We start from the raw sequence: 68,282 nt of genomic DNA, 5'->3' as shown, positions 1-68,282 counted from the left end.
GTGCAATGCAGCATGCAGGGCATTATTTTGAAAAGTTTAAACCAACCGTGTCATTGAACCACAATCTGCCCTTTGGTTTTCATTCAGCTCAAATGTCCAGCTTTATTAGGATCCACCGTTGTTGAGGTATCTTTGGTGCCGATTGATTGGCGGACATGCCGCCCGTGAAATTCTGTCATTGTTTATGTGCCCTGGGGGGTGAGAGGTGAACAAATATGTTCATGGGAACAGGGCTTCAGGGTAGAGCGCCGCTGAGAGGGAGAGTCAGCCCATCCCCCGTCGCAGAAACTGAACTGCTCTGTGACAATACGAGGTGACAGGTCCAATCAACTCGGCGATGGGCGACTCTTGGCCCTGTGCTCTTTTACGTCAGCCTGCGTTAGGAGACACCATGCAGCCTCAACCACAGATGCAGCACTGATAGAGAGGGAGAGAAAATGGGGGGGGTGTAGAGAGAGGGGGAGAGGCAGAACGAGGGAGAGAGACATAGAAAGAGAGAAAGGGAGGGACAGTGTGAGAAGGAAAGAGAGTGAAAGAGAAGAGAGGCAGGAGGAAGAGAGTGAGAGGGAGTGAGGGAGGGATTGAGAGAGAGAAGGGAAAGGAAAGAAAAGGGACAGCCCATTTTATAGAGATCCTGAACACTGTAAAACAGATACAATCTACTGTTCTCTCTCCTAAATAGCTCAACGATTTCATTTCATTGTCTGTCTCCCTACAATCCTGTCCCCTGCCCAGCAGAACTGCGTATGGAGCAGAGAAATTGAAAGTAATTTTCCCTTTCGTGACAAAATAGCCCAAGCATTGACTTTGCAGTCTTGGCCCATATATCAAGCGATAGAGCTTTGCACGATTTGGAACGTGCCGGTGGCGTGCCGGAGAGGGGTGGTGGCTTGGAAAAATCCAGGCTGAAGCAGGCATGCACACTGTGTGAGCATGCCATGTAAATTAAATTCCTCTTGCAGAAAATCAGTTTGAAGTGTGTGGAAAGATAGGAGACAGATAAGAAAGCAAGTAAAGCAAAAAAGAAAAAGGTTGGCGCAATGGTGAGGAAAGAATGGGAAAAACAAGCTAAATGAGAAGAGAAGAGAAGAGATATGGACTCCCTCTACCTCCACTGCAAATAATTTAGCATCAGCCTCCAACTGCCCCATTCCCCATCCCCCCTGCGCAGGGCACACCACAAACCTCAACACCCCACCACGGAGCTCACACAGATGAGGCAGGCTCATTTGAATGGATGTTTCAGCCCAGGTAGAGAAAGCCGTGCCGTCTCCCGCTTGGCCAGCTGGAAGGGAACATTCACATTTCTGTTCGGCTCCAGAGGGAGAGGCTTAAAATATCCACCTTTTGTTTCCAGAAAGATGAACAGGAATCTGATTGGGAGCATCACACCTGGTGCCGGTTTCAAGTCACATGACAAGGAACAACTGCTGTCATTCAAACTGCTGTCACTGGGTGGGGTCAATCAGGATGCCCTGCCATAGCTGCTCACAGATAGTAGTGGTGCAAGAGATGGTATTTTATACTGAGAAAGGGGTTAGAAGGCCATATCAGATCAGATGGAATGATAACATGAGAGTAACTGACTGACATTTATGAATATTATGAACATTTATGGTTCTAGGTTCCAAAACAGTTTTACAGCCAAACCATGTTTTTAATGTTATGAATACCATCAGCATAGTAAAAAGGATTGCTTGATCATGTACGCACCAACACCTACATTTGTTAGGCATTTAGCGTATATCAAAAATAAGATAAACCTTGCATATCACTTTTTCATACCACTACTGCCTGACTGACATTATTAGCTCTTCGAGTCTTTTTCCATGTAATCTCTTATTGAAGGAGTCCATTGTCCTCAAGTGGTACGCAACTGTGACATGTCCTCTCCTCGTGGTACGCCGCGTCAGCTTCCTTCGGTTAAAGATCCAAACCCGGCCCCTCTGCCCCCAACCAGGCCCTCTCAGTCTCCTGTTTAAAAAATTCATTTGTTTTAGCCTCCCTCTTTGTTTCCTCATTTTGCAATTCACTCTAATTGCCAGAGGCGCTCAGGCTTCAGGTCATCTATTCTCATCAGCTTGGTGATCCCCCGCGCTCTGATCTCCATGCTTCCTTATCTCAGCTGTCAGCAGTCTGCAGCCAGTCAATTGGCTTTTACGAATTCCTTTAAGTTTCTGGTGGACCAGACTGCGGCTCTTCCCCTAATGTTCCACGGAATAAGCAGATAGCTTACTGTGCACAGTGAAATTGCTGGTGCCGAATTAATTATCTTGAAGAGCTGATTTAAGTTTAATTTTGTGCTAATTTAGCAGAGGTGTTTTTTTAATAGCAATCTGGTTTCTGCAGGAATTCTAATAAGGATATTTCTCATAAGTGTAGTTGTAAGGAAAGTTATAGCCAATAAAACCCAAAGGTTGACCATGCGCAACTTCAATAAATTGAATTTCTTCGCATTTACTGTCATTCTGAAAGCAGTGCATTTGGCAATCTAATCGTGGGTTGCCATTCTGGCCAGGTGACATTATTCCCCTTACATCATCAACCCCGGTCATACAGCATGACGCAATGAATTGCAGTCAAATGCCAGGCAGTTTGTCATGTGTACATAAATTAATTTTACATTTCACCACTGCCCATTCTTCTACTACCAAGAAGATTAGATTCAAAGCCCAACAGTGCCATGTGCACTATGGTCAGGGGTCTGTGAAGGCAGAAATGTACATCACCAGCTGCTGGGCTCTCTGATCAGCCATGTGGTAAGAACAAATTCTTTGTGTTCTTCTTTAAGAGCACTGAGAGGATTGGGACTGCCAGGCTGTGTTGGCCCACAGTCAAACTTACTGGCATCATTTGTTTCAAGTGTTGCTTGCAGTGGAATTCTGGAATTCTTTTCTTTTCTGGACCTGCTGTGTCTTTTCTGAGGTCTTTTTTCTTAACTAATCTTAGTCAGTGGGTCACCATCAGCATTACTCTCTGCATGCAGAAAACAAAAACCTCTGTGACACAGAAAATGGTTTTCAATATCAAAATGTTTTACATCAAAAATATAAATTTGCTCTACTATATTAATAATGCACACAGAAAAATAAGTAACAAGTGTCTAATTGCTTAGTAATAAATGTTATCATATTAGTTTTCCTTTAATTGCTTCTCAGTGTAACAAATTGTAATGCTGACAAAATCACAATGTATCACAAAGTATTGACAATCAACAAGTGCAATACTCCCCTGTAAACTGGGAAACTAATTTTCATGTATATACTATTAATTACTTGGTAATTAATTGATAAACATTTAGTATCCAGTACAATGCTAGATTTTTTTGGAAACTGCATGAGTGTGACAATGTGTTTTATTGTTAACACTTTTTATAAAAACTTTTCATAAAACTTTCCATAACACTATTCTCACCAGCTTCTCAGAAAGAGCACCTATATCAATCACACCATCATGCAGCTGGCCCTTCTCTTCTGTCCACGGCAATTTTAAAAGTGTGTGTTGAGTAGACCTCTGAAGTGTGTGTTATTTTCGTTCTTGTAAACCTGGTCATCTTCCTTTCAGTATTCGCCGTGCGGCCTTATTTATAGCCCAGCCACGGTTTTCTCAGACCTGTGCAAATGTGGGATTATTTCTTTTCACCCTCATGCAAAATCACTTAGACGGTTGTGCATCCATTAGAAGCTCACGTTCCTATCCTCTGTCTCTACATTGCATTTAAGGTTATTTAAGGTTGCTTCCCTAAACCTCTGAAAAAACAAAAAGCTCTAGCCAATCCAGGGTCTGTCCTTCCTCTCAATTTTGTAAAGAAAAAACTTATTTTTGCTTCTAGTCTACAGTCCGTACAGTTCCTGCTCTACTATGTTTAGAAATCTCAGTAACGAATGATATTAATTTGCATGCATGTCTCTTCTTTCTGCTCTTCATGATAAACATTTGTGCGATATGATTTATTACACCTGTGAGATTGAACTCTAAATCATTCGGTTCTGTTCCTGTGCTTGTAGATCCTCAGTCCCAGTACTCAGTATATGACATGTTAATATCACTGAATTTACACTCATAACCACTGAAGATGGGGTCGAGAACAGTCCATAAATTACCTTCAAAAAGGTTATGGACATATGTGTGAATTGAAAAGCCCTGGATCTGGCCGTGCTCGCAGACCTGTGATTGAGGCAGGGAGATAACAAACGGACCTGTCCCCTCCAGTGTGCTGTGTCTCTCTGATGGCCAGCCTGGGCCATCCATCCCCCTGACCTGCTCTCGGCTGCGACCTTGGTGCCTCCTTTGCAAGCCATCATGAGCAGGCCCTTCAGCAATCGGGCGGAACAGGAAACTGCCACATCGGCCTCCCGGGCTGCCCCCTTTTTTCCTGCGCCCCGCCCTGTCTGCATTACTGCCACGAGAGATGTCGTTCTGTCATAATAAAGACCCTACAGATGCATGATGAAGGAATCTGGTGTGGCGGTAAAAACTGCTCAGGACTAAAAGCTATCCCCTCCTCTTCATGGAGAAAAATGGACTGACTCCTTTTTGAAGGTGAAACGTTGGTCACCGGTGGGGGAAGGCGTGTTATGTTTTACATAAAATCATTCATCATCTATGCCTAGAGGATGAAAAGTAGAATTGAAATGAAACTTCTTGTCAAAGATTCCCTTTCTTGGTATGGGATTGTAATTAATGTTTTTGTATGCTGTGGATGAAGCTTCTTTTTTCATAGACTTGTTTATCTGGATAATTGACTCTCTACCTGGCAATAAAACTCTTTTTTTAATGGCTCTAATCTAGCTTGGGATAATAGCTGCACTGCTTTGGAGCATTTTCACCATAGTTTTCAAAACTACAATTCAAGGCAGTGCAATAGAGGTTGACCCAAAAGTGTGGCTCACTAAAAATGCAATATTCACCATCAAATGCAATGTGATGGACTGCAGTGCAGCCAAAGGGAGCAATGCATCACATTTCTGATGATAAAATGTTAATGCTTTCAAAACACATGCTGTGTGTGTTTGTGTTTGTACATGCTGTGTGCGTGAGTGTGTGTGTGAGCATGCAAGAAAAAAAGCATGCTGTGTGTGAGTTTATGCAAGTCTTCTCTCTTAAAAAAGAAAGAAAATATATATGGTTCTGTATACAAATATTTGAACATGAAAACCCCTCGGTCTCCTCGGTTTCTCCTCGGTTGCTTCCAGGGATTCCTCAGTATCACTGTAACAGGAATGATCTAACAGCAACATCAAGAAACTTTGGGGTGTGTGCTGTGGCAGTGAAATTTGGATTTAAACTGCCTCAAATCCATAACCACAATATATCCCACCATGGAATGCCAAACAAGTGAGATTAAATGTCAGAGCTGGACAGGATCTAATATTCTTGCCCTTGCACTCATTACTGTCACTGTGCAGTGAAGTCATGACAGGAAGATGATGTGACAGTCCCCACATTTGGCTCGCAGGTTAGAGAAACCTTTCATGCTGGCAACAGCTGTATTGGCTGTCCCCAGAACTTCCCTTAAAACGTTCCTCTCCAGACCACCTTATACATGCACAAGCACATGCTGAAGATAAACAGGAATTTAGCATTCCATGCTAATTCTGCCCATGTAGATCTTTATTTGACTCTGGTCTGGAATGATATAGGATCACAGTGAGCTGTAGGAATGATTCCAGATATCCGATGTTCGCGACACTTCGCGATGCCCAATGAAGGCATGGTTATTAGTCATTCCAGGTGGTGGTTTATCCACTGATCTGTCATTTTTCTGTGTGTATTTCGTAGTGCTTTGAGAATGTGTAGGCCTATTTTATCTATCTCCCGCTCCATGTGTATGTATGTGTGCATATATATATATATATATATATATATATATATATATATGTGTGTGTGTGTGTGTGTGTGTGTGTGTGTGTGTGTGTGTGTGTGTGTGTGTGTGTGTGTGTGTGTGTGTGTTCAAAATTATAGTAAAGCACAAAAGGTTTCCAGAGAAACAGGACATTTCGGACAGAGGTGTGAAAGCATCAGCTGTTCAAGCAAAGTGCTTCCACTTAACTATATCTCAGCTTGTGTTCCATGTGCAGTGTGGAGGGGAGCAGTGACTAATGGTGATATTCCATTAGTTCTCCCCCAGAGCTGAGGACACCCAAGTCTCTGCCATGTTCCTCCAGCTCTGCTGTCACCTTCTCCGGCTGCTTGCTAAACTGCCCGCACCCAGAATGGAGTTCTCGTTTTCAAGCGGAACGGCTGCCTGGAGTAATGCTTTTGCCTTGAGAGTGACTCCACTGTCACCGCGTGCTTGTGTGTGCATGTGTGTGTGTGTGTGTATGTGTGTGTGTGTGTGTTCATGAATCTGTGTGTGTGTGTGTGTGTGTGCATGAATACGTGTATCTGTGTGTGTGTGCGTGTTTGCGTGTGTGTTCATGAATCCATGTGTGCGTGCATGTGTGCATGTTTGCATGTGTGTGTCTGTGTGTGTGTGTGTGTGTGTGTGTGTGTGGGTATGTGTTTGTGTTTGAGCTCATGCTCGAGGCTACAGACATGGCTGACTGGCTCTAGGGTAACAGATATCAGTTGGTAGCAGAGATGACAGGCACTGAGGAGGTTCTGATGAGCGTGAGACTGTGGCTTCCCAAGGAGCAGGTTGTCTGGGTGATGGGTGGTGTCGCCTGCACTCATTCCTAACGCCGCCCCCATCCCCCACCTGCACACTTTCACTCTTCCAATCCCCTCCCACACACACATATGTACGGACTGTCCGTATCCAGCCCATAGAGAGAGTGTCCTGATGGCCAATGCAAGTGACTCACGATAGCTCATAAAACTGCCACACTCATTTCTCCCTATTTAATTTAATTTAGAACTCGCACATTAAAGCAATTCCTCTAATGGTGCTATTAAAAATGACCGTCTGGCTGTTTGCTTAAGTCTTTTTATGTAGCGTCTTTAAGAATTTGACAAGATCAGACACTACTGATTTTGGACCTTTTCTCATGATTTTAATAGTTTGGTAGTTTTTTTTGTCAGCAGTACAAGCTACATTTCTTGAGAGTGAATGCTTGTCTATGTAGGATCAGCCTGTCCTTTATGGTCTATGCTCTCATGACATTCACAACATAAAAGCCAACATGCTGGGTGGCTGAGACAATGTCATCTACAGTGCTAAATGTCAGGAAGTGACGTTTAAGAGTGGTTGGTATAGTATATTGAATAGCATCAATGCCTCTTCTGTGGGGGTCTGGGGATTAATCCTCATCTAGACAAGGCTGCCATACTGTACCAATAGGAGTCCTTGGGCAAGACTCCTAACACTACATTTGCCTATCTCTATATCTCTGTAACATGATTGAAATTCTAATCTGCTCTGGATAATAGAGTCTGCCTAATTCAAAAATGTAAATAAATGATTCAGTTGTGATAACCTTCTGATTCACCGTGCACATGCAAAATTTTACACTTCTAACTGAAAAAATTAAAGCTGAAAATTAAATGCAGCCATATTGAAAATGAGAGGTTAAGTATTTATGCTAGTGCCTTATTGTTGAGCTTTATGCACTACAAGGCCTGAAGTTTCAAATGAGCACCCACAAGAGAGTATGAGAGAAAGAGAGAGAGAGAGAGAGAGAGAGAGAGAGAGAGAGAGAGAGAGAGAGTGTGTGTGTGTGAGAGAGAGAGAGAGAGAGAGAGAGAGAGAGAGAGAGAGAGAGAGAGAGAGACCAGATAAGAAGGTTGAGCAGAGATGACCCACATTGGAGTAACTGCTTCTGCATACGAAATGAGGTAGTTCGGCTTGTTAGCGCCCCAGTGGGGAAGCTAAGGGTGCTTAGAGATGTACAGACTCGGCTAGCATAGCGGCTAACTCCTCCTGCAATTCTATTACACTTGTTTATAGCTTCTGGCAAAGCACACACCAAAGATATTTTAGCACTTCACCTCTGGGACAGAGCGCGTATGTGCATGATAGAAGACAGATGCTACTTAACTCAATGCAACAAGGAATAAGGACAAAGCGAAGAGGAGAGTGAGTCCGTATGAAAAGAAAAGAAAACTGGACAAAAAAGGCAAATGGGAGAGAGAAAGAAAGGAAAGGAGAAATAAAGAGAGGAAGGAGTGAAGGAAACAGAAGCAGGAAGTATACAACAAGGACAAGTACTCTCTCCTCACTCTTCTCTTCAAACACACACACGAGTCCATGCAGGCACACTTGGCACATGTAGACGGTAGATATGAATAAACATTCTCTCAATGAGCTGATACTGACACACAGTGTGTGTGTGTGTGTGTGTGTGTGTGTGTGTGTGTGTGTGTGTGTGTGTGTGTGTGTGTGTGTATGTGTGTGTGTGTGTGTGTGTGTGAGTGAGTGAGACGTCCTTTTTGTCTGTTTCATCTGTAGCCAGGAAAGAAGACCAACAACCTGGAGTGACAGGCCACAGTCAACAATAATGCAAACAAAACTAGGAGCAGGGAGAGAGGGAGAGAGAGGGAAGGGAGAGAGAAAGCAAAATGGAGAGACATCCATAAACATCTAATCTTTGCAAACTTGGTAAACATCATGTATGCACACACTACTCTCGCATGCAACTGCAGACTCCAATATGTTGCTTATTATTACCATTTTCATACATGAAAATGTGCAGTTTTCATTAGGAAATCCACAACATATGTTCCTTAGCAAAAACCAAATTATAGGCTAATTATAAATTCAAACGCTTTGAGGAATTGTTGCTCAGATCTGCCTGTTTTTCATCTTTCTTCGCTCTCACCAGACACAGCTTGTCTTATCTTTGTGACAACATACTGCATCCGTCTAATTTTGTGTATGAGAAGTTCCCAGGGCTCCTCCACCCCGCAGTGCCATACAGTGGATAGCTTTGGAACTGCAGCCTTAGTGAAGCAAATATGATTCCCACTGCTGTGCAAACTTGATTTTAGATGCGCTACTCTGGTTTAAAGCACATTTGGAAGAATTTCTCTGGCATTTGGTAATGTTCCACAAAATGTAATATGCATAGCCTTATCAAAAGGAGGAGCAATTTCGGTCATTTGGCTGAAAAGGGGAGAACTTATTGATCCCTGTGTTCACTAAGGTCACAAAAATTCTTCACTTTATCACACCTACACAGACACCCACCCACGCACGCACGCACGCACGCACACACACACACACACACACACACACACACACACACACACACACACACACTCACACACACACTAGCAAAGCTAAGTTGTTCTAGATCTGGCAGCAAAAGAAAGCAGCCAAAAGCTGAATTGTGTAATGGAAAGATCCTTGATCCTGAAGTATCACATAATGGAAGTATGATTGCTCAGTTTCAAATAAACAGTGGCAGTCAAATAAAACAGTGGCTGGCTTGCTGGCACACTCTCCCTCATGGCTCTAGGAGCACATTACTACGGTGATTTCCTCCCAAGGTACACCTGTGAAGGCATGTGCAAGAGCCCTGCAAGAAAAATATTGCATTCTATAAAACTTCACCATAATCGGGCCAGGCACAATAAATCCAGGGCAGAAATATTAAAGTGGGACCGATATTTTCTCTAGTTCCCCTCCTAAAAACCACCAGTCAGCTGACCTTAGCATTAAAGATATATAATGCATTGGCCAAAGCGAGAGAGAGAGACAGAGAGAGAGAGAGAGAGAGAGAGAGAGAGAGAGAGAGAGAGAGAGAGAGAGAGAGAGAGAGAGAGAGAGAGAGAGAGAGAGAGAGCGAGCGAGCGAGCGAGCGAGCTGAATGCATGCAGTTGTTTGGTAGTCTTTAAGAGAGGTAGTGTCTTACTGTGTTACTTGCTTACTGGGGTCATTTGCTCTGATGGTCTCTCAATGAAAAGACAGACATATTACAACCAGCCTATTCCAGTGGCATTTTCAGCATTCATTAGATACCAAATTATGCAGAGCAGGCTTACATAAGACAGTAAATGCATTTAAGGGAGAGACTGCAATTATCCATGACTTATAAAATGGGAAAGTGCACAGGCACCAAGGCAGTGACTCTCCCAAGGACATCAGCACAAGATTTCTGTTCTTTTTTTCTCCACCATTCAGTAGTGCCGCCTCCAAGAGCCGCATCTGTTCAGAGTAACACAGTGCTATGTGTGAATAGGGATGATTTGGCCTCCACCTACACATGTGAGTGTACATCACACACTCATACACATGCAAACACACACACAAACACATACACACACACTAGCACTTGCTCATAAATGATGATAAGCTTGTTTCACAGTGGACTAGAACACAAGGTCTGGGACACACTTTCCTTTGTAAATGCAGAACTCACCCAGGAGCCATTCTACAGCAGGGAATCAATAAGTCCTTAATTAATATGAACACAAACAGACTACATAACAAATCTGTATACAGAGTATACAGATTAAATATATGTTTGATACATAAAATGGCAATGGAATTATATTCTGCTTTTGGTGAAAACATGTTTTATTGATCAAAACAAAGCATACAAAAGAGAATATTTTATATAACATCATATTCTCAATTACATCCATAAGCCAGTAAATGTTAAACAAACACTCGGACCATTCCTCCCCAGTCCTACTTCTATTAATCAAAAATGAAACCAATTCATAAATACCACCTTGGACAAAACTCTTTATATCATAGAAATTACTGTACAAATAAATGAATCGTTTACACAATTCGTTTACACCATTATCATGTCCTATTATGTATATTTGAGTTTGGAGCTGGGCTATTCTCTTGACAGCATGTTGTCCCCTGATCCTGATGAACTGAATCAGAGTGAGGGGTGAAGGATGAATACATAGAATAACGGAAGAAGAGACCCAGAACACTGTATGGGAGACTGCATGGAACAATATCAAGAGGAGGAAATAAAGAGGCATAATTGTCGATTCAGAAAGTGGGATGGATTTGGAGGGAGAGAGAAAAAGACTGAACTAAAGGGAGCGATATAGAAAAAGAGAGAAAGAGGCTGTGTTCTCAGTGGCTAGGGTTAGCTGCTGCTATCTCTTTAAGTTCCCTGGCTCCTCCCCCTCTGCACGGATGGTGAGAGACAGAGAGAGCGAGAGAGAGAGAGAGAGAGAGAGAGAGAGAGAGAGAGAGAGAGAGAGAGAGAGAGAGTTCTGACAGCAGCCGGAGCCACTTGATAAACTCTTGATTCTAGCAACCTGCATCCACCAGTGTGCGAGGGAGAGAGGGGAAGCGACAGAGAGAGAGAGAGAGAGAGAGAGAGAGAGAGAGAGAGAGAGAGAGAGCGAGAGAGCGCGAGAGAACGAGTGTGCATGCATGCATGCGTGTGCGCCTCCACAGGGCTCTCTCTCTCTCACACACAGAGACAGAGCCTGCATCCCTCTCCCAGACCCAGGCTGTCATCACGGACTATGGGAGGCGCCTCTACCTCGGCGTCGCTGTAGAGACACAGCGTGAGGCATCAGCAGTAGCAGCCTCAGCACGAGTGGCTGCTGTCGCCGCAGCAACGCAAGCTTCCTCGACGACGGGAGTTCCTGGGGGGGAAAGTGCTCTCTTCTCGCGCGCTTAGGCACACGCCACCGGTGCTCCACCTGCCTCGTTCTCCTCCCACCGCCTCATGCTCTTCCTCTAGCCCTTGTCCTCCTCCAGGTTCCTTCTCTCCTCTGACTAACGGACAGCGCTGGAGGAATCATCCTCAGCAGCCCAAAAGGACTCAGGTGAAACAGACAGTAAGTAACTGAACGAGAGACAGTTGCGTGTGTAGGGGGGTGGGGGATCCAGAGGTGACACGTGTGTGTGTGTGTGTGTGTGTGTGTGTGTGTGTGTGTGTGTGTGTGTGTTTGAGATAGTGATTTCAGCACTGACAGGAGAGGCGTTTAGGCCTTCAATGTCACCCCCAATCATCCCCCCACTGACCTAAAGCAGAGGGCAAAGGGCAGAGGTGAGTCAGTCAGCCAGAGGAAGCATTCTGTCTGGAGCCAAAGTAGTGAGCTCTGCCAGGCACCTTGACTTTCGTCTCTCTCTTCCCTTGCTCTCATTTGGCCATTGAGAAAGATATTAAAAGCTGTACCACAGAGAGAAGGACAGACAGACAGGGTAAAAGGAGGGAAGATGAATGGCTCTCCTTTGTGTCTCCTCAGGTGTGGGCTGAAGTGCTCCAGTGCCTCTACCCTGTGGCAGCAGTAGCACAGAGCCTGGAGCCGTGACGGCAGCCAGACCTCCTCTCCCGTCTGACTCCCTGCGGGAACAGCCACGGAATTTACCTACGCCGGCCACTTCTGCTAAAGCCCCTTCCTCCAGAATCTCACAGCAGGGAACGGTGTCCCGGCAGACTGGATTTTGTGCACTTTCAAAAGGAATTGAATTGAGAGCTGTCTCTGGGGTGACAGTTTACAATGTTTTCCAAAGAATTCGGAGAGCCGCAGTAGTTTCTTTATCATGAGGAGAGGCGCGGCAGGGGGGTTTGGATCGAGCACACGCCATTCGCCCTGAGGACAGGAGAGTTGCTGTGCTATTCATCATGCAAAAAAAAAAGAGCTCTCACCATACTCTTCCTCGGAGAACTCCCATCGTGAGTAAGGTTTCTTAGTTTGCTTGTGACGCATTAGGTGAGCCTAACTTGGATTAGGTTGTGCTTAAATAACCACACACACACAGTCACACGCACACACACACACACACACACCACATAAGCACATACAAGCTCACATGCACCACAAAATATTTTCGTTTGGTGAGGACCCCTTTCAGTTCTCTGTGTGAAATGGTTGCATGTTGCAACACGCAACTAACAGTCTTCCCTGTTTGGTGTAGGTTTCTCAAACCCACATTAAGAACAAAAGGAGATCCGTGCAGGACTTTGGGAATATCTGATCTTCTGGAATCTTTTGCCTTTGCCGCCTCCTTTCAAAAAGACAACAGTTTAATAAAGCAGGTTTTTGTGAACAAGGCCTGTTTTCTCCATTGAGAGTAAAATAATTCCTGAAGCGACACTCTGTTAAGAATAGATTCTTCTAGTCTGAATTCTGTGTGGGTGTACAAAGTGGACCATCACACAGGATGGCAATCGAAGAGGCAATTTCTTCTCAATAGTCCTCCGTACAACTGAATATGTTCTTCGGGAGTATCTGCACTACACTGACTGTAGATTGTAGACCCACAGATTGTAGACCCACCACATCCCTAAAGATGTCTGCGGTCCCAGAGGTGTGATGTGATGAAACGCATGTCTACTGCCCAGTTACCCCTGCCCAACCTTTCTCCGTAGCGTCTCCATTCCTGCACTGTGCCTTTCCCCAGCTCTTCTTGGATTTTGGTCCCAAGACGTTGTCCGATGCCCCACGCACCCCCCTCTGCTCCGCCGTCCCCCTCCAGAGCTCGTGGACCTGGCCCAGCAGTGTGTGGGAGGAGGCTTCCCCGGGTCTCCTGGCCCCCCGAGCACGTCTAAGATGCTGGAGCCCGCTGGAGCGGCCCGAGCCCCACATCGGATCGGCAGCAGCACCGCGCCCCCCGCTGGCCCCGGACATGGACCGCGGCTCGGCCCGGCCCCGCCCTCAGCCCTCCGCCCGTCGGCCCCCGCGCACCCTGTGAAGGATGTCCGAGAGCGTGGCCCCTGCCCGCGAGCCCTCTGAGACCCCCAGCCAGAGAGAGCGCATCCGCAGCCACATGAAGATGGTGATCGAACAGCTGGAAGGCATCCTCAGAGAGCTCAAGGATGTGGCCAAGGAACTGCGGGAGGTAAGCCTGGGATGCCTGGAGGGGGCATGGCATGGGGGGCGTGGCTGTCTGGAAAAGTTGAGCTGTTAGATGCGCTGGTGAACTGAGGCAGGAACTCGCATAGCTTAGATGTTGAGCCAAACCCCTTGCCTACTACTTAATGGTTAACACATTACTCTTGGACGTGAACAGGAAGTAGAAAGAGTTAGGAGGCATGAGGAAATTCAGGACTTTGGAGTAGATATTCAAGTGAGCTTGGCTGTGGTGAAGTGTAAGAGAGTTCTAGAATATGCTGCTCTTTGGTCATAGAGGGAAACTTTGAACATAACTCAATTGAAGTCTGTCTCCAACATGACCTACTTTGCTTTCATTTCAAGTGAGGCTGCGACATTTGTGAAGGTAGCTAACTTTGTCTTTCTGGGTGAAGCATTTTGTAAATTAGAAACAATCTAGAGAGAGTGGGATATCTTGGGATATCTCCAGAATTCTTATACCAAACAAAAGACAAAACCTTGGTGCTTGGAGTAAACCTTTGGTAAATAAGATTGCAGGAGGAAGAAAGTGTTACATGTCTCAAGATGGATGAACTCAAGACCATGACTTGGCCTAATCCACCTTCTTCTGCCTTTTCTTAGAGCTAGCGTCAACTCTATCAGCCTGGTTTTTGGAGTCGCGCTGCTTGCCTAGGCTTAACACTGCAGTTAGGACTAACTAATGACCCCTTCACTCTGTGATCCAGCATGTTTCGCTGGTCATCAGTGTGACGGTTGGAGAGGTGTAAGAGGAGGTGTGGGGCTAGGAAACTAGAGCTTCTAATGGAATTGTTGGATAAATTAGCTATTGACCGCATGTCATGACCAGTGCATTTGCGCAAAAGAAATGGTAAAATAGACATAGGGCAAACAGGCAAATGGAGTGGATTTTATACCAGAGGATGAGAGATGTGTGTGTGTGTGAGAGAGAGAGAGAGAGAGAGAGAGAGAGAGAGAGAGAGAGAGAGAGAGAGAGAGCGTTCGGGAGAGAGCTCAGAGGTGTGCTAGGTAGGAGTCAGGATTTGGCACTGCGATAGTTATGTAAGCACTTTGTTATCAGCTGGATTCCTACTGTATTCTACCAACTGCCATGGTAACAAGATCAAAAGATTCTATGGTGCATGTGTGTGTGCATAAAGGGAAGCTGATGGAGGGGAAAGAAAAGACAAATGTGTTGTGTGTCTGTGTCAATGTCATATCTGAGCTGACAAAACAGTGTGTGTGCGTGCGTGCGTGCGTGTGTGCGTGTGTGTGTGTGTGTGCGTGCGTTTGCGTGCGTTTTCATGCATGACAGAAAGTGAGAAATGGATGTAAGGTGTTTGTTTAGGACTGTGACTGAGGTGTTAGAATAATATTTATGTGAATTTCTCATGCATGTCATAAAGCATAATATACAGACCAATATGAGATAAATTGAAAGATTTCTCTCCCCTTTTTACAATATACAAAAAACCTTACAATATATAAAAGATAAATGATGTGTGTACATGTCTGTGTAGAATAACAAACCATTTTTGAGTCTAAGATCAGCTTTCTGTCCTTCACTGTGATGTGCTGTAAGACTTAATAAAAGGAAGGGAAGGTGAGAAAAAGTGTTCGTCTCACAGAGAAAGAGAAAGTGAGAGAGAGAATGTGTGTGTGGGGGGGGGATAAAGTCATTCTCAGGAGAGGAAAGCTTAATTAGAACAGCTCTTGCAGTCTCTCGCTATATATGGACTTCTTTATCGGCATTATCATTTTCCTGCCACGCCTACACCCAACCACCTACCCACCCACACAACCAGCTGCATTCTGCATCCCTCCTCAGCTGGCCTTTCTCTTGACCCCTCACTCTGAGAGGTGGGGTGGAGGTAGAGGGTGCTGACCTCTCACTCTGATAGGTGGATAGGTGAGTTGGAGGTGCTGACCCTAACTGTGAGAGGTGGGGCACTGACCCCTCGCTCAGCCCCACCCACTCACTCCCAGAACCCAGCCACTGCTCCCACAGCCTCCTTGCCGGTGTGATCCTAAGCAGCAGAGAGATGCCACGCCCCAGAATGCCACACCACGCCGCCGGGACTCGCCTGATCTCTGGGCACCACCGTGATTGATGATCAGAGGAGGTGAGCAGTGAAAATAACGCCAGCTCCAGCTATTTATAAATACCAGCATTACCAGTGCCCTCTGCAAAGTGTGCCTTCGCCCACACCGCGTATGCATAACACTAGAAATAGAAGGCGAGCGGTACAGGAATATGTTCAATCACACAAAGACAAAAATGCAATGCTCTGCTCGGAGCAGCGCTCGACAAACGCTGACTACTGTACCGGTAACGACAGCGCTGTACCATCCCTGCTGCTGTTCCAACCGTGGGTTGCCTGTTCGAAGTGCCATCGCGTGTACAGACTGCTAATGTTCCATAAAATCTTACATCTATTTCCATGTGAGACGAGCAGTATGATGTATAGCACGTGTCAGATAAATCGATGATAAATGATCGCACAGGCATGAGCTCCCTAATTCAGCAGGCTGGTATTACTTGTGTATATACAGTGATAAAGCTGTAGGTTACGCGTGTATATGTGCACGCGTGCGCGCGTGTGTATGTAGGAGGAGAGTTGTCCCACATACTATCCAATGAACCTCACGTGGGCCTCTGAGTCCCTGTATTCGCGGGGGTCCCAAATGCTCCAGCTCCGTATCAGTTGTAGTAGGCTTGTTTTGTCTGTAGGCATCTTCCACCTTTATTGTATACAGTAGGAGGATGGCTGCAGCTGCTGGTCTGAAATCAGTTGTGTTATACTGAGCAAAATGACTGCCAGAGCAGCAAGGCTGGATGTTTATTGACCTAGATCTCCCCTCAGACATGAAATAGGTAAAAATAACACTAAAAATAAATAAAGCATGCATGTGTGTGCGGGTGTGCGTGCGCACGGAGTGAAAGAGAAGCCTTATGCAACTCTGCCAATAACTTACATAAAATAACACAAACAGTTTTGATTTAGTCATCAGGCCTCTCAGTCCAGAAGACTAGTGCAAATCTGTTCATCTCTGAGGCAGACTTAGAGAGCCCAATTTAGCTACTGCCAGAGCCAATTCCTACAAACTGTTTAAAGGTCAAAGACAGGTCACCCAGTCTTACTGATTGTTTAGGCAGAGAAACAAGACTTGGCTAGACTTAAGTTATTTTAAGACGATTTAATTGGGGTGGACTCCACCCCTTTGTTTACTCTAGTGACCTCTTTCAGCTGGTGTGGTTAAAGACAGATATATTTGTGTTACAACAGTTGTGATTGCTAAAGTAAACAGGTCCCCTGAAGGTGGACAGTCTTGAATTGAATAATCAATATGTTTCATTAACAAGTAAATATCGTGGCTCCTTCTCCAATACAATATCATGCTTCTAAGGATCAAACATTAGAAGGAGATCTACACACAGATCCTACATACAAAGCCACGAATGGGCTTCTTGCAGTGGTACCAACATTCCCTCAGGCTGTTACTGAGATGCAAGGCTCACATCTAATGAGGCCAGGTATGAAGAATCAAGCGCAGAAAGATCATAGAAGCGAAGGGAGCTGAGGAGCATCTCAGTGATGTAATGCAACTCTGCGCTTGGAAATGAAGGCAGCACTAGAGGAAGAATTAGACGCCATCTAAAACACAAGAGGGGAGAGGACACAGGCAGACTGCATGATGGAAAGGAGAGAGAGATAAAAAAGAGTGAGAAAAGGAAAGACAGACAGACACACACACACATGCATGCACACACACACTTACACATGCACACATATACATTCACATGCACAAACACATGCACACATAATTGCAGCATTTAATGAGAGGGAATTGAATTTGGAAACAGCAATTATCCCCAGCAAAGAGCACTGGTAGACACTCCTAGCTTCACCTACCATGCAGATCTCGTCGTAGTCCATCTTTGCTGTCTCACACAAATTTTCCCAATCGTAGTGACATCATTAGATCTTTGCTATCCCTGTATTCTTGCAGCGGTTGAAAATCTCTCCGAAGACGTTCCATCCTCCGTTCCATCCTCCATTCCATCCTCTTGACGTGTCTGAAATATGCCAACTATTCCCGAAAATGTCAGAAATACTTGTCGAGATCCTGGAGTGTGAACAGTGCTGTGACAATAGCCATATCCCTGGCCGAGGGGTTGGGATACAGATAGAGATCTTATGCCAGACTTGTATGACGGAATCAAATCACGAAGTTTTGAAGCTTCTGTACCATCCCAACAGCTACAAATATGCATTGTCCTGGTTTAGATGTTCTTTCAGTATGTCCTCCATGTTAACGATGATAAAGAATGTTTACCTGAACTTGTAAAGTCCATGCCTAGAACAATCAGTGGGTTTCTCTGGTGGTCAGAGGGCCAAAAATCTTAACAACTCATTATAAAAAAAATGAACATTGATTTGTGTACATTGCCGGTTGTTGATATGACCGCAATCATGTTAGTAAACCCAAAGAAAAATAACTGATATACACTAATTTGTGATGAAGTACACAGAGTTTCCAGGGAAACAGGATGTTTTGGACAGAGGTCCTTCATCAGCTGTGCAAGCAAAATATATACATACATATATACACACACACACACACACACACACACACACACACACACACACACACACACACACACACACAAGGTAATGATTCTTGCACCCATATATCATGGCCTGAAATCCCAGAAGTAAGAGTTGTTTCCGCAGCTCTGCACTCAGACAGAACTGCACCAGCAGCAGCACTGAGTTACAGTTCCCACTGAGTGCCTTCTGGCTCAACTAATGCTCGGTGAGAAGTGACACGCCGCAGAAGTTAATCCAGGAGAGCACGCTGGCAGAAGCTTTCTCCGCGGCCACCCCGTGTGCCGTGCGCTCCCGCTTTTCGAGGCGCACTGTCCGCCGGAAGGGCAATGAGGATATGGCATGGCCATGAAATCAAAGAAATAAATGTGAGTAGTGAGATGGTAGCAGATGGAAAGGACAAGAGGAAAATGTTCCAAGCCAAGGAGATCTGTAAGTGGCATGTGGCAGGTCCTCGCAAACAAGGGAGTGGGGTATGTGTATCTGGAGTCAGATCACATAGCACTGTGTGCAAAGATATCTGGGTGAGACACAGAGAGAGCAAGGGAGAGAGAGTCACTCTGAGGGGGTGGGGGGACACAGGCATGCAGACAGCAGGAGCATGCCAAGCAGAAAGCCTTTCAGTGGGCCCAGACCCCCTCTATGTGCCCAGACGTGGTGCTGAGCATGGTGGAATCGGCTCAGGACACGCGGGGAGCTGTGCGGAGCCACGTGGAGCCACACGGAGCCGCAGGGGGGCCTTAAACCCTGAATCAAAGGCTGCTGCTCTCTCACCGGGAGTGTTTACTCTGGCTAATGCTCCACAACTTCCTCCAGCACTGGGTGAGCAACAAGGCGATATGGCCATGGGTGCAGCATTGCATGCTGTCCACTAGGGAAACGTAGAAGGCCTGAGACTGAGTTATAATTCATAAAGTTTTGTTTCCTGTCCTCTTGAGATGAATACAAATATTTGCTATGACCTTTGCTTGTTTTGAGCAGAGTACAATCTTGCTGTTTAATACCAAAAGCATTAAAATCTTGGAGCCAGTTTAGCTGTAGTGTCTAACATGTTTGACCAAAAGTACAATAATCTTATATACAGTTTAGCAAGTATTCTGTTTTGAGATGTTGTCTTCTGACATGGCAGTCAGCTAATATGCTGTACTCACCAAGGCCAAGCTGGAGACATTCTGTCAGAAATGGGTAATTGGAGAAAAAAATGTGTGCAGTAAATAAATGTGGTGAGCCTGAATATTTGTTTATCACTCCAGATGAAAAAATGACTGCATGAACATTGAAACAATTACTAGTCCAGGGACTATTATTTTAGGAACATTCAAAGCAACGAACAGTAGTAGTTGAACAGTTAACATAATTTTACTTAAAAAAGTCATTAAAGAAATGTGCAAAGGGATAAATGTCATGAAATTGTTGACTGCGGCCTGCTGAGACCAAATGCTACTAACAGCTTGTTATTGACGTTCTTCAATAATGCAGTAATCATTTGAGGCGAAGAAAAACAAGTGACTGCCCAGCATCACTTTTTGATGGGCACTAATCTTTATTGAGATGTCAAAGCAAGAGGCCTCACACTGTAGTGACTGAAACATTGACATTAAAAGCATGCTTTTTTTTGGTGTGTCATGATTAGTTTGCCTTGACAGCGTTATTCTGAAGGAAGCATGGAGACCTTCAATTGTCCATTTCCAGTACTTCGAAAATCTCCCCTTTTGCTTATAAGTTTGCAACATGAGTGGATGAGTGAAAACACAGCTTGTGAAAAGCCTGTAACATATTAGCTCACATAATGCATGACTTCCATTATGGATACAATCTGGGGTGCAGGTAACAACACCACAGCTGGTGTTTGTCAACTGCCAAACCTCTAACTCCCTGGATGGATGTTGGCCAGTTTGGCCACCTCATGCTCTCTCTGTGGGTCTGGGGTTCACTGCCTTTGCTGGGCAGCCAGCTAGAGACTTAATTTGCTGCAGATTAGCGTGAAGCTTAGGCCAGGCCACAGGTTCCGTTAGCGTTCGTGCTTTCTGACACTGTGCTCCTCAGCCAGACTGACGAGAGGAACTGTCACCCACTCCATCCCCCTCCCTACCTCCCCTCAGGCACTTCGGATGCACACGCAGTTGCCGGTCCAAGGCCACCATCACCGTCACCAGCACTTGGTTTCACTAACACATACTGGCCAATTTCTCTTTGCCCCTGACCTCATTTCCTTGCTCGGATTAAAATCTAAAATTAATGAGTGCCACCTCAGGGACAGGTGCATCGACTGGAGCTAAACTAATGAAGGTTCACAGCATGTACCTCTGCTTCAGTGACTTGGCTCTTTAAGGTAATGATGTCATCTTAGTGCAAACTCACCAAGGTAGCAAAAATGTTTTTACTACAATTACGGTTTATTTGTAATTTTTTTTATTTTATTTTATTTTGAAGAGGGATAACCTCAGCAGTGAAACACAATAGAGAGCTTATCATTGTTAATCAATTGAGATGTTCAGCTTAGTTACTAAAAAAAAGCAACAGGACACAGGGATACTTAACGTAAATAATTCAACACCTTGTTGGATCTAAGACAGCATAGAAAGCCCAGTAAAATGGCAGAGGAGTCCCAGTCTAAACTAGAATGCTTACTGTATGTTTCCGAGGGAGCATGAGAGGGCAAAAAATATAAAACATCAAGGCTGAGGGTGACACAACTGCATTAAAAGAATAGTTCCATTGCATGCTTTGGATGCTTTTTCTTGGTGGAGCGTTTGGCTATTCTGTGAGCTGGGTTCCCTTGATGCTATTTCTCGATTTCCAGGTGATAATACCATCTTGGCAAACAGAGCACTGCTTGTGCAATCTGACCTCACGTTTGGGGTAATGGGGGTTGTGTTTGGAGGACAAGCCAGTTATTCTCCACTAACAAATCAAATAACGACAGGGACATGATGACTGGGTGTGTGCAACCAATCAGATAGGCCTCCTTCTAATTCTGCATAGAAACTGTACTGACGCCACCACTAAACACAGCTCATGATGGTGAATGCTTGTTGAGCATCAGTTTGCTGGAGATTTGCTGGAAAGTTTGCTTTATAAAAAATGGCAGGGGTGCCAGGCCGAAGTCACAGTGCTGAAGACAGAGAACTGGATAGTTGAACAAGGTTGCAAAATGTCAACCATGTTGTGAAATTATGTAGAATTCACCCACAATGCAAGCTGTCTTTTGTTTGTTGATGTCAGAAGTGATTGGCTGCAATTGTAAGTTATAATTGTTTTTGCTTTTTGTAAAAAAGTTAACATTAAAATGTATACAACATTTATAGTGGAAACATTTCTGAGAACATTTTTGCAGACAACAGGACACTGTTTGAAGATGTTTCTCTCTCTTTCTCTCTCTCTCTCTCTCTCTGCATCCATCCTGTTTCCTGTCTCATTAACATTTGAAAAGCCAGTGTATCAGCAGGCAGTAGCTAGAACAGCTGAACCTCAGCTTTAGCGACTGCAGATTCACGCTTCACAAATAAAACCTTATCGATATTATATACAGAGGCCTACCTTCGCCTTAAATTTCACAGATGTATTTGTTTCTCCTGATTTTCCTCTCTCTTCCTATTTCTGATTTTCATTAAATCAAAAGCACTAAGTGAGCTGTATGTTAAATGCACACATCTTTACCTAGTGAGGACACAGTCTTAAACCTAGGGGCCCCAAACACAGAGCAAAGCAGCAGCAAAGCAGCGCCTGTAAACAACATCTTTTGACGGCAGCAAGAGGGGAGCTTTTCTTCCTTTAAGTTTGTCTTCATGTCAGCAGCACCACCAGACATCAGTCACGGTGTGCTGTCTGCTTCTGTTTGCAAGAAATGCAAAAGCATGCCTTCCTGGGAGAACACAAATAAAATGTGTTGCGTCCGTAACTTCGAAAAAAGCCTAAAATTAGACTGTCAAGACTATTAAAATCAGAAAAGGCTTATGATAATATGACTAATACCGATCTGTGTAATGTGTAATGTAATTCTTTTAAGATAACACATGGCTGAATATTTGCCTCATAGCACGAAAGTGCAGCCTTGTTTGAAGGAGGAAGCTGAAAATCTCCTGCTTCATTATGGTGTGCTGATATGCTCTGCACTGCAATATTGACCAGCCCATCATGCTGGTGAAATCCAGTGGATTAGCCTCCTGGTTCATCTTATTTCCTTCCCGGGGGCCCTCCATGGGCTTACTGTATGTTTCAGAGGGAGCATGAGAGGGCAAAAAATATAAAGCTATAGTTAGATTGTCCCAAATTGTACAAACAGTGCTGCATGGTGCCAGCCATGAACCAGTTTTCTCTCTACCAAATGTGAGTCAGGAGTTTGTGCTTTGAGATTTAACTCATTACATAGTACACGAAAAAAACACAGCTGACATGGTCCTTTCCTTGAAGGAAACAATGCTACATACTTCCACATTAATATAAGTTTTTAAAAGGATTAAAAACATTCATTTTAATACAATAATACATATATGGAATAATAATAATAATAATATTAATAATAATCTCCCGTGCCACACCCCTAGGTACCATTTTGGGAGTCCAAAATGTCAGCAACCATTTCAAAATGTTCCACCTCACAGGCTTCTGACCGTGTGTGAAATATGAGGATCGTTTATTCAGCTACGCCTTATGGCATTATGTTTCTTGTTTGTTTTTGTTTTTTATCTATTAATACGTGACAAAGTGAGCATCCTGAAATCTTAAACCAGAATCGCTTTGCACATAACTAGACCCAGGACATATCTATAAGCTTGGAAATACATTTATTTCATACCAAAAGGCTGCTTCACTCTGTCCGCCTCTTCTCTGGGGAGGGATAATGTTGGTGCATCCAGGAAAGGCAGAGATAATAGCTTCTCCCTGCAGCTCACCCCTGTTCTTTTGCTCAGAGAGAGAGCTAGCCGACTGGCCAAAGCTGCCGATTGCATGTGCACTATGACTTTGATCCATTGAAGCAGTTGCACTGACGGGTGTGTTCAGGACTCTTTCTGCCTCATCACTGTGCCGTGAATTAAACCACTGGCCTGGACCTAATGGAGTGAAAAAAATGGCACTCTGACTTTTACATGAGTTAATTGTTTTTCAAGCATGCTTAATGCAGAGAGGGGAAAGGATGCTTTTATTAGCGTCGAGTAGGATTGTTTTAAGGGTTGAATGCTTGATGGGTTTTGCCATGCAAACACATTTTTCAGAAAAAAAAAAAATAAATAAATAAATAAATGCACCATTTGGCCTGGTAACGTATCAGCACGGATTAACAGGACAGACTTGGAGCTCAGTGCTAAACAAGCACTTACAACACTGGCAGAGGGCACACATGGACTTCCATAATTGCTGGTTGTATCATGAGCTGACATAAACTGCTGTGGCTCGGTGATCCAAGTCGCTTGCAAGTTATATTTAGACAAGGAATAGCAATTTTTGTCTAACGATAAACACGTTGCCCATAGCAGTAGACAATTCTTTGCACCTCCACTTCAGACACAGAAATATAGTTAGGACCTGGTTCTGGTAATATCATGCCTCTATTACGATATGCCAAAGGATTTTCAAGCTTTATTTTGTGCCAAGGCCTAGAAGACACAGTAATGGCAAGAGATCATGCATAACTAAACTGTATTTCTGGGATTGGACATGGTGACTCGACCTAGTTTTCAGGGATCCTGTAATGTGATTGTTCTGAGAATGCAAGTGGTAATATCCACAGCTTTTACAGCAGGCCATTGACAATCATGCATGCCTTGTCTTTAACCTCTAATGCCTCTCAGTCAGTGTTTGAAGTCAAAAGACGGGGTGAAATGATTCCAACATTAGATTGATTCCTGGCATATTCTTTTATTTTTGGCTCAGATGTAGGTTAGGTTGAATCTCAATGACAGAGCGGGTCTAGAATGGCACAAGCTTTCAGATTACCTCTACCATAATTATAATTCATTAATGCAATACAGCATTTCTTATTTAATTCAAGAAATGCACTGCCAGCTCAAAGATAAGCACTTAAATATCATTAATTACATATATTCAGAAGTCTTCTCTCAGCTTGAATGCTTGCATGGACCTAATCAACTAAAAATGTTACAGAGGCCAAGAGGATGTATATCTGAGATCTGCTGAAGCCTAACAGAGCAAGCGAGTTATGATTATGCTGGAGTCTAATTCCTCTCGACCTCAACCTAAAACCTAAACATAAAACTGGAGTTTCATATAGTTGCACATTACAATTTGAGACTTCAGATCAGCTGTGGTAATGTGCAGCTATTTGCCATTACCCTAGCCTTGCCGTGCTAGCTTTGCTGCTGGCCTTTCAGAAGCAGAGCCATGTCTTCTGCTGAACAAATGGTCGAGACACATTGGAGTGACATCAGGCTTGCAGTGATGTGGTATTCGCCCATGCTGCTTATAGCCCCCATCCCCAAAGTGAAAAAATCGACATCACTTTGAGCTCAAGCCAAGCAGCTGCCTCCACAGCACCATCACACTGACAGGTGTCTGCTCCAGGCTGGTGTTGATGAAGGAGGAGTAGAACAGATCACAGATTCATTATTCACAAGATGTGTTCCCTAAATCCTGTACCGTGTTGGTGGTCCAACAAACTGAGGTGGCCATGTGGAACTCAGGTGTTTGGCAGTGTGAAACTAAGCTGGTGTGGAACCTAGGTGGTATTTAGGAGCATGGAACTAAGCTGGTGTTTGGGAGCATGGAACTGAGCTGGTTTTGGGAGCATGGAATCAAACTGGTGTTTGGGAGTGTGGACCTGAGCTAATATATGGGAGCGTGGAACTGATCTGGTGTTTAGGAACGTGGAACTGAGCTGGTTTTGGGAGCGAGGAACCAAGCTGCTGTTTGGGAGCATGGAACTGAGCTGGTGTTTGGGAGCATGGAAGTGAGCTGATGTTTGGGAGCGAGGAACCAAGCTGGTGTTTGGGAGCATGGAAGTGAGCTGGTGTTTGGGAGCATGGAACTGAGCTGGTTTGGGGAGCATGGCTCAGTGCAACTGGCCTCTGCTCTGTTAAAGCTGAGCATTCCCTTCCAGGCCACTGAACAGGCGATGTGGATTCACCGTATGGATCAACAGGGCACAGACCATGGACCATGCATGGGATTATGAAGAGGGCATGTGTATGTCAGGTCCATCAGCATAATGGAAGAAACACGATCATTTTCTGTCCTGACCTTAACTCTGAATCACTGGACCTGTCGCCTCTGGTCCTGCTTAATTGCACTGCACACAAGATGGATTGGTCTGATGATCTCTTTCGAGCTTGCACAAGTCAGTCACACTGATCATTTGATGGAATTAGGGGGAATGAACAATACTTTTTGCTTAAACTTAGAAGCAGAGACAGATAGTTTTGGAATTTCAAGACACTATGTACAATAGCTAATTTACAGTAATGAAGCAATTGCTTCACCAGGAAGCAAGCAAAAAGAAAGCTAGCAATAGGTAGCTAGCCACAAACCCATTAACTGTCATAAAATCACCCCCTCTGATCCTGAGTCCTCACTCAGGCACTAATTTAGCATGCACGCCTCTCGCCCAAAAGGCAATTAAACGCCTAATGGGCAGAGACATTAATTCCTGGGCTTGTTGGCCTAAGAGCCAGGGATGACATGGCTGTAATAAAGCACTGTGTTGAGGATGGGTGAAGAGACAAGAGCCTTCAGGTGAACAGTGAAGGTCAATGGGACTGATGAAGTTTGAGGGAGCAAATATGTCCTTTTCAAGCGTTATAGAGGAGTTGTGAACTCAGTGGGTAGGACACAAACCTGTGCAAATACACACATACATGCACACACGTGTTCACACACACATACACATGCACATCCTATGGTTTCTCTGGAAATCATTCACCATGCTACACTGTTGTAACTCTCTGTACTGGAATCTTCTTCACATATATGCAAACGGAATATATATATATATATATATATATATATATATATATATATATATATATATATATATATATATATATATACATATATATATATATATATCCACACATTATCTACATTTAAAAACTGCTTTCATAATTTTAATTTGCTTGCATAAGCATGAAAAATAGTATTCTAATGAATGAATGAATTGATTGATTGATTGACCTTAGGCCCATGTTTACGTAAGTGTAACACAGTGCAAGTAACCAGTCAAATATAAGCTCCCTCTGCTGTTTGGCCATGGTCATAAGCATACTGAAGGCATCAGGTTCCCTTTCATAAGCACTCAGACTCAAATAGGTTTGATGGCTGCAACCAGTAGTTGGGTGAAGTGGCATTTGGTTGGTCAGCAGCTCTTGCAAATGGTCCAGCTCAAATGAGCTCCCATCACGTGAACAGAAGCTGACATTTGCACTCAAGGAAAATTGCACATTCTGTTATGTTGCCACATTCCCAGATTAATTCAAGGGTTCCTTAACAAGCTTTTGTATTCATTACATTTTCTACAACATTAACCAATTGCTACGCAAATTGCCAACACAACTTGCTACAATTTTCTTTACATAAAAAGAAACAGTTTTGATTTTCACAAATAAAAAGAAAGAGAAAAAAAGAAAATGGATGCAACTGCTATGGTATTTTCTAGACTGTTATGCAGCTCAGGTTGTTGTCTGCCTGTGCATTTATCGCTGTGTGAAAAGGATTGCACATTAAGCCGTGGGGTTTTTAACTGTTCATGTTTCATGTAGTGGAGAAAGTCACAGAAAATGAAAGTTCAGAAACCTCTGAAGGGATATTCATCAATGCCTCACTGATCTAATATGTACTCATTGAGCTCAGAATAGAAATAAACTGCTGAGAGAAAGAACACTTCCAGGGCTTTGCCCCCAGTGGACCCAATGTGCATTATTCTGTTGTTTTTTTTCTGTGATATGCATTTAGCCAATTCTCATATTACTTACTTCCATCTTTCTACTGGGAATACTTCTCAAATAAAGTCACATGTATTCATCATCATTGTCAGTGGATTAGCAAGCAGATGCTGGGCTTAATCATAGCCCTCCCTCTCAGGACACAGCGTACAGAATAAAACTCCAGTGGGAATGGAGGATCCTACTGCTACATTCTGCTGTGAACAATACAGCTGTTCCTTATGCATGATTAAGCAAAGACAGAAATCTTCTTTACTATAGATAAAGCAGAAAAAGAAAATAAGTGAAAATCCAGATAAAAAAAGGACAGAAAAACAATTATATTGCACTATGTTGGCATAGACCAATTAAAATGTCATGTCATGCATGCAACATTAGGGAAGCTTGACAAGTCCCAAGTTCTCCATGAGGCTGTGATGACCTAGATTGGTACAGTGGATTCCTAAAAGAGGGTCTCTCTTGGACAAGAGAGCTACTGCGGAACAAAGTGCATTCAAGTTGGAAACGCTTTCCAGATGGCAGCCTGCCTTTAAATACAGCCTCACTACCCTTCACGCAGAGCCATGTGGAGAATGTGTCTCTGCCTCTTTTCTGCATCGCCACTAATTGATGCCTCGGGCTGGGAAAAACAAAACACGTCTCTGTGTGACACTTCAGCATGTGGTCGTGAGCTCTTAAAGGTGCACCTGCAGGGAATTTCACACCATGAGATGATGCAGCTAAACCGGGCTGGCCGGGGACAGGCATACACCTGGGAAAGAGTGACACGGGGAAAAATTAGCCCTGCAGACAGGATCTGGCTCGCAGCAGAAGGCTTTTTAAATGGAGAGTAACAAAAGTTATGTAACCAGCTTTGCATTATACCATGCTAATGTGACATCATGCTTTCATAACACAGACAAGGATGGGTAATCTTTAGTAGTGTTAACCATGAAAATGATCAAGAATGCACTGGGCTCCTAAAATCTTATTACATTTGTCTTATCATTTGATTGACAGGTAGATGTGATGACCAGAAGGATCCCTGGGGTAATATCACTCTCAGTGCATTTTGGCTCATTGGAGTTGTGGTGAAGGGTAAACTGAGGTATTGCTCCATTGGGGTGTGGCCAAGCAGAATGAGGCAATACCTGCTGGTAGGTGTGCAATTAGAGATACTGCACCAATGCACAAATCTCAGAGCTGCTCACTGATTTTGCTGCTGCCAGCTTTTTTGCAACACAAAACTCAAGTGTTGCTAAATCTAAAGGCTTTTAATTCTGAGTTTAGTCTTGTGCTATTTTAACACGAGAACCAGATGTATAAACTCAATGCGGCCTTCCATTACATTACCAGAGATGTTTCAAGATGCATAAATCCACAAAGAAAATTGTATTTTTGCAGGGAATTTCAATGAAATCCAAAGTAGGCTACTAATAAACATAATTGAAAAATGAATCGAATTATTACATAACATACATTATAAACCTACATTATAAACGTTCATTGGTTTCGCGGCTATGCCTGGCATTGTCGGGAGTTGAAATCACAGGACACATGGCCTTTGGAAAAAGTTCGTCCCTAAGGTTGGCCAATAAGTAGTGAGTATTAGGAAAAGGTTGCACTGCCATAAGAAGTGTTAGAGAGAACAGAGCTGCGTGTTGCAGCTAGTATTTACACACTGCAATAAAAGCCAGAAAGACAGCCCAGTTGCCATAAGTAGTTTGCTTTGCAAGTCAACTGGTCGTGAACCCTCAACAACCAACTGTAAAATGGTCAAGGCCACTTTAGCCTTAAGATGGTGACCACAGCACCTAAAAAAAGCTTGGCAGGCATAAAATGGTGGTGATTTGAAATCTTTTAAAATAGCTTCAATGTCTGCCTTTTTTATCCATTAACATTCCACGCTGTGATTCCCTCCACCTCCTCCACCTGATTTGTTTATGATACTTTTTATGTGAAAAAATTCACAAGCATACGTAGACAGAACATATTCAACATATTCAACAGAGAAGAGAAAGCATAATATCTGTAAGAATTCTGTAACATTATGCTATTAAACAGGAAAAGAGATAGCTAAGCACATTTTAAAAAGGACAAGCCAAAGATTCTCTTGCCAGGGCTTTATGAGTAAAAATCTATCAGAAGTGCTTCCTGTCTCAGGATAACTGGCAGAAAGCTGAAGTAGATGATATGAAGCTGTTCTTAGAGCAGCTTAGTGAGACAGAAGGACCAAGGGTGACTAGTAGAATGCCAAAGTGGATGATATGAAGCTGATTTCAGAACAGCCTAAAAAAAACCAAAGAATGACTGGTAAAAGACTGACAAATGATTAACTGATTTCGGAACAGCTTAAAAAATTGTTACTGTTATCCCCATAAGTTTCAAAAGCAGTGAGCTACTGTCTTTCATCCTGTACATGTGACTTCCATGATCAGGGACACTGTATTTCGCGGGCACTGTGACTGTGCTCCAGTTTAACCGCACACCTCTGATATAATTTAAATAGACTGACTATGCCCCAGATTGTGGTGTGTATTTGCACACATGCATATTGGCATGTTGGTTTCAGAGAAACTATTTGTGTGAATGTGTGTGTGTGTGTGTGTGTGTGTGTGTGTGTGTGTGTGTGTGTGTGTGTGTGTGTGTGTGTGTGCCCCATAGATGATGAGAGCTGTACATTTCAGAGGAGTTTGGTGGGATGTGTTTATGTGCATGTGTGTGCATGTGTATGTGTGTGTGTGTGTGTGTGTGTGTGTGTGTGTTTGTAAGAGATAGAACATCTGGTTGTGCAGGCTCTTGACTGAGGCACACTCTGTGTGAGGCAGACAAATAATCACAGAATAAGAGGACTTACTATCGCAGGTCACCTCACACAGTCCAGGCAGAGTGTGGGGCCTCTTTTACATCTTTTACTGCTCATTCTCTCCGTACAGCCATGCTATGATTGGCTCCTCACTGCTTCTAGCCACTCCCCTATTCTAGCCAAATTACTGCAGTTTCACATTTGGTTTCAAGCTTTGCATCAAGAGATCACAACCCAAGCTGTTCATGTCCAGTGCAGAGCTGAGATATGTGGGTGGCATATGAAACATTTATTGCTTGTACATGGACACATGAATGAGTGAGGCCGGTGTCATGCTGCATTTATTAAATTTATATGAAGCCTTGAGTGTGTTGTTCAGAATTCAATAAAGGCAAACACTGTCTGTAGTGTTCCAGGCCCAAAGGGATATATTTTATTAAAAATGTAAAGCTTTATATAGAGCATATAGGGCCTGGAATAATGATTAGAAGACAATCGGTATACAGATTTGCCATATGAATATGAACTTAATATGAAGCAATTAAATGCAGAAGATATGAAACATGTCTTGCTTCAAGAAATCTATTATTAATGCTGAAAGCTTGCAAGCAATTTAGTAATTTTTTGATCATCCCTCATGACACCACAGCAATGTACCTACAGTACACTTGACCAAACGTGAGCACAAACACGATTCTTTCCAAATATTAGCTACAGTTGTTGGACTGAGCTTTCTGTTCCATTTTTATGTTTCGAACCTTTGTTGCTAATCCATATAAACATTTAGAAATTAAATGAATGTCAGAAAACAGCATTTGGTTAGTCCTTGTACCTTTCAAGTCCTTGTACCTTTCATTAGTGGGTATTCATGGCATGTCTTTGAACCTGACAAACACTGTCAATCAGTGTTAAGACCAGCTTCTTTTTATGCATTAGCCAACAAAGCATGCTGAGTAATATACAGTGCTAATAAGACAGATATTGTAGTTGTTGAAATACAAGAACAAAGCTAGGATTATGGTCATATATTTTTCACAGAGGGATATTTGTTGAATTTTTGAAGTGGCGTTTTATGGATTGCGAATGTATGAGTTTGGCCAAGCAGTTCGATTCAGTGAAATCCACAGGATCTGTACATTTACTTGTAGATGTTTGAAAGGTACTGCAGCATCGACTCAGATATGATTTTATATCCATATATATATATATATATATATATATATATATATGTGTATAAACCCAGGAAGACCACTGAAAGCTGTATGTGGTCCAACCAATCCTGAAATCCTGGCTGATGTTTGGATGGCCATGACAGGCCCCTCTGCATGTCTGTATTACTGTAGTCTATACTGAGAACCCTGGGGCCTGGGACCCGGCATAAGAGGGCAGTCTGCAGTCCGTGTTCTACTCCGCGACGACTTCGTGCTGCTGGACTTGTTTTCGCTGGCTATATTTAGAGTGGCCTGCTCGTGTGCAGATAGAATACTAATAAGTGCACAGTAAAAGCCCGAGCTAGGGTTCAGCATGAGAGGCAGACTCCTGCATGGTTAAGCTCAAGTGCGCATGCAAGCATATACACACATGTATGCACACGTACACACACAATGCATATTTGGTGCTAGAACTTCTAATGATGTTAATTTTTGCATGCAAAATTCGTAAATATGGATGAGAAACTTAAACGGGCATGGCTACACGATGCCATTATATTCCTTTAATTTTGGATATGGATGAAAGGATGTTCATGAAAGTATGACGAGACAATGGAGATGTGTGTTTGAACAAAGCTGTGCATCATGTAGATGGTCTGGGAAGGGTTACAGTAAAGATAACACGACTCACATCATGTACAGATTCAGCCAACCTCAGCTGTTCATTTCCTGTATCAGTCTTATCACCCCCATCCCACCCCTTCCTCCTCTCTTTGTTTTGGGATTTTTCTGCTTGCTCTTTCTCTCTGTTTCCTTTCTCTTATGTATTGCACCCTTCTTCGCAATTTCTGCTTCACTTTTTGTATTTTTCCTTCTAGTTGTCTCCTTTGCCTTCCAATCTACTCTCTCTCTCTTTCTGTGTGTGTGAGTGCATCTCTGTCTGTCTCTCTCTCTCTCTAAAGGAACACTGCAGCAGATGCCAAAAGACAGCATTAGGCAGAGAACTAAATATGAATGCATCTGCATAACTGATACTGTATCCAGGCAGTCTTCAGAACTGAGACACTGATTATGGAAAACAGGGTGAACGGAGACATCACTTCAAAATCATTAATAATGTCAAACATTATTTCAAAATCAAAGAATTTACAATTCCAAAAATCTGTGTAAAGAAAAAAATTTTTTTAAGACATATATAACATGATTTTAAAAACAGAGTTTTTTTAAAATTTGTGTAATTGAAACAAATTTTTATAAATCATTTTTATTATATTAAAATGTAATTATACTATAAGCTCATGACCTTGACATATGCTTTGAGCTTGCTTGAGCATATGACCTCTGTGGAAAGCTATCAGAGTGGATGATGTTACTGGTGCAGTTATAGTATAGAAGTGGCTAAGGATTAAGGTCTATAAATTTTGCGTGATGCACCCATCCCCCAGTATTGAGTGGGGCAGTGAACTGGATGAACAGTGGCCAGGTACAGAGGCGAACTCTGCCACACATCCAGAGAACGATAGTAAGAGGGAAATGGCAGGCAAGATGGATGGGTAGTGGAGTGCCTCATACCCGCCAGAGGGACCTGGACACTGCTAGGAGAGATTATTAAAATAATGATCATATACATTGCCTGGCCAAAAAAAGGTCACACAATCTAATATTTCATTGGACCACCTTTAGCTTTGATTACGGCACGCATTTGCTGCGCCACCATTTCCACAAGCTTCTGCAATGTCACAACATTTATTTCTGTCCAGAGTTGAATGAATTTTTCCCCAAGATCTTGTACTGATGATGGGAGATTTGGACCATTGCGCAGTCTTCTTCAGCACATCCCAAAGATTCTCAATGGGGTTCAGGTCTGGACTCTGTGGTGCCCAATCCATGTGTGAAAATGATGTCTCGTGCTCCCTGATCCACTCTTTCACAATTAGAGCCCGATGAATCCTGGCATTGTCATTTTGGAATATGCCCGCGCCGTTCAGGGAAGATAAAAATCAATTGATGGAATAACCTGGTCGTTCAGTATATTCAGGTAGTCAGCTGATCTCATTCTTTGGGCACATAACATTGCTGAACCCAGACCTGACCAACTGCAGAAACCCCAGATCATAGCACTGCCCCCACAGGTTTGTACGGTAGGCACTAGGCATGATGGGTGCATCACTTCAGCCGCCTCCCTTGTGCCCTGATGCACCCATCACTCTGGAACAGGGTAAATCTGGACTCATCAGACCACATGACTCTTCCAGTGCTGCAGAGTCCAATCTTTATGCTCCCTAGCAAATTGAAGCCATTTTTGCTGGTTAGCCTCACTGACAAGTGGTTTTCTTAAGGCTACACAGCTGTTTAGTCCCAATCCCTTGAGTTCCCTTTGCATTGTGCATGTGGGAATGCTCTTACTTTCACTAATAAACACATCCCTGAGTTCTCCTGTTGTTTTTCTACGATTTGATTTCAGCACACGTTTAAGTGATCGCCGATCATGATCATTTAAGATTTTTTTCTGACCAAATTCCTTCCTCGAAGATGATGTTTCCTCACTGTCCTTCCACTTTTTAATAATGTGTTGGACAGTTCTTAAGACGATTTTAGTAGTTTCAGCAATCTCCTTAGATGTTTTCTCTGCTTGATGCATGCCAATAATTTGACCCTTCTGAAACAGATTAACATCTTTTCCACAACGACAGGATGTGTCTTCAACATGGTTGTTTAACAAATGAGAAGCTACTCACTGTATCAGTTGCCAGCTGAAACATAATCACCCATGCAGTAATTATCCAATGGGAGGCTCTTACCTATTTGCTTAGTTAAATCCAGGTGGTGACCTTTTTTTTTGGCCAGGCAGTGTATAAATAAATAACCTTTTCTTGCAGACATTGATGCTACTGTGGCCCTCTTGAGTCTTAGATCCTACAGATGAACCCTTTTAATAAACACACACACACACACACACACACACACACACACACACACACACACACACACACACACATATAGATGGAGGTAGTAATTAGTATGCTTTGAAGGTGTTTTTGTGCATTTTATTGTATTTGCTGGTGTTCTTCTGAGCATTCATAAACTGAAAGCCAACTGTGTCCTTGGCATCCTGCAACTGTAGTGATAATAAGGCCAAAACAGGTGAAAGCCCAAATAGTTATTCTCCACTGCTGAAGGTGAGGAGAATCTTATCACATATAGAAAAATGTGATCCATTTAAGAGACATGGCTACCAAGACACAAAAGTACAAAGGTGGATACTAGGTGCATTATTTTCAGACAGCAACAGCTCTGTGCGTCTTAAGCTGTGTAACAATGTAGTGTGGGCATGGATCCAGGACTCCTGTTGGAACCAGGTGCCAGGCATGAGTTTGGCTTGAGTTTCACACATGCTGTTTAGAGCATTTTTTCACTGGATCAAATCCTCCAGAAAAAAAGATCAAACAGGTATATGTGAAGGCATCTGAAGGGAGAAGAAGAAGAAAAGGTATAGTCAAAGACAAACTAACATCAAAGAGAGCAAGAAAGATAGTAAGAGAGAAAGACTGCTGGTGAAGGTGAAGCAAAGATGAAGAAAATAGACAGAATGAAAATGATATTGAAGGATGACCAGAATAAAGAGAAATCTAGAAATAAAACTGGCATAAGAGACAGCTGGAAGGACAAAGAATTTTACAAAATTGTGTGTGTGTGTGTGTGTGTGTGTGTGTGTGTGTGTGTGTGTGTGTGTGTGTGTGTGAAAGAGAAAGAGAGAGAGAGAGAGAGAGATAGCAAGAGATTCAGATGGGGGAATGAGTCAGGGAATAAGAATGAGAGAAAGGGAGTGTTTAGGTGCTTCATCATCTCGAGTGACATGCACAGCGGTCACACAGTGTGTATTTTTATGCGCGTGTGTGTGCATGCATGTGTGTGAGTGTGTGTGTGCGTGTGTGCAACACCAGTAACAGTGCCAGTGGTCACCTCACCGTCTGGACAAGACCCATTCATTCCCCAACATCTGGCCTATATCCAGCATCACGCTCCCAGCCCCCAATACATCTTCCTGGATTTAACTCAGCTCATGTTGCGCCCATATGAATTGTGATTGCGGACGAGGTCTTGTACTTCTTTGTGTGTGCGGGGCTCCATCATGTTCCTGGGTGTGCAGTGGGAGGCCCCTCGCGTCTTTAGCAGCCACGCTCGGCCGTATGGATGTTAGTTGCCCCAGGTTGGCTACTCTCCAGACTCCTTTATTGCCAACATCTGGCATCTCAACATCTCATTTTTTTCTAGCCTCGGGTCTGGAGGGTCCAACCATGTGCCTCTCCACAGCAACCCTGCTTACACTGCTTGGACTTGGCTCCACCTAGTCTGGGGAGATGGAGAAGAAATGTGCCTCCGTATTGTGGAAAACCTGTTCTTTCAAATTATAATACATAATTCATTTAAAACATTTGCTAATTTGCATATATAAAATTAACTTACAGATTCGTTCACATCAGGAGTACTTCTGAGGCAATATACCAGCATGCTGTAACCACCTGTCATTGCTCATAATAAGAACTTGTAATTGAGGCCAAAGTGGTCTAGAAGGATTTGGCATAGTTTTGCGACACTCACGGTGCTCCCAGGTCACCTGAACAGAATTTCGGTTCACACCACGGCCCCCTGCAGAGTATGCCCCTTTCTGTTGGCCTGTTACTTAAGCATGCTTGCTGCACCTCTTACTACTCATAGGCAATATGAGATCTCCAGGGTTTTGAGCCACTACAGCATTCATTAATTTTCGATTGCCTGCATGCACGTAATTTACACTTACCAAGCAATAAAGGCAACTATATTTCCACTTTAGTCATTTCATGACTTCACTCTAGATCACACTGTTTTAAAGTAGATAATTAGGCTCACCAATCAGTTGATCAGCAAACTCAAAGCTGTCTGGTAAACCCGTCCTTTCTCCAAGGAGCTTGCGTTTGTTTGTTTGTTTGTTTGTTTGTTTGTTTGTTTGTTTGTTTAGGGGGCAGGTGGGCTTCTTTTAAATTTCCATTTCTATTAAGAACAGAAGTGTGCTCCAGATGAATAAGAGAGAAGCAGATTATTAATGGGGGAAAAAGGAAAGTGTTTCAACCTTGGAACTTCAGAGAAAAAAAAAGGCTCTCATTAAAAGTCTTGAAATACCACGCGAATACACAATTGGAAAACATGAAATGAAATGCCTTCTGGGATGCCTTGTCAAACCATAGCTTTATGAATTATGTCATTTTTAATCTATGTTCCCTCATTCCACTCCAGCTCCCTGGAATCTTGCCTGTTGTATGGAAGCCATGTATCCGTGCACAATACAACAAAAGCAGTTTCTCTGTCACCTGGTGTGAGGAATTGGATGGGAATACTCCTAACTCCTGAACACCCAATAATCACCTGGGATTTACCATGTGGGCTTGTATTAAATTAATTGTGCATACCAAAGGGAGGGTAAAAAGAATAACTCACAGAAATGGATTTCACCTTGCTACTGTGTTATTGCTCGAAAATATGCAATGTCATATGAACTCTAGTCATCCACTCTTGTCTGAATTAATACTAGAAGATGGAGCAGTGATATATGTAGTACGGGTGGATGCAGCCTGTCAGGCATGTTTAAATATTACAAGCTTTCCTTGAGGGTAGTGAAATTGTTCACTGTGTTGGAGGAATTACATGATTCAAAGGGAAGAAGATAATGAAAAAGCCAGAGTGCTGGCCCACAGTGTTGGGTTTGTGTGTGTGTCCTGTCATTATTCATAGTACTCAGGAATATTAGATACTGTGCTTGGAGCAAGTTCACAGCCTAACACACCTGTGAGTGTCGAGGAAAGTCTCTCTCAAATGCAATCTGTCTCAAATGCAGGCCACGCAAATGCTCTTTGCTCTCAAATTCTTCACATATACACTCAAGCAAAAGGATGGAAATATGTGCTTTAGCACTTTGTGACCTGTTATTTTGATCACTAATTTTCAAACTAACCAACTACGCAAAACTTTTGACAGAATTTGACATATGTTGATCTTTGATGACATGGTGACTTTTGATCATATGTTGTTGACTTTTGATGACATCATACCACTTTGTAATATTAGCAATATTGATTTTACCACCATGAACCGTGCAAGCAATTATAGCATCATGGGACATCTTGATGAATTGGTCTTGGGAAGCTCACCAGCCTTTTTGTTTCTGTATTGTCTGTTATTTGCTGTTGTGATGAAGGGCTTTCTCTCAGGATGACACTTATCCCTGTGTACATGCTAGCTGTTAAGCTGATATGGGCTGAATTAAGCCTGCCTGAGTCTCAGGCTGCAGAGGGATGCTAGTGCCTGTAGCGTTGACCCCCATCAGCCGTTCGAGGGTAGCGACCTCCCAGCTGGGCTGCATTTGCTGGGAGGCCCGCACACATAGACAGAGTTGGGTTCAGCACTCATTGTGTGTGAATGAGTTTCAACTATGACCTCAGGACTCGCTGTAGAGAGATGCCACAATATGCACATTAAAGGACAACACACACACACACACACAGACCTGCATGCACATACACACACCACAAACACACACACACACACACACACACACACACACACACATCAGATAGAGCCTGAAACACATACACAGTTTGTTGGCACTGTAAATGCACGCTGTGCATGAGCGCTCTTCACCTTTGATCTCTTTTCTCTCTACATCGTGTTTGATAGTGAAAAACACTCAGTAGATCTACAAACACATTCACTCACACACACAGACACACACACACACACACAGGGATGCAATGCACACAGACGCACAGGCACACAGGCACAGACATAGAGGCTTAGAAGAGGACTTGATACTGGCACTTGCTCCAGCGAGCTAAGACGTCAGCAGCACAGAGACCATAATGAGAATAAGGACAGTGTCACCACACAGAGGATGGCGTGAAAAATGAAATAACATGCAGTGGAGAAGGGAACAAGACGCACAAGGAGAAAGAGAGAGTAAGAGAGAGAAAAAGAGAGAGAGAGACAGAGAGAGAGAGAGAGAGAGAGAGAGAGAGAGAGAGGGAGACAGAGAGAGTGTGTCGACAGTAAGCCTGTAAATCCATTGGGTTTTTTCAGACACAGAAGTAGAATAGAAGTGACAACGGCTTCAGGGGCCAGAGCACCACGGACAGAATACCAGAGCAGGGAGAGAGGTAGAGAAAGCAAGAAACAGAGGGATACAGGGTGAGACAGAGAGAGAGAAAGAGAGAGAGGAAAAACAGAGAAAGATATACAGAGAGAGAGAGAGCGCGAGAGAGAGCAAGAACTGGAGAAATAAATAAAGAATGTGTCATGCCGTGGGAGGAGGAGCCATGCAGGCTAAAACTGTCAGGAGTGTGCTGCTGTCTGCAGATTAGAATCGGGAGCTATTTAAAGAAGACCAACAGCCCACACATACGCACATGCACACACACACAGCATGTCCAGTGCAGAAAATACACACGCGTGCATAGCCACACAGGCGTGCAAACCTCCCCCCATCTCCCTACACATGCAGACTTATATACAGTTCTTTATGACAGGTCACAGGAGATATTCCCATTTTACATCTCTGCGCTAGTCATTTTGCATGCACAAGTTCAGTTCAGGTCCTCGTTTACTCCATATATCTAGGCGATTCTGCATATGTTCCAGTTGCTCTCAGCGTGGGGTTCTCTGGCGATTGCACACATGCATCTGTGCATAATAAGACACATTAGGCTGACATGAACAACCCAGCACTGCCACATGATGGCTATATATGCATTTGGTTTTTCGAATCAAAGCAGCATAGTGCCTCTGAGTCTGCACTGTCTGCAAGTGGGCGAGCCCCTTGTCCTAAGCTAGGCTGATTAGAAAGAATACAGTGGGACAGCTCTTGATCTATTCAGGCTTTTTCTTCCTTTTTTCTTAATGTCACTCTTGGCTCCAACCGGTCTTGCAGCGATCCCTCATGATGTCACCATCACCCTCACACAGAGGCGCACAAGATGGAGGCAGTGCTGTGAAGCTGCTACCCCACGGGGCAACTCAGCCATAGGGCCGTGCTTACGCATGCCATCCCCCACCGTCTCTCCCCCCTCTACCGTCATCTCGCCCTCTCCTCCTGCCTAAAGCCACTCTAATCTTCAGCTGGTCACTTCTCTTTCCCTCATCTTTTACACTCATCTTTTTCTGTGTCTGTTCACTCTCTGTATCTCTCCTTTCCTTTCTCTACCCTGTCTTTTTCTTCAGTTGCCCTCTCTCTCCCTCTCTCTCTCTCTCTCTCTCTCTCTCTCTCTCTCTCTCCCCCTCTCGCTTTCTCCTCGGGTGCCCCAGAGGACAAATCACTCTCTGAACATGCTTCCTCTCTCTTCACCTCCTCCTCTTCCTCCTTTCAGCTCAGCCAAGAGCTCAGCCCAGTCCGCTCCTCCCCTTCGGGTCCCCTGATCCTCACTTATCACCCTCTCTCCATCCCTTTTCCCCCTCAGTTTTGCCTCCACTGGTGCTGGGGCCGTGGTCACAGCTTCTGCTCCGGTCCAGTCCTTTCACCGGTCACTTTCTGCCAGTTCTGTGCAGTGCTAATAACAGCAACTATCTACCCACTTGTTCTGACTATGGTGCTGCCAGCTTGCCTGGGAAGATAAATGTGCATTATATGCAGCAATAGAGTATATGCATACTGTTCTTTCACCCCAAGGTGTTGCAACAGCATGGTACAATGTCAGATTTTTACTCCCAAACCTTTGAAGTGAGAGGGAGAGAGGGAGAGAGAGAGAGAGAGAGAGAGAGAGAGAGAGAGAGAGAGAGAGAGAGAGAGAGAGAGAGAATTATGTTTATTTTTGCTGTTTGCTTGCTTTTGGCTCTCTATTCCTTAACTCAGTTCATTTGTAACTCTTGTATCTGATAATTCAAATATGCTGATATGCAAATGTTCTGGTGTCACAGACAAATTTTCAGGTCCTGATAATGAACTGCAGGGAAGTGCTTCTGGGTACAGATCTCAGGTCATTTTACCTTAACTGTGCCATACTACTGTACAGTCAGTGTATGACAAGTCTTGGTACAGTATGAAAAGTGCATGGATAACACAGCAGCATGTGCATGTGATTCATGTTGAATCAATCAATTAGTCAATCAATCAGTGCAAGGCGATGCAAACATTTTGTCCAATAATCTCATTGCTTTAGTTGTTTACTGCGCAGTAAGTTTTTTTTTTTTTTTTTTTGGAAGTTTATCAAAGTCATTTCAGAAGCAGCCAAGGAAACCTAACAAATCTGCTTCCAAAATGCAAGGTATGCACCTTTATTGTTTTCTATTTTTAACAACTATTCTTTATTTTAACGTTTTTTTGGGGTTTTTTTACTTTTAAATCAGTATTCTTCAGGTTTTTCTTTTTGTTCTTTGGCATACCAGCCACAAGTCACTTGTGCCAGCTTACATAAATCATCTTAAGCAGAGAGTTTTCCCTGAAGAAAACCCTTAAGGGGTGCCTGAAGTTAAGATTCTCCTTAAGTATTTTATTTCCTTAAGTTTGTCAAGACTCCTTATGTGTAGACCTACTTGTACCTTTAAAATCTGCTAGGCTGGAAGAGGAGATTTATGCAGAGTGCAGTACCACACTGGACAATAATAGAGCATTAAGTTGATTGTACAGTCTTGTGTGTAGAGACTAAGTCTCTACAGTGTGTAGAGAATTAGTGTTGTCTTCCATTAATTACCTGTTACTCATGTCACTGAGGAGAAGGATGTGTTGGTTTAGAAATGCAAGGTTCAGTCATGTTCACCTGTTCTTATGAGCTATACGAATGTTGAATTAGATTGGGGTGTTATTTGAAAAAAACAACAACAATTTAGCCTTTGAAGTCATGTCCCATTTATGTCTCAATTATTAAACTGGCTGTCCAGCTTGTCTATATTACAATTTGGTAGTCACAACTGCTGTGTGTATACTGTATTTTAGCATGTAGCTTAATGAAAGAAACAGTTGGGATGTCGAAGTGTTTCAGCTAATTCAGAAGGATAGAAATTGTTTAATTTTCTTAAGTGCGGAAAATTTAACCTAAAAGGGATTATTTTAAGCAAATTCATTATTTCAGGTCTTTCCACATTCTGTTTTGAAAATGAGGTTTAGTTACCATGGTTACCATTGTAAACAACTAGGAGAAATTTTGCTCTGATAAATTTGTTAAAAGAAGACCCATCACCTCAAAAGGTGAAACATGTGATTTCAAAAAATGTTTTGTTAAGAAACAAGTTGGCAGTATGAAGTCACATTATGCGTTAAAAGGAAAATAATGCTCTGAATAAGCATTTGGTTTTTTTTTTCTTGTAAGATTTTCACTGTCTGTCATTGTCATTAATAATATAAACTGAACACTGAATATGCACAGCTGCATGATCACTTTTATTTAGTTACAGAAAAGACGATCTTAGGACAGACATGTAAACTGATAGATGGTGCTGTCACGGACATAGAAAGTGCAGAGTGGGAAGCAAATGTGATTTTACAACTGAATAGTTGAATGAAATGAGCAAAAATGAACCCGAACATAAAAGTGCATCAACAGGAACAAAGGAAAGCCAATGTAACAAGAGCAATGACTGACAATGGTCATGCAAACAAAAAGGGTTTTTAAAGGAACAAACATAATAACATAGGAATGCATCAGCGCAGCAAATGAGGCAACAAGCACCACCTGAGTGGGGTGTGGTGATAAATCAAAACAAAGACCATGTGCAAATAAAAACCAAAACAGCATGACACCATGCCACACACTACTCAGGGCACAACAGACATAGTGGCCACTTCCTTGGTGGGGTCCCCTCTCGATGACTAGAATGGAGATGGGAAGACAACACCCAATTCGTTCTACGGTGCCCCCTCTCAGGTGACTGGCCATAGGGATGCAGAAACACCACTCTATCCCATTGATGTAGCCTCTGCTGGGCTCTCTTTGTCGATGGCCATAGAGACATCACCCCGTTTTGTCACTAGAGTGAAAAAAATCACCTTCTAATGTCAGCAGGGAAACGTCACCCTTGTATGTCAAAAGAGGCCCCTTTCATAGATTGGATGTAGAAACAAAGCCTTGCTACATCGACGGTGCAATGCCACCATGAACACGTCTGCAAACGCAAAGCACAACAGGTGAAATGCCCCTGGGCGACCCACCGGACCAACCTGCCCATGTAGCAATCAGGTATGAACCTGTCAGCACCTTCTAAGCAGAGTCCATGGGCTTACCAGCCCCCCAAAAAAGATTCCAGTGGGGAACCCCCTCCACGGAGCCCAGGGGGTGCCAGAATCCACAGCCTTAGGTCATCATCCAGGGCAGGATGTTGAATGCATTGGCTGAGGCTTTTCTCTCTCAGATGGAAATGATGTCATGGCCTCCCCACTGCTTCACATGAGAAAGATGGAACAGGACTCGCTGGCATGCGTAGGTAGTGATAGCACCATCGCTGCCATCCCTGGCATGGAAAGGTAGTGGTACCGCCGTCCATGCCCAGCTCTAGGGCACTAGGCCTCCTGGGTGAGATCCAGGGCTTCCTTCTTGCCCATACGGAGAGTTCCATGGCGAAACAAGTCCCAGGCGAACTCAGAGAAGCACCATCCCACATAAGCCAACCAAACAAGGCCTGTGGAAGGAGAGAAGAAATAGTAAGCAGGTGAAAGTGGGAAAAAGAAGAAAGTAAAACAAAATGAAGACAGCTGCTTCTTAAAATGGTCAGCCATTCTATCATTCTATCACAGATGTACAGGAAAAAAGGAGAAAGCTAAACTGTCTCTAACTAAAAAGTTTAATGAATGAAAACAAAGCCAAACATTAAAGTGCACTAACGATAACAAAAGAAAGCCAACATAACAGGAGCAATGACCAACAATGGTCATGACAACAAATATAATAACATAAAAATACACCGGTGGTGCAGCAAATGAGGCAACACACACCACCTGAGTGTGGTGTGGTGATAAATTAAAACAAAGACCATGTGCAACTTAAACAGTAAACAAACAAATGCCACACGCAAAATCACTGCCATATGACATTGTGACAGGTGTGTTTCCTTGTGTATGTGCTTTGTGTCAGCAAATAAATTGATTCCATTAGTATCAACAATGATTAAAAATATGAATGACAAATATGTTTTCCCTTTCACCTGCTTGCTATTAACTTACATAATCTAGTGGGGCTAAGTATCTGAGACCTAAGTGCTATAATTCCCTTAGTGTCCAAGTTGAATTTTACCCAAAATTGAAAGGCTTTTAGAGGTCCCCTCTAAAGATTTCTACTTGAACATTATACCATTGAATGATAATTAGACCTCCAGGTCTCTGGAAGGGGGAGAATATGACTGCAGATGACATCCTTTCAGTGAATCTGTGCTACACTGACATAGACACAGAAACCATATATTGGTAATGGTTTTATTTCACTATAGGTAAAGCAGTGTTAGTGAACATCTGAAAGAATGCCATCTGCCATCATCTGGAGACATTTGATCACACGGTTTCAAATGAACTTTTGACTCTGGTTGTTTATGTCAGAGTCACTGCTTGGAAAAGATCACGGCTTTGTTGCTATCTATTCATCTAAATCCCCCATGGAGGAGTCAAGGAACACAGGCTCAGTTTCAAATAGTCACCTCCCCAGGTTCGGAAAGACATCAGGCACTCAGATGGGGTCTTGGGGGACTGCAGGTTGTCTCATGACGAGTTTGTAATCAGGCTGCCCAGAAGCACCTTCTGCTTCCTCGCAGCTATTTAACCCCATGTTACCTGAGCCACTTGGGGTGGCTGATATATATATATATATATATATATATATATATATATATTACACCTACATAATATGGAACATTTTTAATGTAGATAGTGTAGATTTAATGTAGATAATATAGATAGCTAGACAGATAGATAGCTAGATAGCTAGATAGATAGATAGATAGATAGATAGATAGATAGATAGATAGATAGATAGATAGATAGATAGATAGATAGATAGATAGATAGATAGATAGATAGATAGATAGATAGATAGATAGATAGATAGGGCGACATATGGAAAGTATTTGGAGAAAGGAAAAGTAAGAGAGACATATCATGACAGGTGTGGTCACTCTTTGAGGCAGGCCATCCAGCAAACTGTCACAGGTGGAGATGGTAAGAATTCAGACATGCCAGCAAATTGTTTTGAAAGGGAGAGGCAAAAGAACTGCGATACAATTCTCTTCACTCCCCTGGTATGGAATTTTCTGACTCTGGTGAAACCCTAAACTGCTTTGTGTGCGAACACCAGCAAAACATCATTTTTGGATCATGTTCCCTTGAGGGAATGACTAACACAGAGCTCTTGCTTATCCCAAGTGCCAAATCCTCATAGCTCAGAGAGAGCTCAAGTCTGCTCAAGTATTTGTAAAATGTCTTGTGAATAATGATATATATATATATATATATATATATATATATATATATATATATATATATAGAGAGAGAGAGAGAGAGAGAGAGAGAGAGAGAGAGAGAGAATAATAGAATGATCAGTTATCGTGGCATCAGTCAAGTAATGCTGAATAAGCCATCAAAAATATAAATGTCCTCAGACTCAGACTGGCTCTTTTATACCAAGATCTGGATTTATATTTTCATGGTTAAATAATTCAAGGTTTCACACAGCCCCTGTTATACCACCCAATGCCCTATGGTTTCATATGACACCCTGTTTTACCTCAGAATGCCCCATGGTTTCATATGGCCCTGGTTATACACACAGATCTTGCTCCAGGTAACAGTCAGTGAGTCACTGACTGTAAACTGTTTATAACCATATGCATGTTTTAATGGATGCTCAGGCCCTGGCTTGAAACACACAGCACTGAAAGAACGAGGAAATAGAAATGGATTTGGAGCAGCTATGCCCCACAGAACATCCAAGCAGCTCTGAGAATGTAAAAATAAATTGCATAAATTGTTTCTCTTTCACTCTCTCTCTCTCTCCCTCTTCCTGGCTTCAGGATTTCTACTTTGGTTTGGTCGAGCTACATTTGTTGAGTAGTGATATGTGGAACCAAAAACGGCACAGTAAAACTGTATGGGAAATGGGAGCCACTGAAACTGCACTCTAGGTCAGAGGAACAGAAGATGCCCTACATTGGAGGGAGAGGTGGATGTCTCAGCAATGTGTCTGCACTCATAATTTTACATTAAGGCCCTGTTTTAAAGAAAACTAACAAAAATACAAAGATGTACAAGAAGTCTTGCGATCTCGTGGTCAGTGACCCACAAAACTCAAGGCAGATGTTTCATTCACAATTTCAATCAAATGACCTACTACAGTGTTTCTACCTCTCCTTTCCTGTTGACAAACATGTGTTGAGTGTACAGACATAATGCATAAACCTTAGAATAAACTTGTTCTGCTTTACATTATTCAGCAGTTTGGATTTTTGAATAGGTTACTTGAGCATAACGACATTTTTTTTTTGCAGCACAGCAAGCCTTTTTCCCTTTTGAAATGTGGCCTCAATCTATGTACACTGTTTGTAGATTATTGCAAAAGGAGAATGTGTGTTTGTTTGTTTTTTATATTTCTTTGTGTTGTTTTTTTTTTCCTTAACAGTCACATTGCTGTAATAGCAACTAATTTAGATAAAAAATCATCATTTGAAGTCCCTCTTCTGATGGTATTTAGTTCCTGTACTCTCTGTAATTTTCCAGTACCAGGCGATCTTGCATGAAATGCAGCCATCAAAGGTTTGAAAGCTAAGCGTTTACCTCCAGAAGATCAGACGCAGACCTAGCCCATGCTTCTAATCCCATGCTCTCTGCCATGAGCAAAATATTAGGTGGTCTGAGCAGACAGCTGCAGTAAAGATAATTGTTCAAAAGGACAGGTGCGTAAGATAAATGCCAATAGAATGACACAGCTGCAATTATTTTTTTCAACCAAAGGCTATGGGCACTAATAAAGCATATGCAGAACCATACCAGTTATTGCAGTATTCAATTCTAAGATATGGAGTGAAACAGCTGTAGGTGTAGTTATTTAAACCTTTAAACTCCAAGGACCCAGTTGGGTAGGTCTTATTCTTTACTGCTCTAACTATATAACTTTCCTATTTGTTTCAATGTAGTTACTGAATAATTCATAGCAATTACTGAATAATATGCTTTAACATAAATAACTAAATAATAAGATGGAGATTTTATAGGAACCTGTTTCTGTTCATACACTAATTCATCTTAACTGTCTCTTTCTCACTTTCTTTCACTCTCTTAACCTACTTTCCTCTCGTACTCTTCCTCACTGAGCAATACTATAAAGGTTTTAAAAGCTGATGAATGTGTCAGGGGAGAGGAAATGCACGTGACTTAATTAGTGACGATAAGCTCTTATTAAGTCGTTCCTTACATACTTCCTCATCTTACCAATTAAACTGTCAGCCACAGACTCTGGGCAGGCGATTTCAGCATTGTAATATATAAATTACGCTCCTTAAGCCATCATTATGGGCCTAAATAAACTCCTACTGTTTTTTTGTTGTTTTTTTTTTGTTTTGTTTTTTTGCAATGACTTGAAAAAGACATTTTCAAAATTGGTGGTTATTAAAGACACATTGCAGCTCAAGCCCATATTCAAACCCGGTAGTGGATGCACACACCTGTGCCTGAGCTGTGGGAGGAGCAGCCTGCGTGAGCTTGTTCCCTCTCTCTCCTCCACAGCTCTGTGACTCAGGGGCCAGGAATGCCCTCCTACACACACCACTGCACTGCTTAGCTGCTGAAAGAAGCACACGATGACTGAATCATTTACATGCTGCTGGTGTCGAGGCCCTAAGAAACACCTGAGTTCTGTGCATGGAGGTTGGGGATTTATCACGTGGTGTGAAAGCCGCGGGTTGGCAAAACATGAAAAAGAAAATGAGATTTTAGGGGCACGTCACATAGCATGTTCAACGCCTGACACTGAATTAATCGCAGCATGGCCTTGACCTGCACAGGCACTGATTCTTCACCTGCACATGCATGAGATGTGATTATATCCAACCGATCGTAAATAGAGGTGCCGATGGCTTATTCTTGATGAGCTGTGCGACCTTTGACACTGTTAGCTCCAGGCTCCTGCATAGCTTACTTGTGGTTATGCACACGAAGTGTTATGTAAAAGGATTTTAAACCCGGGCCACTGGATGCATCACGCTCCTGCTCTGCGCCACCAGTAATAGGCCGCGAACCCACGCACAGAAATAGCCGAGCCCATATCTAAAGATAGCCTCACCCATATCTGTAACTGTGGCCCACATAATTCGGAGTGCAGTGGTGCTCGCTAAGTTTTGAAATCGCTGCTCTTTGCCAGTCGAGGTCAGGCAGGACAGGGGTGGAAAAACCTGTCTCAACAGGCGATTAAGAAGCAGCGTGAACTGTGGAACACTGAATGAAGGGGCCCATGGTCCCGCCAGCTCTGCCCCGGCCCCACATGCACCTCAGCCCCACATGTACCACACCTGTGCCCCACGTGCACCCCATGGCTGTTCTCAGGCTGATTTGGATTTGCCACTTGCGGAGTGTGCTGCTGTGATGCTTGTGAGACTGAGGCCTCATCTTAAGGGGGCTATGCAACTAATGAATGAATGACTGAATGAATGAGTGAATACATGATTTGATATTCCCATGTACAACAGGATAATTAGCTGCTAATGGGTGGCGGGAGCACTTCAAAGACCCAATTTTTCCCCCTGCAAAATGCTAGTCACACATCGAACCAATCAGGTCTGCCTGACCTAGATTGGACTCTGACACACACACTAGGAGTGCCACCCACCAAACCTCTGGGTTCTGCAGTCTCACATGCATGCATATACAAACATACACGTAGACACACACACACATGCGCGCGCACACACACCCACACACACACACACACACACACACACACTCTTACATTGAGTACGCCCTTCAAAACTTATCAAAGATTGATTGAAAAGCACACACAAACACATGGTTTACAGAAGGAGTGTCCGTAATCAACTGGAGATCTACTCCACATTTTGCTCTGGCAGAAACGGAGTATCCCTGCAGCTCGGCAAAATATGGAGCACGATGAATTCCCCTCAGCAGGACATCATAAACAACACAGAGGCAGAGTTAACAGATCGCTTTGCTCAGGCCCAGTGAAAAAGAGAGAGAAAATGGGTGAAGCAAGCCGCAGAAACCTCTAAGAGGACAACAGGGAGGCACCATGAGTTAACGGCATGTTTGTCTGGAGGCAGCATGCAGCAGGGACAGATACAGTGATAATGCGTAGCTTCTAATTGTCATGCACAGACTGTGTCTGTGGACATGCAGTCTAATAAGTGCACCTAGCCTTACCGGTCACATTTGAGGCAGGTTTTTCGTGCTGGAGACATCATGCCAGAGATGAGATGTTATATAAAAAAATCAGTGACTTTATTTGATGAACTTTTTCCTTTTCCTTGTCTATTGGGAAAATTTGTTTTTGAAGATGTCTCTCTGAGAAATGCAAAATGCAATCAACCAATAGGGCTTATTTACTTTAAACATTATGATTAACTGTGACCAAAACAGGCCAAATTATAATACAAGCCTGAGAAAATACAAAATAAATAAAATTGCATAAAATAAATGTGGCAGCAAAACTCAAACGCTCTTTATCTTTTCTGCAAGAGAGCTTTTCCTCCAGAAAGTGATAACTCAAGATCATCACTGCAGAGGAAAACAAAACTCCCCTCATTTAACATCTGTTTAAATAATACCAGAGTGATAGTTCTATGAAGTAAACACTGTGTCTCTGTCAACCGGGCGTCCAAACATATATTCGCAGATTTATTGGTTCCACATTCTAAGCCCTCCCACCACCCCGCCAAAAATAAAAAATAAAGCATGCTACTATTCTAACCAACCTGATGTCAGCGTGTCAGACCAGCAAACACTTTCAAGGGGAGAGTAGTAGACAAACAGCCCTTGTGTAGAACAATGTCAAAACAAGACAAAAATAAGCCAGGCTAGAGAAATGCAAACGTGAATGTGACACCCCATATGGGGAGTGCACAAGTGTGGGCCGTGGTTGGAAGGCCACCAGCAGGTTATGTTCACGGATCACTGCCGTCAGATGCCATTCTGCGGTAGCTGTGGCCTGTGTGTCAACTGTCACTCTTAGTTACACCGGCATGACTGTGGCGGCCGACATGCACCAGTGCACCGGAAAGAGGCTCGCGCCGCTTTGACCCCCGATCAGCCCGCCCAGGCGTCGTGTCAGCCTCCAGGGGTCACCGCGAGACTACCCAATACCATGTCAAGGAGTGTAGGGCTCATGGGAGGAAAAATATTCAGGACTATGCACATACACACACACACACACTGATGACTATGTTAATGTTTTGTTATGTATCTCTACTAGTGAATAAATTCCACTGTGCCTCTAGAATTCTTAACTTTCGGTCACGGTTTTACCCTAGTCGGTAACTCAGCCATTAGTACTCCCTTTCCAGCTCCATGCATAGCTTATGTGTGCGCTTCTTCTTAAGCCTGGAGCCATGTAATTTAGCTCTGGTGAGACAAACAGTATCTGAGAGCCAGGAGGAGGAGAAGGCTTTTTCTGCCTTGAATAATCCAGCTGCAATCTCCGCCATTTTGGGGGACGAGGCCGACAAGTGGATGTGATTTTGACTCTATAGGCTGTAATTACCGTTGCAGGCCCTCATTGTGCTCTTTCCATTTAAAACACAGTGTGTCCCTCCACTAATGACTTGTTCCTGATGTGTTCATTCATCCTTTGCGCTTAGGCAATCTGTTTACCCAATAATTTACTCCGTAGCCCACTCACTCGCTCCACATCTCGAAGAAAGGGCTCAGGGATTACTGCTTATTGTGTCTCTGTCAAACCCATCTGTGACCTAGAAAGCTCCCGCGGCCCCTTTAAACTCGTCCTGTTATCTAGCTAAATTGCCAGTGGAGTAGCGGGCGGTGCGGATGGCATGCGCAAGAGGGCAGGGGCGACGTAAACTCGTTTGAAGTTTTTTTTTTTTTTTTTAACCCTGCACAAGCTCTTGGTCCGGTCGCAGCACAGGTACACTCGTAACGATACAGACGGTGTCTATGCTTCCATGGACACTACTGGCAGAATTAGTTGCATTCTATTTTAGGGGACGTCGTCGACAAAAAACGTGATTGTCGTCTCACGCTTGATTTTGCGCCGTTTGAAGAGATTATGTGAATGCTGCTGAATGGAGCGTTATCTTGAGTGACAGTTCAGTTGTTCCTGGTAAAATGTGTTGCAGTGGTAATTAGTATTGAAAATACAATGGATCACAATGGACCAGATAAGGATAAAATTAGGTCACTCTCATGATTGACAAAGAAAGGATAGTGAAATGTCTTAGCGCATTAGCCTTAGCGAGGCTTAGCGCAGAAAACAAATGTGCAAAAACACAGTGCATAAATTAAATTCTGACTTAAGGATGAGTAATTTAGTAAATAAACCCACGGTATGTCATTAGCCCTTAGGATAGCCATTCATCTCGCAGCATCAGCGCATCGGTGAGGTTTCTACACTTTCCATCGCTTCCAGTCTGCTGTAATTCAGAATGCCTGCTACCCGGTTGCTGCGTTTTGACTGCTCGGACGCCACACTCACACCAACCCTCCATACGCTGTCAAAAGGAAAAACAAAATCCGTTATGCTCTGTGTAAAACAATAAAGACTGGTTAGTCACCTGTTGAATCAGTCCGCATATTATGACCCCCGCCCCCATCTCTGGGGCTCCTAATTCCCTTTTCACCTTATTGTGAACGATGAAAGATTTACGATTTTAATCCCCATGCTAGCAGCACTTTTTATGATTCCTGTCCCCACAGTGTTCCATAAGCAGAGTATTATACAAGCTAAAAAAATCACCATGTTACACAAGGCACAGTGTGCTGTAAACATGCTGTAAACTTTATTTCTATATTTTAAGATAACATAGCTGCCTATAACAAACATGTAGCTAAAATAGACATACTTTCTAGTGTGGAGAAAACTGAATTTATACATTTTGAATTAACCAGTTCTACAGTCATGTGTGGTATATAATAAGATGCTAGTGGGAGAAAACTGAATTTACAGATTTTTAATTAACCAGTTTTACAGTTATGCATAATAAGATGCTACCAAATGAACAAAATAAGAAAAAAAAAAATGCCTGGGATACCTTGAACCTTTTGTAACTTCAGCCATCTTTCAACCTCTCTCTCACTCACACGCTCTCTCTCTCTATATCTCTGTGTCATTCTCCCAGGTGGTGGGTCAGATTGACAAGCTCACGTCAGATTTTGACTTTGATCTGGAGCCAGACGACTGGACAGTGGCGACCGCAAGCAGCACATCCAGCAGCGAGCGTGGCCTGGGCGAGGCCTTCCGGCTGGACTTCCTCAGCCACGAGGTGCTCTCTGACAGCTGGGACTTCTGCAGCTACCTGGAGGCCTCAGGCAGCACCGGCCACAAGGCACCCCGCGATGACGACCTGGAAGAGGAGCCAGAGAGGTCGGCCACGCCCACACCAACGCCCACCACAGCCAGCGTGTACTCGCAGATGAACGGTGGTCTCCCCATCCCCAACGGACCCTTGATTGTCACGCCGGACTCGTCTAGTGAGGAGGCATCGAGTTCCACGCACAGCCAGAAGACCTCCCGCACCTCCGGGACCCGAGAGAGGGTGCGATTCAGCGACAAGATTCTGTACCATGCGTTGTGCTGTGACGACGACGAGGACGAGGGCGAGGACGAGGAGGGCAAAGGGGATTGCGGACCACCAGACACGGACAGCGAGCCCAGCCCGCAGGCCTACTCACCCGTCCCCCCACTTTCCTCTTCATCCTCCGAGCACTCGCCTGCTCTCCACATCTGCCGGGAAACATCATCGGCGGGACCGTCGCCCATTAAGATGGCCATGCTGGGGCCTCACACACTACCCAGGAAGGGTCTCCTTAACCCGGGCTGCAGGAAAAAACTGCTCCGAAACAGCAGTACGCAGACAGTGTCGGACAAGAGCACTCAGACTGTATTGCCGTATGTCTCGGCCAAACAGAAAACCAAGGACCACTGAGAATACACTCACACTTACCCTGAACACAAAAAAGAAAGAAACACCCGAGGGAATACTAAAATGACTGTGTGCTATTTAATATTAAATACATAGATAATAGATTAAAACAAAAATTAATAAATGAATTACTAAATAAATAAATTATATATGGGAAATTTGTCAGACTAAAGTCATTCTATAGCTCAGGGATCAAAAGCACTGATAAGCCTCCTCTAGCTCCAGATCATGAGAGGTGCACAACATTGGTAAACCCAGGTGATATATTTATTATGAGTGTTTACATATTCATGTGTTCCTACCTGCTTAGAGTACATACCTTAACATGGTACACATTCTTCAGTATTCCTGTGTTAAATTGTAGTCTAACAAACAATCTCTGTGTCACATACATTACAGCATCTACACAAAATGAACATATCCCCAAGGGTCCATATATCCATGATCAAGCCTACAGAGGGAACTAAGTTAACCTCAGCTTGACTTCCAATTGGTTTATTAAGCCATTTCAAATTCAAATCCTTTCATCTGCTGCTGTGACTGAAGCAGGGTGGGTGTAGCGGGATCCAGAGAAAAAATTGCATTTTCGAGCGCCTGCTCTCCACTCTGACATTTACTCTCCCTCCCTTACCTCTCCCCTCTCTGCAGAGTAGGGCAAGTTTGTAGGGGGTGACGACTTGAATCTAGGAGCAGAAAGCTGAGATGCAAAAGGTTATGTCTCTCCATTCTCAGGCCCAGTGGGGACTTGTGCACTCAATAGTACTGTGTTTTATTCACAGGGATGATGCCAATAGCATCTAATCAATAGTGGCGGTTCAGGGCCTCCGTGGGTGGGCTTTCTGCTCTGTGTGCATCTACATCCCCCTCAACCAGCCCACCCCTTGCTTGGAGGTTCTTTAACAAAACCAACTTCTCTGTCAGAATGCTTGGTATTTAATCTACGGGGGGAAAAACGATTCCGAGGTGAGGGGTGGGGGAGAAGGAGAATGAGAGAAAAAAACGGAGTGTAAATGAAGGGTAAAGTAGCCCAATAAAGGAATATCTGAAGACAGATTGGCAATTACCCTCACCGAACGTGATCATTTACTTCCCAATCACATACAGTTGAATCTTGTCCCAGGGGCAGGGGGAAGGCCACTGCGGTAGATTTCTACAATGATCCATTCTACAAACTTGCGTCCAAGGGCTTTTAAATGCACACCTTTAACCATTGGGGCTTATGTGTAAACAGCATAATGAGTATATAAAAAATTGCTGAATCATAGAATCTGACAAAAGTAAATATAAGTCTGATGTGTAATATAACATGCACTTTAAATATACAATTTTCTTAGCAGAGGACAGACTCCTTAATAAAGAAACAAAACAATCAGAGAAATAAATACTTAATAAGCAAGTACACACAAAAAATAAATAAATGCAGTTGAAAGAAGAGCCAAGAGAGCCAAGAGAACCATTGTACAGGGGCACTGATGACATCAGCATTATGACGACAAAAAAAAAACAAAAAACAAAAGCCAACCTTGTTAACAAGATCACAATGAAAGAAATGATGGCAATCTTCAGCAAAAATGTCTGTGGAAGCCTTAGTAAACATAGGCCAGCTGCCACAGAAGTAGACATTCTACTTACACTTCCATTTGTCTTGTGTGTTTAATGTTGGAAAGGTTCCACGCAAGGATTCATTGAATTACAATCGGAGGATCACACCCTGCTGTTCTGAATGCCATTTCCTCAGTTAGATTAAGGACCAACAGGTCAGCAGACACATTAACATAAATAAACAAAGCCCTTGCCAAAACTGGTGCACAGAAAACCCATCAGTCACATCAAATGCAAACAAAGGCCAGATTCTAAAAGCCAAGCTTCCACTATGTCTTTACACCCTACCACTATTAATGTACAACAGCTGCACAGAGGACCCCCCCACCACCACCACCATTGTAGGAAACAGCCATATGTCTGTGTCTTCTTTGATGAATGGATGAGTGGGATGTCCCATGTTTGGTGAACATATGAATGGGTTATCACATTTTGACAGACTATGTGTAAAATTTTAACCAGCAAACAGCACATAAATGACTATGTGCTGCTCTGTTCTCAATGATCTAATTGACCTTGCCTGAAAACATCTAGAAGCATGACCAACTGGCTTTAATGAATTTACTGTACATATCAAAGATCCCAATGGCGAATTAACACCTAATGTTTAACTAACCTTCTATGGCTTATATATGTTCAGCTGGTGTTATATAGACACTGCAGGCCAGGTGCAAATTCAACACTCTTTTTCTTTCATTTGTTCATCTTCTTTTTTCTATTTTTTGCTGTGTACCCATTTCACTTGCCCGTGTGATGTCATTCTGTCTAGTGCAAACACGTCCAGTGAAGAATTAGGGGGGTTATTTTGCCAATTAAACCATATAATGAAGTGGTATTTGCTCTTACAAACTTATTGAGTGGTGCAATCCAAGAGACAGAAAGTAATAAGCCTTCCCTTTGAGAGGCTGGCAGCAGGCTGCAGAACATTCATAAGTAGCAGGAGACAGATGAGACAGCATTTCAGACTTTAGATTCCAGTGCCTCCAGGCTATTATTACTATGTAGGCAAACAGAACTGGACAGTATTTCATTATAACTTCTCTCATCATTGGTGGAATATGTATTTTCCCATTTAAGTAGGAGAGAGCTCTCTACTGTTTACCCCTGCTGTTTGGTGGAATATCAATAATTATTTTGGGCAAAACAGAGATTCTTTTAAAACCTAATTCTCATCCCTTTAAATATTAGCAAGGGATGTTTAATATGCAGATCCAGAGTACAGTAGAATACTCTGTAGATTATGACACTGTGTACCTCTGTGGAGATTATGATGCTTTAAGAACAAAGATGTGTTGAGATGAAAAGAGATGAAGACCACCGATTTTGCTTCAGTGTTGCTAAAACTGAATTAACAGAACATTATTATAAAATATTACAAAAAATAGTAAAAGGTAATTAAATAAACCCTTGCCTACTGTTACTGGTATGATATAATATTCATGCACTTGTAGTGTTTTAAGTAAAGTTCACATTTAAATTTCACCATGTACCTGTCCCCTGTACATCCAGAGCTATGGCAGTCACTGACATGCAGTAATTGGACAGTGACACCATTTTAATTGCTTTGCTCCTGTACTCCAACACATTGATTCTGAAATGAAACAATTACTATAAGGTCAAAGTACAGAATGTTAGCTTTTATTCATAGGAATTTCCATGTACAAAAAGGGCTATTCTTATGCTTCATCCTATATAGATGTGCCCTCAAATTAATGCAGACTCTGCCCTTTGACCTCACAGTCATTGCTTCATGTTGGAGGCACTATCCTAGAGCTGAAAAACCTCTTTTGCTGTTGAGTTACTTAAAGATGACAGTGTGTGCTTGGGAGTTAATGCAACCTTTGCCATCAGCATGCAAAATGAGGTGGCACATGTCATGTGGACATTAAGGGTCACTCCTCCACTGAGTTGTAGAAAATGGATGACAGGTGCATGTATTTTGCTCAGCGATCAGGGATCCAGGAAGCAGAGAGCTCAATACAGTCTCGCTGATTACTATGGATTGACTCACCTGCCATCACTGCTAAAACCTGATTTGTTTCATCTCTGTCATTTAGGTTCTGCTGCATCCAGAACAAACTTATTTCTCTTATTTTTCAGTCCCTCATTTTTCCTTGCTAGAACACTCAGTACAACTGTCTGAGGTAAGTATGCCTCCATGTTATATTCAAGTGAATCAGGTGGCCTTCTGAGTTTAGGAAGCTGTGTGCTGGCATACATTTCAGAATCAAGACATAAAGACATAAATTATATATTCTGAACCACCTCACCCCACAATAGCAAAGACATCTCTGAGGTGGCACTGATGTAGTGTAAATGAAATGGTGAATTGGAGCTCGCATAGAATGCTTCCATTGTTCAAGTAATCAGCATGTTCCTTATTTTGTTGTATATTTGGAACAACAGGAGAAATTTAGTTTGGAGCAATAAAAGAGCATTTCACATCCACACTGGCAAAAAAAGAAGGAAGAAAGACGCACGGTAAATGGGGAAAAATGAGGTTTATAAAGAGATAATAGCCAGTGTGTTTAACTTAAGCAAGAATAGGTAGAGGCATATAGCTTTGTATATGGAATGAAAGAAAAATGAAGTTTCAGGCCTTTCAACTAAATGTTGACTATTCATTTAATTCTAAATGACATAGTTAGGATAGGAATTTCTGCATTCCTCTTTGTCAAGCAAGTGGCTCCCATCTTCATCGGCCTCTACATGGAGCTTGGAAATATTGACCTTTTGCTTTTCGCTCTTCTTTACCAGTTTCTTTCAATTATTCTGGTCATTTGGAACACTGGGACTTTACACTATAGACTAGTTCATGAGAGACTGTATTGCTCCTGCCTCTTTAGGCTCTTGTCTGCTGCAATTGTTCTTTCTTCTTCTTCTTTTTTTTAAACAAATTATTCCAACAATCCTGCTGTGTATCTTATTTAAGTCTGAGTCCCATCCCAGCCCCAGTATCATGGCTAGTCTCACCATTATCTTGTCATCTGTGTGTTCCTATAAGTCATTAGTCTGAGCCTGAGCCTCTTTAGCTTCCTCCCTGGCTTTTGGCCAAGGAAAGCCTGAGTCTCTGGAAGGGGTCCCTCAGATCTGCTCCCACCCCCACACTGTTCTCTGGGCTTAAATGTGCAGTGGTTAAAGCTGTGAAGTGTGTGGATGATTGCTCTTCTGCAGGGCCAGGGCTAGGGTTGAGGAGATCCGCAATGGTGAGCAGAAATCCAGGCCAGCTTGATCTCTGAGGGTTCTTTCCTGCTCTCTAGGCATCTCCAGCTCCTTTAGCAGCTATTCCATACTCTGCTTCCTCTGCTTTTCTTTCTGAACCTCCAGGGCAATCTGTACTTATCTTTTTATCTTCATTTTAAAAGATTCCTCTCTATTTCCTCAAGCTTTGCAATCTTTATCTCCATAATTTTTTTCCAGTCCTCTAAGTGTTTCTTCTGTTTGTTGTTATTTCTTTAGTACCTCTTGTTTCTGCTCATATTCATGCTTTCCCTTCAGTTCTCCAAAATGGTTTTCTTTATCTATTCTCTTTTGTTTAGTCATGTTTCTCTTCTTTTCTGTCTCAGGTGTCTCAGCTGTGGGAAGAGACATTTACTTGTTATTAATGGCCAGTCTCTGGTGATGTTTCCATGAAGCAAGGCCTTCCTAAATAAATTGGCTCTATGAGGTGAAAAGCCCTATAGCACTAATTAAGAGTAAGGTATGATATGGTTATAATATTGCAATTAAATATTGCAGCAACCTATAGACTACTAGGTAATCCACAAAGCATAGTATGAATTAATATGCAAAAATCCATATACAGACAGTCCTTACTCTAAAATCTGCTCCAAAATAAAAGTTTTGAATTGGAAGTGCTTCTCATCAGCGGTGACAAAAAGGTATGTCTTCTGTTGTTGCGGAAAATTTGCAATACATTCTCTGCCTGTGAAAACAAACCTGCATACCTTATTTATGAAAGTAAACAAACTTTGAATTTAATTATGACAAGCACACATCCATCACAACACATGGTTACTTACAACTAAACCAGGCCAATAGATGTGTCAGTGCCAATTCCACATCTAGATTTAACAAAGCCACAACAAAGATTGTTTATTGACAAACAGAATGAATAAATCATATTCTTCATTCATGGGTAAATGACACACTGTTGGCAGGTGTCTAATGAGGCTATAATATGTAGCACCACTCATACAAGAGCTTGTCGATCATGAGGATGGCAATTTATGAGAACTCTATATGATATGAAGTAATGATAGACTGCAAACTCATGGAAATGAGATTCAAGTCAGAATGGGCTTGTAGACGGTAATGCTGGGGAAAATGTTAGCTAGCTATACCAAACACTTAAAAACAGAAATGGAAATTATCAAGAGGAGTAGAGAAAAAGATTTGTAGGTTATTGTAATGTTATTGTTAGTGAAAATGTGGTAGTCTGAAAAACCAAGCAGTAATTGCAACAACTTGCTGAATTTGGAGCACCAATGTGATTAAATTCAAAGTAAATTCAGAGCACTGTTGACAAAGTAGACTATTTATAAATTAAGAGAGTGGTTGGAATTACAATTCCATTGTCGAGAGCCTCAGAGATGTCGGTGATGTGATTCAGAGCAAGTTGTTATGTCTTCACACTTTATACTAACACAGAGGCTGAGTCAGAACCAATGTAAGAGCCACAGTGTAAAGAGTCATAGAGTGCACAGTTAGCATGGAGCCCACCCTTGTGCATACAAAAATAAATTTATTTACTACTGTCTGTCGTAAAGCCACTTATATGAGTGAAGGCCAAAAGGCATGGAAATGTTTATTATCTTACATGTACATTGAAATTAAAATAAATTATTTTCAACATATAGCTTACAGATAACACTTTGCTGCTATGTTCTGCTGATGTTTGAACTTCATGGCTCTGGTATTTCATTTTACTTCTATTCTGTTATGTAACAAAATTTAAAAGTTCATTTTTTAAATTTAATTGTCAGTTTTTTCTAATTCTTGATTTCCAGTCTTATCCCTGAAGGACTGGACTGTGTGATATTCATTATCTAGTCTAAGGGTGGTGATTCAGTACTATTTTGTCCTGCCTTTCTGTTGCCTTTTGGACGTGACATCTTAAGCCTAGATGTGTTCCATCCCTGGAAATGCTTGGTTTTCTGTTTTGGTGTCTATTGGTACCTACTGTCCATTTTCCTTCTCTCTCTTCCTTCTTCCTTCAGTACTCCTCTAATTTGCCACAGAGACATGTCATTATGTAGATGTAGCTGTCCACAAGTGCTCGTGGCAGAGGTTGCCATCACATTTAAAAATGCTCAGAAGCAGATGCTTTCTGAATTCCATCTTGAACCAGTTTTGTTGATACATATTTGACACATCTGGGATCCTCTTTTTCATTCTATGACATTTGGTGCAGTTAATTTTTGGGCACTCCTGGGAGTAAAATAAAGCATTTACTACATCCTCCCCAATCCAGTCAGTCCACTCCAATGACACCAAACGCAAAACAGCCCTAATGAGAGAACACAAAGTTACAGAGCAAGGACCACTGCACCAACATCCCTGCTCAGCACGATGCTCATTGGATGATTACGGCTAAAACAAACAGTTCTAAAAGAAGATAAAAGGCACTCACCACTCAGCACTCATTTTGATTTGCTGGTGGTTAAAGGCATCACTGATTCATGCTTGTCACTGCACTGACCTGTGTCAAACTCAATTTGTCGAGATGTTCGAGGACTCTCCAGCAGTTCAGCCACTTTCACAAACCCCTTAGGAAGGTTGCTATAGCCTTCAGATGATATTCAAACTCCATCTTAAGATTCAACATTTCTAGTTTATTTTCAACTGTGATATGTTCCAGCTGTAGCTTTTGTTTTGTTCTTGGTGCTCACAGAGTGGTTCCACTGGCTGTTTTAAATCTAACAAAGGAAATGCCTTAACCTCATTTTTATGGGTGATGTAAAACTTACTCCTATGTGCTTATCATATCCCTGACATGGGGGTGTTGAGGGGTAAGAACTTGCAGACAGAAAGAAACAAAGAGAAGCAAATGAGACTTCAACTGAAGCGCTTAATTAAAGTAACAAAAACGAAACCAAACATAAAAGTGCACGAACTGCAACAAAGAAAGCCAATGTAACATTAATGATCAACAACGGTCATGGAAACCAAATGGGACTAAATATAATAACATAACAAGCCCCGGGTGGTGTGACTGCTGATAGCTAATACCCACCACCTGAGGGAGGTGTGGACAAACACAAGCTCAACATAAACACAAGTTCACCTGTGCTGCCGCATGCCGGTAGCTGTCAGCAGGGAGGGAGTGGGGGGTGTACCATGATAAGGGGTTGTATTCATTAATAGTATATTTGGGGGGAAATTATCACTATATGTTTTTTATATCCATTTGTAATAATGTGACTTTTTTTAAATTCATATTTAAAACTCATGAATCAACTGGTCAGACCTAGCACAACACAAGCATGTTAAGTGGTAGCAGACATCTCTGACAACAGGTGTGAATTAAAATCATCTGTTATAACAAGTATTTGTTCTTAATCCAGGTGTGCTGGATCTCACAGCAAATGTATGCAGCTGAGCCCTAAGAAATGGTGAAGGCTGGCTGTCATGATGAGTCCCTCTGTACTAGCTTGGAGGGAGAAGCGGGATGTTGCTACCCACAGAGAGAATTTTGCACAAGGCCGTATTCGACATCACTCACATTTTCAATGGGTATTGTGACAGATTCATGAACAGGCAGAGACCAGCTACTGATAAGGCCTTCAGAAGAAAGGACGAGAAGGCAAGGGATGTGTATGTGCGCCTCAGAGTGGGGTGAAGACTCTTTTCGAGGGTTTTTGATATCAGGCCCTGCATTCACAAAAAAATCTTTGAATTCCTCTAGTACTACTAAATGGTGCTAAAAATTCCTACCAAGGAGTTTCACTTATTAAGATGTGCTCCCAAAGCCAGCTTTGACCAGCTCTGAATAAAATACAAATAAAAAAAAGGCTTGTGCTGAGACAAATGGGGCTCGCCTCCCTCAAAATTTATGGGGAGAACAACATTTATCAGGAGGACCAGGCAGTGGCAGTGAACTGCTAAATACACCGCGCAGTGTACACTTAACTTTAACAGCACTGAAAAGTAAGAAATCTGTTTGGGCTCAAATTTATTAAAATGCCAAATGCAATATGGGTACAAGTTTATTGTGCATTTATGACTCTGATATCTGTAAAATTCTTATTTTTGAATACACTAGAGAAATAATTAGAAGTGGTCATAACTGAATAATAATTTCAGCTGATGATATAGTATATGGCAAAAAGTATACTTTTTTTATGTGGAGTACCAACAGTTTAGCCATAAAGCACTAGACCAAACATGCCGAACACTGAAGTATGTAGAACATAAAAATCTTCTGTCCCCTGTATGAAGTACAATATCAGCATCAGGAGCTTCATGAAATGGGTTTCTATGTTCCAAGAACATGCACATAAACCTAAAATCATTAGGCATGATGCCAAGCATTGGCTGGCGTGAGGTAAAGCACCCAGCACTGAATTTTGGAACAGTGGAAACGTTAAGTGGAGTGAAGAATCACATATCATTATCTGGTATTCTGATGGACAAATCTGGGTTGATGAGAGGAGAATGCTATCTACAAGAATGTATAGTGCCAACAGTAGAGCTTGGTGGAGGAGGGATAATGGCCAGGGTTGTCTTTCAGGGTTTAGGCTAGGCCCGTTCATTCCAGAGTAATGTTAATGCAAAGACATTTTAGACAATTATATGCTTCCAGCTCTGTGACGATGGCAAAGGATGGTTGTGACCTGGGTACAACGTGAGCTCCATAAAGACATGGCCTGAAGAAACTGTTGTGGAGGAACTCCAATGGCCTGCACAGATCCCTGACCTCAAGCCCACTAAACACTTTAATTGCAAGCCAGACTTTCTTGTCCAACATCAATGCCTGACCTCACAAACACTCTTCGGACAGAAAAGGACAACATTTTCTGTTCATTAGGAAAATTATTTTGCTGTTTAATGTCATCTTAAGCTTCCTTACTTAGAAATAACCATTGTATGAATCAGGCCTGAATATGTAATGAAGGACAGCGGGTACAGATATTGAACCCACAGCACACTCCAGGTGTGACGGAGCAGACTCCCAGAGTTTCTAAAGTGGTCACTTTGGGTTGAAGTAGAGGTCAGTTTCACCACAGTGCATGAATATAAACCACAGTTCATTTGAAAGGCACAGAGCTATTTGGCTGAAAAATGCTTAATGCTTAAAGTAGCTAAGGCCAGCAACTGCTTTTCTGACTGAGCACAATAGTGCTGAAAAGAAAACTAGACACCCCCCCCTCACTCCCCTCTGCTGCATATCACAGACTGTCGGCCTGTCAACACTTCATTGGCATTTACAGGTAGGGGCCAGGAGGCCGCAGTTTTGCTGACAGTTTAGTATGGCCGGTAAATGAACAGTGATCACCAGAGCCTGCACTGGACAGAGCGAGTCTCTGAGAACACTAGGATGCATATTTTAGAAGGTGACTTTATTCATGTTGCTTTTTCACATTTCTCTTCTTGACAGGAGTTTCCATAAGAAGCGGCCTGTCTTTCATCAAAACCAAGTGAACTCATCTGAATAGATGCAGGATATTACATTAATTAGCTATCTAGTTAATTCATTAAAAATCTGAAGTTAGTGCAATATATTGCAGATGTGACTGGCATCCACTTTCTTATAGTGTCTGTAGGTGCGTTATTCAGACTGATACACATCAAAGGTGAATAGTTTAAGTTTAGAAAGTCCTCTGTAGGATTTTGTTCCAAGCGCCTGGATTTGTTAATTAGCTCATGCCAACAGACAGAATTCATTTCATTCATTAATTGCTTTCACTTTTTTAACTTGCACGTCTACATATTGGGCCTTCATTAAATTAAGTCATAGGGATCATGGTGCAGGAGCGTGGCAAAGTAGACTATTCAAAACCCTCACAGTACTCTATTTAAAACTAACAACATTTACTGTGGCAAAACTGCAATATGCTCAGGTGGACTGTAATTTAAGGTGGCAGAACTAAACTTTCACATTTATTGTTGTATGGCTATTTAACGGCCATTTCAGAACAGGACTTGTGGATAGGCACTTGCTGTAATCTTGTTTTGAATGAATGATTCTCATGTTGAAAAACCTGTGTTGATGGCAAACAGACAATCCATCAATTTACCTTAACATGTTACTAAGGTTTTGTTTAAGAAATACAAGGTGAAAAAGACAAAGAAGTAAGGTAAAAAAAAAATAAATACAGGAAACCATGTAATTAAATTAACAACAAAAGAAAAATTATTGGTATGATTTAGAAATAGAACTGAAGTATGATAAGGCAACTCTTTAGGTCTATTACCTCTTGGTGTAAGTAATATATTTATTTCTTTTGTCCACATATGAACCAGTTTTATTAGCCAGGGTAACGTAGCCTGGAAAAGCCTCTTAAAAGTAATTACTCTGACCTGCTATAGAGGGCAACCTGCCGGATTTCCATTCCTGTAAGATCCTGCTACAATTCCAAATAAGGTAACTTCTCATTGGTCGAATAGTTATCCAGTATGTATAGTTGAGGGCAGCAAGGGCACTGTTGGTCTATAATCCTCTCACTGCAGTCATGGATCTGCTGCCAAAACCCTTGCGTTAATGGTCGGCTCCAGAAAGCATGTACAACTGTTCTTTCCACTCGGTATTTCCAACAATTTGGGCTGTCTCCCATCTTGGCCTTATAAAGGTTAAGAAGGGTCTGCTAACATCTGCTGAGAAATAAAAAAATGCAGTCTGGTCCTTAGCTCCTGAGCTAGACATTTATTTTCAAAGTTAGATTATATATCAGATCATTCACTGTGATTGAGATATTTCCAACACGATTCAATGGTGTCACCAACGGGTTTAATATCTCAAATGAAAATTAAACAACATTACAACCTAATTTTGGCATAAAGATCCATGAACTTTTATAACTATAATTAGTACAGATCAAAGGCAAAACTATATAGCCATGTAATTGCACTTTGCATATCACAGACAGAAGTGGGTTGTGCATATATGACTGTACAAATGGCCCAGTGTACTGGTGGAGGCTTAACATGTATCAGAATATGTCTCCACTGCCTAAAATAGAACAGAAGACAGAACAGAATTGAAGACTTCTCTGGACAGGAAGCACGGGGACATGATCAGCATTTTGGAGATCAATGTCCTCATTCAATATTGCTCAGAGGCTACTTGAATGTAGGGCTGAGCCGTTTAGATCTGCAGTCCTCACATGCCTTTTGTTTTAGAGCTTCACGGTCAAATGCCACATTCCAGCTAATGACAATGTGCCTGCCACATCAAACGCCTTCAGCCAACTCTTACTTCCTTACGCAGATCTCTTTACTTCTTTTCTTTCGTAATATTTTAAATCCTTCAAATGAAACTGAAAATGGTCATCTCTCAAAAACCGAATGAACACTCAAAGCACAAAATGCCCTATTGCTCTGTGAAGAGAATTCTGTTTTCCACGTGCACCGTTATTCTAAAATGTAATCTTTTTCTTTCTTTCTTTTTTTTAAATAAAAAGGCTGTCACAATCTGTTGAACCTAAAGATCACAATTGTATTGAGGCACTTTATTTTAGATGTCTTACAGTGACAGACCACTCAAAAAGGCTATCTATGGAAGCAACACAGTCTTGACAGTCAAATATGTAGCTGTCTTTAGAATGCAGGAATTAATTTCTTGTCTAGTTATAGTTACTGAAGGTGATAACTGTCGAATCATTTCTTTCATCTTACAGTTTCACCTCTATATTCCAGCCATATTAGGGTTCCAAAAACATGCTTGTGCTATACAACAATATGCTATAATCACATTAAGAAATGCTTTGCTTTTCCATGAGTTTTGTGTGTATTGTCAGTAGTTTTAGAACACTGACCACTGACCAACCGACTCAAGATAGAACAACAATGACAATGTCATTCGGATTAGCTGCTGTCATACATATTGGATTTTCCTGAGTTTATTTCACAGGAAATGTATTCACTGTAATCTTCCTAGCAAGATCCACAATTCACAGAAAAGTTAACTTAACCTGCAATAAACACACTGGCAAAACTTCAGAATAACAGTCTTTAAAAAGTTTAACAAATATCTTATCAGTGTTGTTAACTTTGCTAATAATGGTCTTATTAATTTGTAGACATTAATGAATGCCTAAGTACCATGCAGTAACTAGAGCCTCGATGGGAACATTGCAGTGCCTTTTGCCAGCTATTCGAGACAGTCAGATGTGTTCTCTTTCCTGTATGCTTCCATATGCATTAACAGTCTTCCAGCTTCTCACCATATGTTCTCTCAATAGGTGTGTGGCTATAAATTTGTATTACTTGTAAGACTAGCAGTTCACCTTTAACCAGCCATTATTAACAAAGGATGAAAACCATATAGAAGCATGTGTATTATTTGTTTTCTTAGCTCTCACTGTGCCAATATGTTCAAAAGGTTTATATTTAGTATTTAGTAATAAAAATTCAATAATTATATACATTTTATCAGTCAGCTGCAAACTACTAGATAATGATGAAATTGCTATTTATTAGGGCCTGATGTAATAAAGTGTTTCCAACGTTTTCCTTTTCCATATGCAACCAAAGTTTTACAACAGTGCGAGATCCTAATTGATCAACATGAAAGGGTTCTTCCTGAAGAAATAACAGCAGCGTTCCAAGAAACACTGAATAATTTTGACTTATAACGACTTAATTTGAATGATACTTTTGGTAATCCAAATCCATTATTGTTATTATATATATCTGCTGCGATTATGAACTTAGGAAAGTTGGACAAAGTTAAAATGGAAAGAAAAGTGAATTCACTGGTATAGTTTTGTTGGTGCTGTTGTTTGTTTGTTTGTTTGTTTGTTTGTTTTACATTGCACTTTGAGGGTCACAGGAAACTAACTGTTTAAGAAACCCTGCCCTACCAAGCTATAACCACCCACATCCAGGGGGCCAACTGAGAAATTTCAGCAACTTTAATTTCACCTTTGCTCCCCTGCAGTTTAATTAATTCATGCAATTATGGCTTTAATTGGATATATTTACCAGATTTACAGAATCCAGAGAGCACAGAGGGTCATGAGCCTGACAGGGGTTCTCCCCGTTGTTTTTCTCTGCGGCATATCACAAATACATTGGAGCAGTGATCGTTCTCAAATGAGCACAATTAGTCAAATGTCATGTCCCATTCCCGCCTCTCTCCGTGGCTTACTGGCATAGTAGCTCAGAGGTACAGCCAAAGATTAATAGCTGTGGAATTTCATTAAGTCATTTGCTTTGGGAGCACAGAAAGACAGATAGAAAGTAATTCAACTTCGGCCATTTGCCTTCAGATGGTTTAGCATGAGTAGTAGCAGTCTTTTTCTTTTCTTGTCTTGTCTTTTCTTTTCTTTTCTTTTCTTTTCTTTATTTCCCACAGACTGACAGACACTTTCTTATAGCAGATTATCACTATATATATTTTTTTTTAAAAAACAGTTAATTGGGATAATCAGTGAAAGTATGTGAAAATAGTCGATACACAGCTCAGTTTCCATCAGGCAAACTGTACAGCGATTGATGCTACTGAATTAGAGTGTGTCTAACTTGGGCTCACAATCACAAACTCATTTATCAAAGAATCAAGAAAACTGTGCTCTGTGTACAGAGACTCCTAACAACCATTAAATGCCTGTCTTATTGTAGGTGCAGTGTGATGACTGTTCTGTTCTGCACCACTAGTTATGGTTTGGCAGTGTCTAATGGAAGAATAGCTCTAATTCGTCACTACATGATTTCTGATATCTGTGCAGCATTCATAGAGCCTACACACAGCGGGAGAGGGACCTCCTCCTGTCTCTGCCAAACACACATCTCAATCAATTTTATATGCAAAACACACAGTAAAGATTTACAAGATGTCCTGTCACTCAATCCCTCCAGAACACACCTTCAGCTGTTTGTGGAATTGCCAGTATATTTTTAGTTTTTTTAAACTCCTAACATGCTTGGGGTGATGGTTTATTGACCGACTCAAAAGTGCTTGAGCTCCATTCATAAAAGGGTGTGCCAAGAGCCTGTCACTGTGAGAAACTGGAAAGTTAAACTTGAACTTTAGAGCTGTACCACAAGCAGTTCTTTAGAAAAGCTCAGAGAACTGCAAACTCTTATGGCTGTAATAAAGGGGCCAGCAGCCTTTTCTCTCTTTCCACTTTTTTATATCACTGTGGTGATTTCAAGATATATTTTATTACACACATGATAATAGTTCAGTGACCCACGTGATGGAACTCTCACTAGTTCAGCTTCATAACTTGGTATATACGTGTGTAGATATATGCATTTTTTAAATTGAGCTCTTTATGTTTTTCCCTATTCCCCCTTTAGGTGATCATCAAATGTTTCAGAGCAGTTTCACTACTGGCGTAAGTTCATCCCCTTGGTTCATGCAGTTGGCCTCCACTCTGAGATGAATCTCACATTCTACAGTACATCATCTACTTACACACCGGCATACACACCAGCACACACAGCGCCACATCGCGTTTTTACACAGCAGGTCAAGAAGGAAGAACTTGGCAGGCTGGAAGAATACATTTCTGCTTAATTAATCCTGTTCCTTACTTTAAGTATTAAAAAGCAATGGTCTGTTTAACAACTTTCTGCGACACTAAACGGGCAATTAGTCACATCCTAATCATTTTTCATACGTTTTATGGATATGTCCAAGATGGGCTGGCCTCTCTGGGTGAGATGGCATCAGTTACCCCAGCCGCCTCCACCTCGGCCCAGAATTAAGCCATTGCTCAGGAGCTTCATCACTGTGGCCGTCATGGTGTGTGGTCTCAGCCGCACACGAGTGTCTCATACCACCAGCATACCACCAGCAGTCTCGGCATTCACAACCACGTGGGAGCAAAAGAAAATCCGAGCCCAACCCCCCAACCCTCCCAGAAAAGCAGCAAGCCATCCAAGCAGGTGGTCTGACTGTAAGAGCAACATAATTAAAGAGGAGACAAACAGAAGCTGTAACTAATGCTAAACGCAAAACAAACATTGCATGGCTTCCATCTTATATGAATGAAGACTATCTTTTTCCTTCATCCTTCCCTCATTCACTCCTTCACTACCTCACTCACACACTCACTGACTCACCCGTTCACTGTCTCTGTCACTGATTCATTTCCTCTGAATTCATTCTTCATTTGTCAGCAGCTCACAGTGTTTCTGAAGGTGTGGCAGCACAACCAGCAAAGGAATTAAGGAGCGAAGGAGGGGGGCACAGCTTATCTTTACTCTTCCACTAATGTATTTTAGTAGCTGCCCAACACGCAGAGGCTATAAATAAAAAACAATTAAACACAATTGC

The 68,282-nt window shown here is 42.4% G+C and overlaps 1 protein-coding gene across 5 annotated transcripts; it reads left to right on the top strand.

Annotated features, from left to right (window-relative positions):
* Positions 1-10,936: 10,936 nt before the first annotated feature.
* LOC113576097 (inhibitory synaptic factor 1) lies at positions 10,937-52,392 on the top strand. Of its 5 annotated transcripts, none has more exons than XM_081715861.1 (5): positions 10,937-11,688; positions 11,821-11,912; positions 12,112-12,542; positions 12,785-13,708; positions 51,431-52,392. In XM_081715861.1, the coding sequence occupies exons 4-5, from the start codon at positions 13,565-13,567 to the stop codon at positions 52,235-52,237; spliced, it is 951 nt and encodes a 316-aa protein (XP_081571987.1). In that variant the 5' UTR covers positions 10,937-11,688; positions 11,821-11,912; positions 12,112-12,542; positions 12,785-13,564; the 3' UTR covers positions 52,238-52,392. The 5 variants fall into 5 exon arrangements, with proteins under 5 accessions (XP_081571987.1, XP_081571984.1, XP_081571986.1 ...); XM_081715858.1 differs by having other exon boundaries at positions 10,937-11,700; XM_081715860.1 differs by having other exon boundaries at positions 10,937-11,700; positions 11,817-11,912.
* The last annotated feature ends 15,890 nt before the right edge of the window (positions 52,393-68,282 follow it).

The sequence above is a fragment of the Electrophorus electricus genome, chromosome 6, assembly GCF_041902795.1.
Source record: "Electrophorus electricus isolate QZ-2024a chromosome 6, ASM4190279v1, whole genome shotgun sequence".
Lineage (NCBI taxonomy): Eukaryota > Metazoa > Chordata > Actinopteri > Gymnotiformes > Gymnotidae > Electrophorus > Electrophorus electricus.
The sequence above is the reverse complement of the archived record's forward strand: the minus strand, read 5'-3'. Positions and strand labels throughout refer to the sequence as shown.

Excerpts from the sequence above, each read along its gene's own strand:
- LOC113576097 (XM_081715861.1), top strand. The coding sequence starts at position 13,565 with ATGTCCGAGAGCGTGGCCCCTGCCCGCGAGCCCTCTGAGACCCCCAGC. Across the intron at positions 13,709-51,430 it reads TGGCCAAGGAACTGCGGGAG|GTGGTGGGTCAGATTGACAA; the intron begins GTAAGCCTGGGA and ends TCATTCTCCCAG.